The sequence below is a fragment of the Eurytemora carolleeae genome, unplaced genomic scaffold (genome assembly GCF_000591075.1).
Source record: "Eurytemora carolleeae unplaced genomic scaffold, Eaff_2.0 scaffold466, whole genome shotgun sequence".
Taxonomy (NCBI): Eukaryota; Metazoa; Arthropoda; class Copepoda; order Calanoida; family Temoridae; genus Eurytemora; species Eurytemora carolleeae.
Genome location: NW_019396388.1, coordinates 172,841 through 232,814, shown reverse-complemented (window position 1 = coordinate 232,814; position 59,974 = coordinate 172,841). Strand labels below are relative to the sequence as shown.

At 33.0% G+C, this 59,974-nt stretch overlaps 5 protein-coding genes across 7 annotated transcripts in view; 3 read left to right on the top strand and 2 right to left on the bottom strand.

Annotated features, from left to right (window-relative positions):
- LOC111702259 (uncharacterized) overlaps window positions 1-16,805 on the bottom strand; it is a gene marked incomplete at its 3' end in the record, with an annotated part of 24,782 nt that extends 7,977 nt beyond the window's left edge. The window contains exons 1-4 of the mRNA XM_023473891.1: window positions 16,523-16,805; window positions 4,485-4,638; window positions 2,430-2,551; window positions 1,707-1,809 (exon numbers count right to left, since the gene is read on the bottom strand). Of these exons, the coding sequence (XP_023329659.1) occupies window positions 1,707-1,809; window positions 2,430-2,551; window positions 4,485-4,638; window positions 16,523-16,709 (566 nt within the window). The remainder of the gene's footprint in view (window positions 1-1,706; window positions 1,810-2,429; window positions 2,552-4,484; window positions 4,639-16,522) is intronic.
- Window positions 16,806-21,129: 4,324 nt separating this feature from the next.
- On the top strand, window positions 21,130-45,139 carry LOC111702252 (multidrug resistance-associated protein 1). Its single transcript, XM_023473882.1, has 31 exons — window positions 21,130-21,350; window positions 21,859-21,995; window positions 22,464-22,520; window positions 23,349-23,419; window positions 24,074-24,157; window positions 24,655-24,730; window positions 25,292-25,405; window positions 25,627-25,702; window positions 25,975-26,057; window positions 27,570-27,629; window positions 28,165-28,228; window positions 28,670-28,742; window positions 29,554-29,626; window positions 29,932-30,013; window positions 31,188-31,278; window positions 32,377-32,477; window positions 32,698-33,053; window positions 33,465-34,479; window positions 35,732-35,836; window positions 36,559-36,625; window positions 37,278-38,110; window positions 38,293-38,368; window positions 39,216-39,288; window positions 39,928-40,018; window positions 40,840-40,949; window positions 41,380-41,476; window positions 41,783-41,879; window positions 42,703-42,760; window positions 43,150-43,218; window positions 44,108-44,241; window positions 44,846-45,139. The coding sequence occupies exons 1-30, from the start codon at window positions 21,270-21,272 to the stop codon at window positions 44,217-44,219; spliced, it is 4,482 nt and encodes a 1,493-aa protein (XP_023329650.1). The 5' UTR covers window positions 21,130-21,269; the 3' UTR covers window positions 44,220-44,241; window positions 44,846-45,139.
- Window positions 45,140-45,232: 93 nt separating this feature from the next.
- On the top strand, window positions 45,233-48,454 carry LOC111702258 (uncharacterized). Its single transcript, XM_023473890.1, has 3 exons — window positions 45,233-47,012; window positions 47,103-47,507; window positions 47,721-48,454. Exons 1-3 carry the CDS (start codon window positions 46,916-46,918, stop codon window positions 48,452-48,454), a joined length of 1,236 nt encoding a protein of 411 aa, XP_023329658.1. The 5' UTR covers window positions 45,233-46,915.
- Window positions 48,455-48,524: 70 nt separating this feature from the next.
- LOC111702257 (uncharacterized) lies at window positions 48,525-51,187 on the top strand. Its single transcript, XM_023473888.1, has 2 exons — window positions 48,525-48,769; window positions 49,197-51,187. Exons 1-2 carry the CDS (start codon window positions 48,525-48,527, stop codon window positions 50,587-50,589), a joined length of 1,638 nt encoding a protein of 545 aa, XP_023329656.1. The 3' UTR covers window positions 50,590-51,187.
- A 10-nt stretch (window positions 51,188-51,197) lies between these two features.
- On the bottom strand, window positions 51,198-58,740 carry LOC111702253 (protein C8orf37 homolog). Of its 3 annotated transcripts, none has more exons than XM_023473883.1 (8): window positions 58,654-58,740; window positions 57,899-58,020; window positions 57,148-57,197; window positions 55,884-56,025; window positions 53,971-54,042; window positions 53,781-53,894; window positions 52,431-52,472; window positions 51,198-52,149 (listed from the first exon to the last, which is right to left on the bottom strand). In XM_023473883.1, the coding sequence occupies exons 1-8, from the start codon at window positions 58,657-58,659 to the stop codon at window positions 52,059-52,061; spliced, it is 639 nt and encodes a 212-aa protein (XP_023329651.1). In that variant the 5' UTR covers window positions 58,660-58,740; the 3' UTR covers window positions 51,198-52,058. The 3 variants fall into 3 exon arrangements, with proteins under 3 accessions (XP_023329651.1, XP_023329653.1, XP_023329652.1); XM_023473885.1 differs by having other exon boundaries at window positions 58,668-58,729; XM_023473884.1 differs by lacking the exon at window positions 58,654-58,740 and adding an exon at window positions 58,487-58,507.
- Window positions 58,741-59,974: the final 1,234 nt, after the last annotated feature.

The following is a 59,974-nucleotide window of genomic DNA, read 5'->3' as shown; positions in this document are numbered from 1 at the left end:
CCCCCCCCAACCCACACCCAACCCTCTATCCTCCCTTTCATACCCCACACCCAACCCATTCTCTGCCTTTTATAGTGTAAATGCCTCATTATAAATAATTGGACTAAAGTATAAAGTCTATCTAAAGAAAGATATTTAGGCATTAACATCTATACTTTGACGTCATCAAGTTAGTTTATATAAGTAAAATGTAAATTGTTTGTGTTTTGTGAATATAGGTTTTCAAAAAGTATAAAAATATATCAAAATGTATGGCAAAAATCGAAAATGTTAAAATGAAACGTAAAAATGTGGACGACTTTTTAAGAATAATAATGATATGGTTGGATTTTTAAAGATCTTAAAATATATGTTAAAAAAATAAATAGTTATATTATTGGATACAATGTTTCCTACATTTGATATTGTCATGAAATAAAGTCATTTTAAACATTGATCTGTTTATTGCTTCCAAAATGCCTCATTAAAAAGAGGATAGGTGTGGAGGGCAAGGTGAGGGGGGGGGAGAATTCAAAAAAGCGTGCGCTTGAGTGGTTGCTAACAGGTGTAGAATAAAATTTTAGTTTTAATGTTAATGCATTTTATTGCAAAGTGATATTTAACCAACAAATGCAATGCTGCAAGAAAAAACGCAAAATTCTTATACGCTTTATACGCTTAAACTTGATGTGCCATTCAAAACACTGTAACTCCATCCAATGGCGTATTCAGGAATTTTTCCAAGACTTAAATTATTTTATTTTGGCTATAACCCCACTGGGTACCAAAGGTTTCCTTATGCTAGGGAGGGGGTGCGGACCCCCAATAGCCCCCTTGTATACGACTTTGACTCCATTCTATGAAAAGTATATTTTGCATTTTAGGCAACGTTTAAGTCTCCATAAGCTGGGTCCATATTTGGTTGGTTTAGAATTACTTCTTTTATTAAGAGAAACTGCAGTAAACTCTATTGAGCAGATTCATCATACAAACAACATACAAGGTTTAGAAACTTTATATATGTAAGCTTTTTTTTAAACTTTCTTTTTAACTCAATTTTTTAAGTTTTATCAAAACAAATGATTTACAAAACAACATTTTAAAATAAAATCTAATTTCTCCACTGTTAAAACAGAGAGTAAATAGACTTTGTTTCTGAACTAAACTACTTTAAGAAGAAAAGGCTTTAGGAAACCCCAAACCCCACATGAAAGAAGGCATCTCAGAGCTCAGAGAGTATGTTTCCCACTTGAAAAAATTACAAAAAGACATGATACAAAAAAAAATATTTTCCCGATGTAAAAAGTGAACTATTAAATTTTCGAATCTATATATTGAGAAGTTTGGGAGGTTCCATAGATAACGTAAAATATTTTGAAAAATTGAAAGTAAATTGGTGGCGCACCCCGCTCTAATACTAGGGGCGCGGTAAGGTTTGTTTGATCTGAAATATAGGGTCATTATATAGGCTACAGGGTGACTCAGTAACAAACTCATTTTTGGAGACTTAAAGATCGGTTTACAGCTGTGAAGTTTGAGCTACAGGGAAACAAAACTATTTTCTGATTCAGAATTGAATCAATTAGTTAATTATTGAGTTTCACTGTGTAACTTGTTGTATAAAAAGCTATTCCTTTGAACAAGGGGGGGGGGGCAAATCCGCTAACTATTTAAAAATGCTTATGCTATAGAGACACCTGGTGGACAAATTATCAACTAATAATTACCTAGAGGCTGGTTCTACGTAAAAAACTCCATCCCGAGTCTCAATATTCCCGTCGAAAATACCGTCGCTTTGAACAATACCATCCACTGTCGACACTCCATCATCTGAATATTACATAATTTAATCATTTGAACTAAAATTTCCCCAATGGAATATAAAAAATCCACTAAAAAATCATATTTTATTAATCCCCCCACCCTACTCCGCCTTAGAGTTATATTTGCAAGTTTGTCTGCCATCTTCTAGTCTAGTTTAATAAAATGATCAACACCTTTTTTTACAAGAATAAGCCTTTTCACTCGGATTTCAAGATTTCAAGGAATTTTCTTTTTCCCTTTTCAAGAATATGTTAATCTCCGGAATATTAGGTCTTCACATTCTAGTAATCCTATCTAAAGGGTTACCCACAAAGGATGAGACTTTAGTAACGACTGTACGGAATTAACACTGTCTCTTCCTCATATTTAAGATTCCCCACAAGTGTAAATTTGTTTCTTACTTTTCCCAATAATTTAAAATGCCATTTCCAGACTATATTTATAGTACTTAATTACTTAATTTAACTTGTAAACAGCAAATCTACAGAGCTTTTATAGGTCGTCTTTACAGTCTCATCCTTTGGATCTGTCTATCTATCTAACTATCTATCTATCTATCTATCTATCTATCTATCTATCTATCTATCTATCTATCTATCTATCTATCTATCTATCTATACTATTACCTTCTATATATCCATGTACTACTCTATGTACAGGAAACTGTACAGGCCCTCTGGTGCTGGTGAATTCAACGTCAGGGGAGAATATGGATTCAGCTGATCCGTCCAGGCGTAATCGGAACAATCTAAACATATTCAAATATACATTTGGTTTAATATATTTAATAGTATTTAATCCCTGAATTGAAGAAAATAAAGGATTTTTGAAAAAGTATAAAAATGATAAAAACAACTTTCCATTTGCCAGTTTATAATTTTCAACTTATATTTTTCGTAAATCATTTGGGTAAAATATATATATTTATATTTACTTTATAGAATCCTTAAATGTTTTGAGGACAAAACTTTTACTTAGAGCTTAGCTTCAGCGACTTAACTAGATATCCACAGTGTAAACTTTTAAATTGAAGGATTAAGAAATGGCTTAAAGAGATATCCATCTTCTAAGGTTTAACATTTAAATAAAAGATTTGCATCAGAATACATAAAGCAAAACTTTTAACAGTTCCCATGTTAAAGAAGTAAAAATTCAGAACAAGAAAATTTTCTTTAAATGTATTGTTTTTTTAAAGGGTATAAAAATATACACCTGCAAGATAAACATCAAATGCGAGTTAAAACACTTTGTGAGCCACTTTATTATACAACAAAGGAATTGAGTCTTTGCCACAATCCCTGATTTTCTAATCCCTATATCTTTGCAACCTAATGTCTTAAACCTTAGATATTTGAAACTATGAATTCTGTTAGATCAAATAATCTAAGTTTGAAATATCAAAGGTTTACACCATCAGGTGGCACATATATAAGGATTAGAATATTTGAGTCAGTGACAAAAACTCTATTCCTTGATATTGTTTTGTTCATTTCCAAACTCGCTGTAGAAAGGTTAAAAAGAGAAGCCATTAATTGTTTTTTTACATCTATGAAAAATGAATATAGCCTTGAACATATTGAAGAAAAATAAAGAAAGATTATTTCGGCAAATTTTGTATAAAAAGATGCATCTTGGTTGAACAAAGGACAAATCTTCTGAGAGTAATATATTAGAGAAGATTAGAAGAATCTAACTTTAGGGGGGAGGGAGGGGAGGCATTGGCAAGGGGGGAGGGGAATGGGGGGATTGCAGGAATTAGTTTTTAGAATGAAGATAAGAAAAACGTTTAAGAGGATTCCATATTAAGAAATGTATGGAACCCCTGAGAGTCTCCATAAATTCTATGCTGCCCGAAGCAAACTGCAGAAATCCGGGAACAGATTTTTAAAAAAATGCGGGTTATGGATAAAATACTCTAGTCGGCTTCATTCATTCATTCTTCTCATTTTTCAGAAAATAAAGTTTTGATGGCAAAAACGTTAACGGGACTGTAGACGTAATTTCATGTGACATGACCGATTTAGAACGGGTTTTCTTCTGCTTCATAAATATGCAAGTCACTTTTACAGAGAAACGCAATTGAAAATAACCAATTTTAAGATAGAAAAAGTGGGATAACCATAACATTAAACAAACGATTAAAGAATGCCGTTGTAAATATACTGGAGGGTCACTTGAAACTATATTTAAATAAATACAGGACCTTTAAGCGCATATATTCAAAAAAATATTTTTTTATGGTTTAACCAGGGACGTATGTTTAATGTTATTGTTCAGGGTTACCCACAAAAAGTTAGATTTCAGAGACGACATTTATTCAATCCTTTCGTACATTAATGGTTCCCTATATCTTTAAACCATATTATTTCTGATCCAAAAATACATTAATGGTTCCCTATATCTTTAAACCATATTATTTCTGATCCAAAAATTAGGTCAACCTTAAGAGCTTTTAATAATAATAATAGTTTAATAAATTTAAAATAAAAAATGCCACATAATTAAAATAGCAAAAAAATCCATATTTTTTCTCCGATGAAATTTTTCATTTTTCTGTTAATCTTATTCCAAACATTAATTTAGTGTTTTTCGCATGCTTCTCCCAAAACTTCAAACTTTGCACAAAAAACGTGAAAAATGTAATTTGTGTAGAATTAAGAAAGGCATGTCAAAATAATCACCTTTTGTGCGCCTGGAAATCGAAGGCAAAATGTGGATTGTGGTTGTTGTGGTGGATTGACCGGCGTGTTCTGTAGCTGGATAGCTGGCCGGCCAGTTCACTAGCGTTGTAGTAAACAGGTTCATAGTAGCTGATATACTGGTTTAAAGGAGATCCTGAAAAAAAATAAAACTAATGAATAAATAAAATTCAGTCATTCATTCATTCATTTATTCAGTAATAGATGAATAGTAGTAGAGTTGCAAGATATGGGTTTGTGTATATATTAATGGATATAAGACTACTTAAGTATCGTAGAAATGATTAATTGGTTATACATATACTAAACATAGCAGAGATAAGTAATGGATGCAGATAGATAGATAAATAGATAGATTGATAGTTGGATAGATAGATATGAAACGTTGTAATAATAGTTTAGATGATTAAAATTTAATTTTTTTAGTTTTCTTAATTCCTGGTTGAAAATCTCTTTTCTCTTAAAGACGTTTAAATTAAAGATTATATCTGTTTTAATTAAAGATTATGTCTGTTTTACTTAAAGATTATGTCTGTTTTAATTAAAGATTACATCTGTTTTAATTAAAGATTATTCTGTTTTAATTAAAGATTATTCTGTTTTAATTAAAGATTATGTCTGTTTTATGATTATAAACTATTTTATAAAACTTTAATTAAAGATAATGTCTGTTTTAATTAAAAATCATGTCTGTTTTAATTAAAGATTATGTCTGTTTTAATTAAAGATTATGTCTGTTTTACTTAAAGATTATGTCTGTTTTAATTAAAGATTACATCTGTTTTAATTAAAGATTATTCTGTTTTAATTAAAGATTATTCTGTTTTAATTAAAGATATATGATTAAAGATAATGTCTGTTTTAATTAAAGATTATGTCTGTTTTAATTAAAGACTATGTCTGATATGATTAAAGATAATGTCTGTTTTAATAAAAGATTATGTCTGTTTTATGATTATAAATTATGTTATAAAACTAAATTAACTAAAAAAGTTTTTACATGTCCTAATTTTACAATTTTACGCACAAGTAAAACTAAAAACAAGAAAATATTCCGATTCCACAACTTTGTGCAGAGGGAATTTTATGTTTTTTTTTAGTTTAAAATACCAAATTTATCATTTATTTATTAAAAATTTTAACAAGGCGGAAGTCAAATATAGAAAAATGGCCCTTCGAGAAAAAAGAAAAAAAATGGCGTCGATTCCGTCTTTGCCGCAATCCATCAATCATATCTGTAAATGTCATGTCAGTCCTAGATTGATAGAATATAATTCCTCGCATTTACACATTTTTTCAGATCTGAGTTGCCTAAAGGACCCAACTCGACTATTCAAGGTTAAATATGAAAACAAACACTTGAACTTTAAGACATTTACAGTCTCGAGTATTTAAAGGTGTCACGTTGACTTGTTGTGCGCACGACCCGCGTATCTAATTTAATCATCACTTGATCAAGTTTTTTAATGTAAGCAACTCGGGTGACGTCATAATTGTTAAAATATCAACGGATTGATTAATTGTGATTTTAAATGAACAACATTGCTAAAATATGGATGAAATTTAATCAAATTTATCAAAGGAGAATATTTTGGATAACATCGGATAATTGGAATGACCAAAGACACCCAATCTAAAAAAGCAGTATTTTTTAACTATAAATGTCAAATGTGAGCCAAATCGAAAAGGTCTTGACATCCTAAAATGCGTAAACTACGTGTGAACTTTTTCCCTATGGATATTTGATATCAAACCATATAATCCGGCGAGAGAGATAGATAGATAGATAGATAGATAATAATAGATAGATAGATAGAGTTTTAAAGTGTTTAAGTGAAAGTGCAAAGTAAAAGTACCACTAATTTACACACACAACACAGGATTTACATTTAGACGCAACTTATCTTACTCTAAACTAAACAGGGAATAAGAATAAAAGGAAGGTAAATGGCGCTGGTCTGGAATGAGAAAGCCAGTCGCACTGCTTCGCAGACAGTTCGTTATCACCCACGCACACTCTTTTGGTACAGACACACAACATGAGCAAAGTCAAGAAAATTTCAGAACAATGTCGTTAATTATAATTAAGCTTGACTAATGAGTAGTTTCTTGTAAACTTTAATCAAATTATATTCTTTGCATGAAAATTTGGCTTATAGTGTTGACTTAAATATATAGATAATATTATATTAAACTTATTTTTAAGTAAACAATTAGCAATACACAAATGTACTCTCCTAGACTGTACAAATACCGAGATTCTTATGTACTTTATATACCTTACAGTACACGCCTTCGGTTCAGTATTATGTACACACACTCTTTAGGGTACAGACACACACACATGACGTTTCCGCCCCCTCTGGAACTAAGGTTTTATGCTATCGTCCTTTGTTTTTATGTAAAAAGACAAAAACACACATTTTTTACTATTTGTATTTTAACATTTAAAGAAATATATTTGTGTGTGGTAGACTGCAATTCTCAAATATTCTTTTTTTTTCATTTCAAAGTTACGAAACTAGGGAAAAGGAAAAATCGTTTAGCGAAAATTTTTGCATTTTTTCGCATTTCGTTCGCTCAAGGAAAATGCAACATTTTTCGCTTTTTCGCGAAAAAATTCGGAATTAAAAAAATTCAAAAATTTGTGTAAAAACTTTGCTTCAAAATTTTCACAAAAATATATTTGCAAAATGCGAAATTATGCAAAACTTTCACGAACATTTTATTTCGCTTCTTTTCATAATTTTTGCATTTTTCTCGCGAAATGTTTCGTTCTCTGCAAACACTACTCGTAACTATTAAATTTATTGTTCTAATCCTAAGCGAAGGTCTCCAAAATATTTTTCAATGAATTTACAATACATGCATATTTATCAACACTTCTCCTTATAAAAATTTAATGAATATGCCTGCACGGTATACTTATAGACTTGAACTTTAGCAAAATATATTCATGTACAACAATAATAAACGTATAATTTTCTCTTCGAACAATATAAAAAGAATTTCTTAGGATTTATTAAAATTTTATGGTGGATTTTCAAAATATTTCTTTTTTTACACAAATTTTTATTATTGTACAGGTAGTTTTGAGATGGATGTTCGTGACTAGATGTAGGTCATTAATTACTAACAAATTAGGTTTGATAACATAAAAGGATTTACTTTTTATATAAAACTAAATAATTAAACAGAAAACGAAAGTTTTGTCATGTAATATATTTTTGCATGTAAGCATACACACTACACGGGTCATATTTCCGGCACTGAGTTTCTCCTTGTAGGAACATAGAAACAAAACAAAAATTAAAAATGGTAATTTTTGGCGCATTTTCCAAAAAAATTAATATTCATTGATTCCAAAAACATCTAGAAGTTAAAAGATACTTCTACATTTATGTCACGCCCTTGCATTAGACAAAAGGAGCCATGTAAGATCTTCGTACAACTAAAATGAAATTTTTAAGTGAAATATCTTTTTCAACGAGGTTATAGTGTATAGAGTGATGATGTACGCTAATCCTTTATTAATTGAATAGGCCATGAACTATACCGAGAGCGTACTGCATTCTTGGTTATTATAACGAGATTCTGGCCCAATTTTTATGTGTAGTGGATGACCCCAAGGAAGGTTTAAGGCATTCAAAAAATACTATTTCAATCGGATTGGAAAAAAACACAGAAAACCCGTGAAAAGCACTGATAATCTAATCACTATATCTTTGCAACTAATTCTATTTAACAGAAGTTACAGTTTGAAGTATTACAGACTGGTTTACACCATCAGGTTCCAAAAATGTCGGGATTCTAAATTGTGTTTTGTGGCGAGTATTTGCAGGTCCTTATTATTGTTATTTATTTTAACTTGTACGAAAGGCTCACAGAATATAGAAGTAGTGCAATATAAACTAAGATTATCGTTAGAAAGATGTATGGTACAAAGCGGCCTTTCTAAGCCTATAGTTATAATATATTTCTGAACCAACATATGTACAATGTACATCAAGGATAGACGCATCCCGACTCAGTCAAGTAAAAAGTTTTAAACATTTAAGTGGTTTAAAACATTTATCTAACTTTTAGCAAAGTTCATGCAAACATGAGTGGAAAACTTAAAAAGTATAATTCATGATTAATTAATAACCTACAATATAAAGTTATACAAGAAGTTTAAGTTAATGGGAAATTGAAAGTTAGAAATGGCATTACGTGGGAAAACAGCAGTTATAATTTAGAATTTAAATTTTGCATTATTTATCAAACATTAAAACATGATACTAATTATTTTACAATTGCTGAAACTTCTGCATTTTTTTACTTCATCAAATTTTACTTCATAGGTGTTAACAAATTTTACTCCATAGTTGTTAACAAATTTTGAAAATAATTTTTTTTTACATAAGGTATAGGGTAGAGGACGGTCAAACGGCTTGTTGGTGTTTAAAAAAATCAAAAATCAAAAATCAATAAATTCTTTAAATCATACAAAAAAGATTATGTAATTACTAATAGATAATCTTTGTGTAAAATATGCGTTTACTAAGAATATATCAACTTATAATACTTGCTCTGCATATACTATTTAGAAACAGCCAAAAAATGACATTTTCCTATAAAAATTATCTTTCAGAGAATGTTTGTAACCTTATTTTACTTTCCAATGTTTGTTTTACCAACTGTGCACGATACCGCACGTTGTTTATTAGTGAGTATTGTTTGTATCTTTTTTTATTGTTTTACTTTCAGACTATACAGGAAACTATAAAAGAGCAAAGAAACAGAATGATTTTCATTTTTACTTCTTCTATTCTTTACTATGATTACTTTTTTAAATCATTGTTTATAGCAAAAAATATTTGTTTAATTAATAAAAATTAATGTAGAATTATTTAAATATAAAATTAGCAGAATTTCAGCACGTAATTTGCGTAATTTTTCATATTTATTTGCGTAAAATACAGTTAAGATTATTATTTCTTGCTAGTTAGTAAAATTCTTAATTAAAATGGAATTGTTTATAATAAAAAAATGTCGTATCTTCATTCATAGAATTTTCAAATATAGTTCTAAACTTCAAAATTGCATTAAAAATTATTTGTTAAGTAATCATGCTCGCTGCCATGAATTTAATTCAAGGTAAATCCAGACAATGTTATTGTTTGCTCAAAACAGATGTTCATATAAACATAGAAATTTGACGAAACTAAATAAACCGGTTAGGGAGTGTTAAGTTACTATTCTTTACTATTAACTATTTCCTAAACCCTACATTTTTGCAACACAATTGTAACTTAGATTTTCTCCAATTATTATTGTATAATTTTTATTCTTATTTTAATAGATATAATTGATAATATTATCTGTAGGAATCCGTATAAAATCGCTAAGAATTTAACAAAATATTTCTTACATATTTTTATTTTGAATGATCTTTTTTGTTTAACTATTTTCTTATGACTTTTTACAAATATTTTTTTTCGATTTTGATGGTTATTATATCGTTAGAACTGACGAGGGTCAACCCAGACCGAAATATATTTTAAATAAATGTGGAACTAACATCTGCTTTTTTTACTCTACAGAGGTTTGGTCCATCACCAACACCGAATTTTAAAACTTCTTACTGAAAAGTTTTAAAAGGTAGAAATATAAAAACGTGAGTTAGAGGTAAACTTAAAGGCCAGGCGTTGCGACACTATACAATCGAACCAGTCTTATTTTTTTGCAACATTTTGTATGAGTGTGCATCTATGTGATGTATATATTCTATTCTGAAAATCAGTTAAATATGGGGGGGATATGGGAGGAAGGGGGAATGGTTTTAATGGTTTGGATAAAGTCGATGTAGAGAAGTAATTGAAGTAATATATTACCCTAGTGTATAACTATCTAGTAAATACATATAATATATTATACTTTATTCTTAACATTTATTTTTGATTCAATATTCAATATTATTTTAGGCCTTTTAAACATATATTTTAAACATATCTTATAAACATATATTTTAAACATATCTTTTAAACATATCTTTTAAACATATCTTTTAAACATATCTTTTAAACATATATTTTAAACATATATTTTAAACATATATTTTAAACATATATTTTAAACATATATTTTAAACATATATTTTAAACATATCTTTTAAACATTTAAACATATATTTAAACATATCTTTAACATATCTTTTAAACATATCTTTAACATATCTTTTAAACATATCTTTTAAACATATCTTTTAAACATATCTTTTAAACATATCTTATAAACATATCTTTTAAACATATCTTTTAAACATATCTTTTAAGCATATCTTTTAAACATATCTTTTATTTAAATATATCTTTTGGAAAGTGTTAAAGAAAAAGAAAAAATATGAAATAAAAATTTAAAAAGCACTTGCTACAGTTTAATTTTCTAATCATTATATCTTTGCAACCTAATGTTGTAGATCTTATATATTTCAAACCATGAAATATGTTAGAGTAAAAAGTAAAAGTTTGATATATCAAAGGTATTCACCATCAGCCTGTAAAGATTCTGTTGGAATATTTGAAAAGAAAAGCAAATGAAATATTAAATATGTAGAACCATTTTTTTCTTTTTCTTACAAACTAAACAAAAGAAATGTTTGACGTAAATTGTTTTTTTACGATACTCAAGATTTTTTTCGCATTATATTCGCTTAACTTACATGTGGCGTTTTAAGGTTTAAATTACGTGTAAAATGTTTTTTTTATCTTCAAATTCATAAAATTGGACTTTTTAATTATAAAATAATGAGAAGGATCTATTTTTACCGGCTTCCTAGTATAATAAGGAAGCTAGGTATATAGTGCACTGTGCAAGTCACTATTATACAGCTTTAGAACCTGATTAAGAGATTTGAATTTATTTAAATCATTATACAATCTTAAATATGTGCACAAACTTGAGTAATTATTCAATTAATTATTTGATTAATTAATTAATTGAATGAGTATGAAATTATTTTCCATGTACATAAAGTTGTAATCTCTGTTTGTGAATTCTGTTTGTTTGTTTGTCCGATCATAACTCAGGAACCCCTGGACCGATTTGTCCCCAAATTTTGATTGGGGAACTCCGGAGACCCACAGAAATGTTCTTAGCTTGATTAAGATTTTAAGTTGAGTGGGTCGACTTTTATCGGGAAAAATAGCTAAATTCGTAATTTACTACAAGGGGCGGGTAATCGGTGGGACCAAGAATTACATACATAGTTCCTTGGGTGGGACCAACACGTTCCTGGGCATTGCTGGGTTCCCAAGCTAGTATTTTAATATAATATTAATTAGAATAAAAGTTTGTGAAAATGGAGGAGGGTGGTTCAAATAAATTCCAAAACTGGATTTATCTTAATCTCTGTTTGTGTATGTCTGTTTGTCCGATCATAACTTAGCAACCCCTGGACCGATTTTAATCGAAATTTTAATTGGGGAGCTCCGGAGACGCACAGAAATGTTGATAAACCTTTCTAGAGGAATTTTTTCATGTATTTTTATCTCTTCGGAAGGACTAGACTATGAAAGTGACTAAATTCTAAAAAAATGTTTTCACATTTTATTTAAGATTTTTTCTGTCTCGTGTGCAATGAACAAAAGAAAATAAAAAATATTCATTAAAAGTCTTAATAAACATTTCCGTTGCTTGTTTACAGTACAAAGAAAATAATTGGTTCTCATTGTTTTATCAATATCATCATTATTGTCATTATTATTCGGTTTGTCCATATATTCTTCTTTAATCAATTGTCTTTGCCTTCTGTGTAATCAAACCACTTCAAACTAAAGTGAAAATTGCAGGTCAGATTGAAATCTTATGGTTTTGCAATCATAACTCCTATTATTAAAAAACTATCGAGAAGAATAAAAATGTTTAGAATTTCTAGTATTTTCTCATAATTGTGAATAAAATTAAAACTGTAGGACCTACGAGGTCACAAAGTCTCCTTCTGGTAGCTCCTGTAGAAGGGATAAATTTATCTAAACTTTAACAAATTGTTCAAAATGAGGGATAAAACTCTAACTTAGAACTTACTATTTGGTTATTCATATATCTTTACATCCTGGGAGTGTAAACCTTTGATATTCCTATATCTTTACATCCTGGGAGTGTAAACCTTTGATATTCCTATATCTTTACATCCTGGGAGTGAAAACCTTTGATATTCCTAAATCTTTACATCTTGGGGGTGTAAACCTTTGATATTCCTATATCTTTACGTCCTAGGAGTGTAAACCTTTGATATTCCTATATCTTTAAACAACTGGCAGTGTAAACCTTTGATATTCCTATATCTTTACATCCTGGGAGTGTAAACCTTTGATATTCCGAAATCTTTACATCTCGGGGGTGTAAACCTTTGATATTTCAAACTTAGGGTATTTGATCCAACATCATTAAAAAACTATCCAACTATCCAACTATCCAACTATTCAACCATCCAACCATCCAACTATCCAACTATCCAACTATAAAACTATCCAAGTATCTAACTATCCTACAATCTCACTATCCATCTCTCTATGGTATCTATCTATCCATCTCTCTATGGTATCTATCTGTGACAGTAAATTCTAAATGTAGAATTTAATTGAACAGAGTTAGACAATAAAGGATTTCAAGAGCGCCTTCAACTTAGATATTTATACTTTCATACAACTCCTTTCTTTTTAGCATCACTCTTCCTTTCTTTCCGTCCTTTCAACCCTTATCTTCCTCCCTTTCCATCCTTTTAACTCTTATCCTTTCTTTTTAGCATCACTCTACCTTTCTTTCCATCCTTTCAACCCTTATCTTCCTCCCTTTCCATCCTTTTATCTCTTATCCTTTCTTTTAAGCATCACTCTTCCTTTCTTTCCGTCCTTTCAACCCTTATCTTCCTCCCTTTCCATCCTTTTAACTCTTATCCTTTCTTTTTAGCATCACTCTTCCTTTCTTTCCATCCTTTTAACTCTTATCCTTTTGTTTTAGCATCACTCTTCCTTTCTTTCCATTCTTTCAACCCTTATCTTCCTTCCTTAATATCCTTTTAACCCTTATCCTTTCCTTCTATCCTTTCAACCCTCATTCTCCTTCCTTTCTATCCTTTTAACCCTTTTCTTCATTCCTTTCATCTTACAAGTGGAAAAATTCCTTCCCTTGATTCAGGAGTAAATTGGGAAAATTGTTAAAAAGCAGAATTTCAAGTGTGAGTAAACTGGTTTTAAAACCACGAGAAGTTTTTTGCAAACCGGTTATATTTGCACTTGTATTTATTGCGTTGCAAATTGTGCTGTTGCAAAGTTTATACCATAAATTGTAATGTACATACTGTGCAATTCCAAAAATAAGGCATATTCAAGCCTGAGAAAAAAAAAAAATTTTACCAAGGAAAACGATTTATCAAACAATGACCATGAAAGAACTTCAGACAGTTTTCATAAAAAAACATATTTATAGATTTTTTGTTTATTTTTTATACTTAGGGATGAATTTAGCTTTTCTGTCTGTATATTAATTTGTAACCAATAAAAGTCAAAACTGCCGAATGTTTGTTGTAACTAACGTAAACATTTTAGAGAATTCACTGTAAAAAATAAACATAAAAGTCCTCAACATTTTCATCATTTAGTTTTTTTGTGATTTTGCGCTTAGGGCGCTTCGCGCTCCTTTTCCTTTTAACGATTTTAGATTTAAATGTTACTTTTTTCATCTTTTATCAAGAAACTGAGAACTACGCTGTTCTGTTCATATTGCTGCATAATCATTCCCTGAGGTTAACAGAGTTCCCTCAAAAACTTTGGGTCCGATTGGTTCAGTTTTTAAATACAAACAAACAAACTAAAAACCAAGAACAAGACACTCCAACTGTATTTTTAGATTTAGAAGAACAAAATTAAGATTTATAAATAGTAAGGAGGGGGCGGAATGGCTCTCTAGGAATCTGACTCATATAGAAATTGAGTCAAAATAACAGGTTTTTTTTGTCGTTTAGAGAGATCAAATGTATATATACATATTCTTTGCTTGTCTGGGTTTCTGTTTGTTTTTATCCAATAAACGTCAAAACGGCTCGACCGAACATTCCAAAATTTTGTGTGGACTGTGGGACTTCGAATGACTGCAAAAAAAATAAATCTTCGTAAAATTTTTGAAAATCTACGAAAAAATCTGTGAAATTTTTTTTTATCAAAGAGGAAATGTTGATCGATTGAGCAACAATTAAAAGTTGAAATAAAAGATGAGCGTGAAGGGTCCTGGTAGCCTGGTCTTAACAATTTTTTAACTTCCCGACAAGTGTGACTAGGCAGTTAGCTCAGGTTGAATAACTGCCTGAATCCACGGAATCACTGCATGGAACGGTTTGGTTGTATTTTGCATAATTCCTACGAACATTAACCCCTGCCTGGTTCTATAGCTCTTGACTTTTCATTCTTTATCTTGGTTTTTGTATTATTAGTGCAGAGTGCAGAGAGATTGGGTGTGGTTTGAGTGACGGTTTAACCAAGGAGTAAGAATAGAAGGGAGATACAACTGACGCGGCCTACCCTACCATATGATTATACATGCTTTGCAGACGGTACTTCATTTGAATAAGAAATATTTGTCTGATGTACAATTACCGCGTATTCAATAACCTATTCTGAATATTTCTTATACAAATGGAGTACCCGTCTGCAAAGCATGTATTTTCATATGGTAGGGCGGCCCGCGTCAGATGTATCTTCCTTCTTTTTCATACTCCTTGGGTTTAACGGATATTTTTCTATTAATTTGCACCGCCGGCACTTGAAGCAAATCTTTTTAATGAGACAGGAGATATTTGTCCATAAATACTGCATTTGGTAATTGACACGGTATGATTTACAAACTGCACAGTTTTGAAAATCTATCACCAACTCTTGAGAATTCTACATACATGACCTTTTACGACACTGAATACATATTATGCTATAACCCTAGTCATGGAATATCATAACTTTTATTTTCGACCCAGATTGATTTATTTTATTATTTTTATCATTTATTTATTTTTGACATTCAAAATGCCTTTTTGTTAACTTTAAGAACTTTCAGAAATTTCAGAGTCTTCATTTTAAAAAGTTAGTTTTTATTTCAATACGATCAATTGACAATTTAGGAACACGGAATTAAATCATCTTGATCTTAAGTATTAGTAAGTTAGAAAAAAAATTTCATACATTTTGTTTCAACCAGCAAAAAAACACCTTTTTGACATTTGAATTTTTTGGAGGTTTGAACTTCTGAGATAAAGATTTTTAATTTAAAAAAAAAAAAAATTTCAAAATTGAAATGTACCTCGAATGTAGATTGAAAATATTGGGTTTAAAATAAGAAAACCAAAAAAATTATGACCAAATGCGTGATATATTCTAAAAAATTCGCTCAAAAAAGCGGTAATAAAAAAATGTTCTGCTCTTTGGATACGAAACTTTAATCAATACACATCAATCAATACATCTCTTTAGAAATACTCAATATGGGAAATTTTGAGCATAATATTATTAACACGTATTGAAGTATTAAAATCTTGCTAAATGCCGATAAAAAAACTTAAAATGAAGCAAAAAGGTATATTCTTAAAAATCAAGGTTTTATTATTTTTTAGATTATTCATAGTTAGTTTTAAAAACTAAAAATTTGCTTTCAAAAGGTACAAATCTTAATGCATCGTGATGATAATAAAACGCACTGCCCCCCCCCCACGTCACATTAAATTGCGCCTAGGCCTGATGATCTAAGCACTTCTATGCACTGAACCTAGCGAAAGTTCAATAAACCATACATCTCAACCAGTGAGGGGGTAGTAGAGGGAGATGGAGAGGGGGAAGAAGGGTGGTAGGGGGGGGATTCAAAAACCCATATTTAATTTTTAAAAATCTAACTTTAGTTTTCTAAAACAGATTTTTTATAAAAAAAAATACTAAAAAACATCTATTCCAACAAAAAATATGATTTTGATAATTTTTAAATTTGTTATTTCTCACCTTGTGAAGTTGGCGGAAGAAAAAGTAGAAGAACTCCAAGAATAAGATTTAACCCTCTGCAGCAGTTTATACTTCTAGAATCTAGCAGCTTAAACAAAGCTTTTCTTTTTCTCACATTATTGGGTGGTGCCCAATGTTCCCCCCCTGGAGGGGTTCCCTCCCCCCCTCCTCCCTTCCACCGCGGCATTTTCACGCACACTCATCACATAACTTTATCATTTTACACATGTTAATTATATAAATATATATGTTATGCCAGTAAATACAGCTGTAGACTGTACTAGAGATACTAGAGTACTGGCACTCTCAGCCACCCTCCACCAACCATTCAGGGTTTCATTTTAGAATAAATCCAGGGGGGGAAGGGGGGATATTACAGATCTAGAAATGGGGTTGGAATAATACCATTTATTTATGTTTCAATGACCCAAGCCTCCCCTTTTTGGTATAAACTATAAACCCTGTTGGTTTTGAAGTATATATATATATATGTTTATATCTATCTAAGTCTATGAAACCCAAATATCTCTCACCCAACCTCATCCTGCTCATACCACCCTTTCGTCTCCGTTATATGGACTTCCTGTTCTACACTCATCACCCTGTAGAATAGTTCGTACAGGGTGTCCCACTTAAAATTTGCACATTAAAAGATAACTTTAATCTATCGATCTTTTTATAATTTGTCAGAGTCACAAAACTTTTTTTTTGGCACACACTATTTCATTCGAGAGCGATCCAAGATCTTAGACATTCTTTATTTTCCTTTTTCATATTTTCATGATTAGTGGAACACCCAGTATGTACAATGTACATATCTATATAATAATGTATCAATACAGGGTGGCCCAAAAACAGGGATTCCAACAATAGAAAATTACTAAATTGGTAATTTTCCAATAGCCAAGCGCTCGAATATTTTCTTGAAGCATGAAATTTTTTTATTTATTTTTTATATTGAGTTGCCAAAGATAATATATGTATTATGTTTGTGAGTTCCTGAGGTCAGCAAAGAGATTTTCAAATATTCGACATAATTTTACGCCAAAAAGGGGAGCTTTAGAGTGTATTGTCAAAAATCGATTTAGCGGATTTTTCAAATTTTCGATAATGAGATGTGAAAATTCGAACATTTGAAAAATCCGGGAAGTTTATTTTCAACTTTTACACGCCAAGAAGTGGCTGTAACAAAAAAGTATGAGATCTAGAAGGAGAAATTTACAACATGAAATATAGAGCTTTAGAATGACGCCTTAATTGTAAAACTTAACGGAAATGATTCCCTCAGTACTCAATACTGCAAAGTTTTTTTTGGGAACACCCTGTAAAAAATTCTATAATGTGATATCTAAAGATGTGTCTTCGCCCTAGAATCTCCCCTCTACCTACATTTACAGCTAATAACTTTTTCTTATTGAATTAATCACAGCATTTTTATAAGCATATTAACAATTTTTAATTCTTAGTACTTTTTTATAATCCGATTGCATTGCATAATCATATGTATCATCAGATATTGATTTTCTCTACCTCGCCAGTATGTATCTTAAATATATAGTTTTCTATCTTTACGTTGGTTAAATAGCTTCAAGGCGACAAAGTTTAACTAATGTAACGCCATACCAACGTAGAACCTTCAATGTACTTCGTTAGTACAATCGTTGTACTCTCCATACAGTGTACATTGACTTTATATCAATGTTTCATGAAAACTGTAAAGTGTTTGCGCAAACTGATTTCTACACAAATTGCCCAAATTACATGAAAACAGTTCTTATATCAAAAATTTCTATTCAATCCGCATACCCTCTTATCGTCAATGACTTATTATATGCTTTTAATGTTCTACTACTTCACTGGTGTACTCTCTAATTTATATGTTTTGCAGGATCCAAGTATCCTTGATTGGAAATTTTTAATTTACGAAATGTATGTATTTAATCCTTATACAAATCTCTCAAAAATGTTAACGAATTTGTCGTTATTATTGAATACATGTAAACTATTTTGTATTTATTTCACAAATCTCTCAAAAAGAAAATGTGAACGAATTTGTCGTTAAGCTTTATTAATGAACACATGTAAACTATGTTGTACAATTTAAATAATAAGACAATAAATATTTAGATCTTAAAAAATATTTTCTCTTAACGTTATATTTGCAGTTTACTGCTTTTCTAAAATTGATGTAAAAGAGATGGAATTGTAAGAATCTATATTCAATATTTTTATACTTGGACAAAATTAACACAAAAGGGATGAGTATTTGTCACAATTCAATACTTGTTTGAAAGCAAAGGAATGAAATCTTTGCCACAAACTGAATTGTGCTAATTATTCCTATATCTTTATATATTTCATCAGTAACAGAATCCATAATTTTAAATATCTTAGGTCTAAGAAATTATGTTGCAAAGGTACAGAGATTAGAAAATCAGAATTCGCGTCAAAGACTCAATTACTATTTTCTATAGAATTATGAACAAAGATTCATTTAACTAAAGCACCTCAATACAGATTCAAGTGAGGGGTGTACAAGAGGGGGGGGCGCCCCCCCCCTACGCGTGCCCCATATAAAAAATACTTTAATATCTCACTTTTGTCCTTGACTAAAAAAGTATCATTAAAAAAGCTTTAATCAATTCTGCCTTCAGGGTAAATATATATTTGATATCATTATTTATAAATATACAATATGTATCGTTGCTATGAAAATATAGATATTTTTCACCCATTGAAGCTTACACCACAGTAATTAAGAGGAAGTGTCTGATGAGTCCACTTGAAAAAAATTACATAAATATTTTATTAACACTTGTAAGTGTGTATATGATCGAATAGTTTACATAGTTAAAAAGGTATCAATATTTTTCTTCAAAAAAAGGATTTTTAAGGGAGGGCACAGTGCTGCCAAGGGGGGCACACATACCGCGCTTAAAAAGTTCCCCTCCCTACACAAATGCTTTCAAGATGTTTCATAATTTAATTCTTCATGAAATTCTAAAAATGTCTTCAAGGCTGTCCTTTACTTCTCATGTAGCCTGCAAAAGTCCTTGTTCTATCCTAAGCAACTTCTTAGGTCCTCAGTTTGCTGTACCCTCAAATGTCAAGTTTTGTAATACCCTTAAAATATATATATAGTTTTTTTTGACAGAGGATAAATAAATTGTTTCTGACTTTCTTCAAATTGAAAAGGAGAAAACAGTAAGAATTTCTATTATAAATGATGCGCGAAGCGCCAAAGAAAAGTTTTTTTTCCATCTTAATATTGATATTCGCCATTCTTTTTTTCCATTCTTCAGGGGGGGACGCCGGCGCCACCCCTCCTTCTAAGTTGATAGGGGAGGGCGGCCCTAGCAACTTATTTCAGAAATTTAGAATTTTCATTTAAGGAACAAGGTTATCAAAAAAAGAACAATGAACATTATAGGTTTAATAACAGGATCAATACAATAACACAAATGTTGGATTAATAAGGAACAAAAAAGGAAGAACTAGATTAGGAACATCAAATGATACGAACAAGGAAAAATAAATGAAATACATAATCTAAGGAACTAAAATAAAGATTGTTAAGAAATTAGGAATACAAATTAATGGTTTAAGACAGGGATTTATGGTCTAGGGACACAGTGTTAGGAATAGGAACAAAAATATGAACATTAAGCAAGTTACAAGTTAAGAACAAAAATGAAAGAAATAGGAATTAGGAACAAAAATTAAAAGAACTAGGAATTAAGAACAAAAATGAAATAACTAGGAGTTAGTGAATTTTGATGGAGACAATTATTTGAAATTTTGATTTTTCATAAACCTTCCCTGGGGTCCCTAGATGTCACACACAAAAAATTTGGGCCCGATCGGTTCAGCCGTTTTGACGTTTATTGGATACAAACAAACAGACAGACAGACAAGCCAAATTTATATATAGAAGAAACAAAATATGCAAACATAAATATGCGCATTGTGCAAAAAACGTGGTTCATACTGTACATGGAACAATAGTCAATAATAGGAACATAAAGCAAGTTAAGAAAACAAAGCAATTACTAGGAAAGTTGTATGCATGTAAATTAGGAACAATATTGCAATTTTGATAAAGGAGTAATGGCTGGAACATTAGCATGAATATGCAAGTTAGATAGGAACATTTATAATAAAGGTCTTCCCCAGGCCCGTATCCAGGGAGGGGTGTAATGGGTAAGGTGCACCCCCTTTTAAAATGGAGGCGAAACTGCGAGTTTTCACCCCCCCCGGGCCCCCCTTTTAAATAAGTTAATCGGTATAATCTTTCCTTGAAAGGTGTTATCATTTTGTATAGTACGTATATAGGGTCCGAAACAATTGTTTAATAAAGCCGTTCCCTCAAACCATCCAAATAAAACCTTTTTTGTCTGTAATACTATGAAAATAATTTTGTACAATTTTAACCTAACCCTAAATAAATACTAATTTAATTGAAAATTATTGAAAAAGTGGTCATGTACAAGATTGATTGGAGGGGGGGGGGGGTCCAAAAGTCGTTCTCTAGGACAGACCCTTTTTTTCTTCAAGCTTTTTTTTATCAAGCAAGATATTAATATTAAGATTACCGGAATTTTAATAAATTTCATTATTGAAATGGAGATTCAAATAACCAAATGTTTTTTATGTATTGATAGAGGGGTAAAAAATTGGTGGGGCCGGGGGTATACATTTAATTTTTATTAAAGAAAAAATATTTTGTTTAAGCTGTATTAAGTGAAAGATGGAGGTTTGTCGAGACATACTCTGGGACCCAGCTGTCTCATGGAATACGACCAACCCAAATCTGTCGTCTTGCTTACAGGTATTTCTTCCCTTTTTCCCCTCTTTTTTCTTTTTTCTTTCTTTTTTTTCTGAAGGGGGGGGAGGAAAAAACAAAACAGCTGANCACAAGCTGTCGTCAGAGTTGGGTGGAAGATTGGGCCTTAAAGTCGGGATCAAGGAATTACGACTCGAGCAGAAGTTTTTAAATTGGGGGCTCTGAGAAATGGAGTTTCCACCTGTAACCTCATTGACTGCTTTGTTTTATCTGAACCAAGCCAAATCTTGAAGACTTGAATAATGTGCACTGTGTGTATGGTCATGATGGGGGATGTACAGAGTTTTTATTGATCCAAATCAAAGATTAAGAATCCTATCTTTTTTGTGCTAAATTTCAAATTTCAAGTTTTCAGTATTATATTAAAATAAAAAATAAAAAATTCGGGAAACTTTTTTAAAGAATGGAATCAAAATCCAGGTTTAGTATAGGATCAAGAATCGTGGTATTTGGTAATAAAATGATGAAATAATCATTACATTTGTTGTACTAGGATGTGCTGGTGTCAAGTGCAAGCTTTCTGTACATATTTCTCTCCCCAGCTTGGTTATGTACACTGTACAGCAGGCCTACAGGTCTACTCGCTGCCCCTAGAGGTGGACGCTTTGGAACCATCTTGGTTTCTTTGAGGTAATTATTTGGGAGATTTATAGGATCCTTAAAAATATTTTTGGAGTGAAATTTTAATGGGGGCTTAATAAAGATTTGTGGAGCCCGTTTTAAATCTTCTGCAGGGTTTTAGGTTTTGATTTGGGGGTTTTCTTTTTCTTTCTTGATCATAATATAGAAGCATACTTGGAAAATGTTTTGGGAGCCTCAGTGGCCGGTTTCTTCTTAATATTTTTGGCGATTTTTTGGGGGGTTTTATTAAAGGTTTTAATGATAATAATTTTTTTGTGCGGGGGGGGGGGTGTTCTTCTAGGTCTAGTATAGAATGATGGCTTTCGTTTTTTCTTCAGTTAAGTATCGTTGGGAGCTAGAACTAAAATGAATCTGGATTAGAAAACCTTTGTTATTAACGTTATTTTTTTCTCGGACATTTTTGGGGTATTAAGAGAAAATTTCTTATAGATTAGATTTTTTTCATGTTTTTTTCAGACTTCTCTGTTTCCTCATCTGCTTTATTGCATCCATCTGCATTCCAGTTCTACAGAGGTTCACTTAAATATTTTTATTAAAAAATTCTGGAATAAAACAACGACTTGACTAGTTCTTAAAATAGATCAATGAGCATGCAAAACTATTTGCTTAATAATAACATCAAAAACACTTAATTATTTAATTCAATTAAAAAGCTTAAATAAATTTAACTTTCAATACCATATTTTACTAGAATTAAGACTGTAACACCCCAGGGTTTATATTTTTCAGAATAACCTACCTTAGGCCCAGGGGGGGAAGGATTTTCGATGATTGGGGGGAAAAATGTAAAATTGGACATCAAAAACCATTCTTTTCATTCTTATTGATACAAAGCATTCTTTTCATTCTTATGGATACAAAGCATTCTTTTCATTTTTATTGATACAAAGCATTCTTTTCATTCTTGATACAAACCTGAAACATCAGACAGAAACATAGATTAGCAAAATTCTGAACCAATGAATAGAAAAGAAGAATGTACAGACTATTTCTAATACAAATTATTTTGAATATATCAAAAATAAATTTTGGGCTTCTGTTTCCTGCTTGGGGTTTTCAGGGTCTTGGGATCAAAATCCCCCCCCCCCACCCCTTGGGGGAGGGTCCCGGGCCTATAAGAATCACAAAGTGGGAAAAATTGGAGTTCTGTAATACTATGAAAATAATTTTGTACAATTTTATAATTATCTTTTTAAAATAAAAAAAATAAAAAAATTATTAAGTACGTTAGTGAATCGGATTGGATTAGATACTACTGGACATTTTTCAAACAAGGGTGGCATGAGAAGTGCATTCTTCATTTTGTCCAAATATTAGATAAACGTTTTTTATTGTTTCCAGTGGGTTGTGTATCATGGATCTTGTAAGTTCTTCTTCTTTAGCCGCTGCTGTCTTTATATCAGTAGTTGCAGGTAATAATAAAGACTACATTATTTTCAATATTTTGATTATTGTTGCTGCTACTCGAAAAGAAACCGTTCAGAGCCAGCGATTTAAAAAATTCGGGAAAATACGGCTCAGGTCTTAGCTGTCGTTGGACCTTATATATGACTTGAGCTTTCGCATGCAAGCTGCATCTTATTTTCTACAAAGTTGAGTTAAAAAACCGGTTTCATATTCTATTTGGCGGAATTTCATGCTAGGAACTGGCGCATTCCGGGTTTTATGAGCCTTATTCTCCACTAATACGAACTAAGGTCGGTTTTATTTTCATTTGGCCTAACTCCTAAAGTCGAGTCGAAGACCTTGCAACTAAAAATCACGTGACACAAGCTGTCGTCAGAGTTGGGTGGAAGATTGGGCCTTAAAGTCGGGATCAAGGAATTACGACTCGAGCAGAAGTTTTTAAATTGGGGGCTCTGAGAAATGGAGTTTCCATAAAGTAACAAAAGCTAACGTGCAGAGTAGGATGTCTAAATAAATATAGGAACTGAATTTCTTAACAAAGACGATCTCGAGGTTGTCACCCAATTCCCATGTTTATTGGGACACCCTGTAGGATGTCCAAGAATATTTCATATACTGCAGTGTACACTACAATGTACAGAACATGTTCATTGATTTAGAATGTTTAATGGTTCGACGGCTTCAGCACACCTCCGTTGTACAAACTTCATTCTGTGTTCTTCTAACTATTCTGCTATTGCCAGGAACACTTACTGTATATTCATCCTTCATCCATCCTTAATTCCTCCTTCATCCATCCTTAGTTCATTCTTTATTCATCCTTCATTCATATTTTATGAATCCTTGATTCATCCCTCATTATTTTTTCATCTATACTTCATTCATCCTTATTTCATCCTTCAAGGCCATCCTTCATCCATCCTTCATTCATCCATTTCATTTTCATTTTCATTTTTATTTTTCATTCATTCATCCTATCATTTATTCTTTCACTCAAAGTCTTTATCTAATTTAATTCTAACTATTGAAGATAAACTAGCAACGTCAATTTCGAACATTTTATTTTAATACTTATATATTCTTTAATCTTATTTTGCTTTTACTTCTATTATCAAATAGGATTTTAAAACATTATCCTGTCTTTTCTTAAAGTTGTTTTTTGTCTTTTTAGTATTACTTTTATTTTCAACTTAACTTTTTCATCCAAAATTTGTTATGAATACGTTTGTGTGGTATAAAGGATTAAAGCTAAGTATTGAGGATCTGCTGTGGAGCACAGACGACAATTTTTCTCTTCAACTCCTAAATATTGTCAGGAATGGTTCTTTTTTATCTTTTCAAACGATCCAATTATAAAAGCTTGAAACTCCAGCGTAGACGTTTTATTTCAAGTGGCTATCCATTTATAGAATGGCATAATCTGATCCACAATGGTAACCTAATTGCCTAGACGAGAATACATGAAGTATCAATCATTTTGTTTTGAAAATTTATTATTTTTAATTATGGTTTCTCTCTACATGCTTCAGAAACATGGGAGGAACTTGTTGGAATCACACGCTTTTTCAAGCAAGGAAAACGTCGATAACTTTAACATTTACTGATCAGATAAGGGTTTAAAACGAATGTTTGCTGAACAATTATCTTAAAATTCCGGGGCTTTTTCAAAGAAATTTAGCCGCTGTTTAGTTAAAAATGGTTTAGTAATAAGGAGAAAATTTTTAAAAGAATGTCTTATTCTTTTTTTTTGAAAGAAATGTTGCCGAAGATCTGATATAACTGATAAATGTCTGAACTTGTAAACAATAAACACGTAGAAATAACTGAAAAAATTGTATCCACTGAATTTGTATAACATGATAATTGTACCGTGATAGATGGGTATTTGTACTGGTTTGTACGGTACTGCAAGGATTTTCTAATACCTCTCTTCTACCGCTGGATACAACGCCAGAAGTTGCCGCATCTGCACTATCGTCGTTTTTCTTCAGGTTTGCCCTTTTTTTTGGGGGGGGGGGAGTAACTTCAAGTCATTGAAACATGCCATAAACCCCTAAAAAAGTAATCTAATCTTCTATAATCGATTTAAAACAACTTTATTATATTAGCGAACAAATTGTAATTATATTATCAAAAAAAATAACGGAAATTAAACATAATTGTCAAAATAAAGATAATAATAATAATAATATTGTTTTTGTTAAACTTAAAGTTGGTTTACTGGACTGATTTGGAAAGGATGGAAGAAGCCTCTGGTTCAAGACGACATTCCAGATCTCCATCCTACGGTAAATTCTCAATCATTCTTCCGTTCCCTTGTTCAAGACGAATGCCGTCTAAAACGACATTCCAGACTTCCATCCAACTGAATTTTCAATCATTCTTCTTTGCCATTGTTCAAGACGACATTTATGACCTCCATTTGATTTCTACGACCTTGATTTCTATGGAAGCGTACCTAAAATAACCCTAATTTCTTTTGATCTTACTAATTGCGAATTAATCTATTTGTTGTACATGATAGTCCATGTACATTAAGTACAGTAGTTTCTCTGAACAGGTTTGTGTACGTGAGAATGCTGAAAAACTACGACTAGTTCAGGAGAATTCTAGGAAACAAGGAACCAAGTTTAATCTAACCAGGTATTTTGATAATTCCGTCATCTCGTGATATATGGGACACTCTGTATATTTCATGCTAACATACAATAGTTTTAAAATCAGGTTATAAAGTGAAAAGGGTCGGTGCACTCTGCACAATTGCGTTGTTTCATGTTCAATGTTCATCGGGATATTTATAATCTTAACAAGAGTTTGACAGTCGTCTTTCTACTCCACAGTTTTGTGGGTCCAACGTAATTTTTTAAGTGTTTCCGTTGAACCCACCTAGAATGTTAGATGGTGTATTTTTCGACCTACGCAAATCCGCTATACTCTACTTCTGACCTACGCCGAATCCGCTATACTACACATCCGACCTATTAGCACTTTTACAGCTGCTACATGGACTTGTGGCCGCAGCGCCCGGCTCTCTAGCCAGTCCTAGCCGCAGCGCTCGGCCCAGAAATATTCTTTTTTTCAATAGAGATTTTTTTGTCCCCAGGACATGATCGGGTTGTTACGATCAAATCTCGGAATTTTTTCTATTGCGAAAGTTTGGTGTTTTCTGGGTTTTTATATTGATCTACCAGGGGTTGTAATCTGGCAGCACATTCATCCATCCACGCTTCATTCATTCTGAGAAGAGGGTTGACAAGATTCCAGCTGCCTAAGATTCTTCTTAGGCCTGAGAATATAGAGTGCAGGAATCCTTCTGATATACTGGAATGAGGCCCGGGTGCCGTACTGATAGGAAACATCACACTCATTGCTCCCTAACATCTGTAAGCCCGGATTGGATACCCCCAGGTACCTATAGCTGGCAACCATAGACTCTCCCTGCTTGTCCACCATTCCTCTCTTCATCGTCATTCACTTGGATCAATCCCGCTTGAAGCTTCTTTCTTGTTGAGCAGAAAGCACGCACCCTTTCGCTGCGAGAGTTGTTGACAGCCGCCCCTCTGTCCTCCTACATCCGTCAGGTGGTCATAACTGCTGAACCAGATGTCGGCTTCAGATGTTTTTGAAACCACAGGTTTGTGTGGAGTACGGGAATCGAACCCGTGAACACCAGCCTGGACACCAATCCAGTTACTGGCTGTGGACAAGTGTGCTTAACTTCAGTGATCTAACGAGGACTGGTGTCACACACTCTCCACCCCACCAGAAATATTCTTAATCTAACCTAACCCTCAAACAGTACAAAAATAAACAACTGGCGTAGGTCCGATATTGCAGTAGGTCGGAAAGTTAGGTCACAAGTTCAGTAGGGGGGATGTTGCGTATAGACAATGTAACATTATCGAATATTAGAATATAATTAAAATCTAAAAAAATGTCTGTTACATTGTACAATGCACACAACAGAAAGCTTTAGTTATTACCAAGATTTTTCTGTAAGAGGTGTCAAAAAAATATCACAACTGAAATGTTTCGTCATGCATAAATTAATAGTTTGTGCATAGTACACACTTTTTTCTTAAAATTTTTTTTCTTTGATCGACTGTGTAAACCGTTTTTCATTTTCATTTTGAAATACTAAATATTTTTTTTCAGAAACTTATTTTTCTGTTTCGCTGGACACTTCCTGATTGGTTTACTCTTGTTCTTCATCAGGGATATACAAAATTCAACATAAAACATACAGAATACAAAATATAAAATACAAAATACAGAAAATCCTCGAACTAACTTGGCAAAAAGCTTGCCTGGGGTAAACCTGTTGGGCAATTTTCTAAACTGACCAATTTTATATAATCTACGTTTCTTTTTTTATTTATAAAATTAAAGATTTTCCAGTCCTTAGGATCCTTAACATTTGACATTCCGGATCCGCAAAAAAATCTGATACGCGGATCCGAACCCAAGGGGTCAAATATCAACTAAATCTTACAAGTTCATCAATGAGAGATAATTAATTAAAACTTCCCAATGACGGACTGGTTTCAACATAAAAATAACTAAGATAAAAAAACACAAACTTGTATTTAAAATAAATGAAAAACAGGTTAAAATGTTATGCAATAGTTGTACAAAGGATTCAGCAATTTTACAGTTTACAAATATAATTATAAATTAACTGGTTTTGATAATATTAATACCAATCCCAATAATACTGAAGTTATCTTAAAGTATTGTATATCCTGTCTAGACTGATATTTGTGTTCAGTACTCCCATGATCCTCAAGCTGACCGTTCAGTTTATATCTGATCAGGTCAACCGCCATCTTATATTAATAAAGGGATTGTTCTTGACACTTAGTGTGAACTTCTTTTTGAAAAGAGACATCTCCGATTCACTTAGGTACCCTTGAAACTTTTATCTGATAATTAATTTTGAAGATAGCATCGTTTTTCTAACGAGAAAAGTGTTAATTCAAACAATTTTGAACTCGACCACAATTAAAAATGATAAATTTTTAAAGAGAAAATTATAGATATCTTTTGCATTCTCTATCAAACAAAACTTTTGAGGGTACTATTGTGAATCAGACATAGCCCTCATAATGGAATTGGGTGAGTCCCTTGAACTTTATTTTGAATAAGAAATTTTTTTTAAAGAAATGCATGGGTATAGTTAATATCAATATTAGAGACGGAAAAAAACCGAATTTTATAAAAGTAAAAACTTAATTTTATTTACTTTCTTTCTACAGGATGTTCCTCTCTGGAGAGGGTACTTTTATGCAATAGTAATGGCACTCTTCAATTTCGTTGCTGTAATGTTAGGTACAAATTAAGCAATAGCTCTCATAACCTTGCTCTTTTTAAATAGAAACCCAGGAATTAGGAATTTTTAACTATTAACTCCTTGAGAAAGGACTAAATCGTATCTTTGTAGTCCGAGAATTACGCTATTATTAAATTTTCGATTTATTAGAACAGTCAGGCAGTGCAGACTGTAGATCGCTATAATTAAAGTCCATTTGCTTATCATCAATTAAATTTAAATTAGAAAATATTAGTTGCAGTTGATATAGAGTTGGGTCTTTTACAGATACCGTTTTTAATTATATAATTTGAAATTTCGGCCTTAGGGGAAATGTTGATAAAAAAATTTGGGTAAAAATTAAATATCAGACTTAAGATGTCAGAACTTATGTTAAACAGGACAAAACAAAAACTGAGAACAACCTGGAACCCCCCACTTCTCCCAGGAAGTTGTTAAACATGGGGGATTCAAGGGATAAAACCTTTTTTCATTTTTAGTTTCATGAGGGGGAAAATTCTTGGGAGCCCCTTTATGATCCCCCCAGCTGGGGAAAGCTTGGCGGGATTAAAGGTCCGGCAGTGGAACAGGTTGGGACGGTGTTTCCCATATATGGCGGCTGTCTGGGAGGTCCACATTGGGGTCTCTTACAGATTCCATTTCCTTATGTTCTTTATGAGTCTAGGGTGGGGCTTTGTCTCTGCTCTTTACCTGTTTACGCCATTTAAAAACTCAACAATGATGTGTTTTTATTCAAAGAAAGTTTGTAGAGAATAATTAAATTTTTTAATTACAATTGTTCCAAAAACATAATTCCATTTAAATATTAAGATCACCAAGGACTAAGACTGGTCTGTATCTCAGCAAACCAGATGATGACAGCGGTTACAGCTGCTGTCTACAGGTACTTAAAGGGACTGTTCACATATTTCAAAAAGAGCTTGACGTCTAATTAAGTGCTAATACAATCCAAAACGGAAACCGATTAAACCTTAGAGCAAATTGAATGAAAATATTGAATTAATTTTTTTCAACTCGGGTTTCTCTTGAATACTTTTTCGGATGTAATATGCTAGGTACTTATTTAGATAGCTTCTCATTTATTCAGATTTGAATTCCTTTGATAAGTTAAATTCGCGGGTTTTATGTCGTGTACATTTTTTTCTTCAATTTCTGAATTTTATTGACTTTTCATTCTTTCAATTTTAGGAAATCACTGAGACTCAGTAACTTAGCACGGCAGAAGTTTACTACCGGTGAAATCACCAACTTCATGTCTGTCGATGCTAAGGTAAAATTTTCCTTTTAAGCAAAGTTCGTGAATGTCTTTTTTACAAATGCCTAGAAATCATTATGCCTACATTTCTGAATGGCTAGCGAACAATATGCCTAAATTTCTGAACGCCTAGATAATATAATGCCTAGATAACACAATGCCTAGATAACACAATGCCTAGATTTGTGAATGCTTAGATAATATAATGTCTAGATTCGGAATGCCTCGATAGCACAATGTCTAGATTTGTGAATGCCTCGATAACACAATGTCTAGATTTGTGAATGCCTCGATAGCACAATGTCTAGATTTGTGAATGCCTCAATAGCACAATGTCTAGATTTGTGAATGCCTCGATAGCACAATGTCTAGATTTGTGAATGCCTCGATAGCACAATGTCTAGATTTGTGAATGCCTCGATAGCACAATGTCTAGATTTGTTAATGCCTCGATAGCACAATGTCTAGATTTGTGAATGCCTAGATAACACAATGTCTAGATTTGTGAATGCCTAGATAACATAAGAGTGCATTGATTGCCTAGACAATATATTTCAACAAGATAGAAACATTCTAAAGAGAGAAATATAACATATAATTCTGGAACAATTTTACAAAAATAGACAAACAAGGACATACACCGCTGGAAGAAAACATAGGTGTCTTTGTGAGCAAGTAAAGTTTGAAGTTGATGTCTTTGACAGCATGCCTAGAGCTGATTATTTTTCAACTTTGGCTAATGATATATTTTACATTTCTTTTATCTTTCCCTTTGCTTCTCCTGACCTAACCTTCTCTTCCCCCTTCATCTCCTATCATTTCCCTTCCCGTCCCCCTTCCCTCTTTCCCTTCCCCTCTTCTTAGATCTTTGATTTATTCCTCTGTAAACTTTAGATCCTGCTGATCCTAAGAAATTCAGGGATCTAGCTCTGCCTTTGTAAAAGAAATATTCAAAACTAGCTGAAGAACCCGGCTTTGCCCGTAAAAATTAGTTTAAACTGAATTTTGAAGAAAAAAATTAAATTTTTTCAGTCTATGTTAACCCCGGGATATTCAACGGATTCTCTCAAAAAATGTTAGTCAATTCGGTCCAACTGTTGGCCAGCCATAGCTAATATATATATAATATTATATATTATTAATATTAATGTATGAGGGAAATGATTTATTTTATAGATAGATATTTTAGAGATTGATTGAAACAATTCCGTTTTCCTACTTCATCTTCATCTCTCCGTTCGAGATAGTGATCTGTCTGGTTCTTATCTACTACAATATAGGTCAGTACCGTACATATTTAACTTCGAGATAGTGTTCTGTCTGGTTCTTGTCTTCTACAATATAGGTCAGTACGGTACATATTTAATTTCTAGATAGTGTTCTGTCTGGTTCTTATCTACTACAATATAGGTCAGTACGGTACATATTTAATTTCTAGATAGTGTTCTGTCTGGTTCTTATCTACTACAATATAGGTCAGTACGGTACATATTTATTTTCCCAACCAATTTTTCATGCGTACGATTTATATAGCAAAGTTGCAACACATGCTAGGCCATTCTAGGTATTAATGTCAGAGTTAAAGTTGAAATTAAGATCAAAATATAAGATCCTGAAAACTAATGTTAAAATGTCAAATAAGAGAGTGAAATATTAAGTTATAAGCTGAAGTGATCTGTTCTGATATATTGGATGGGCCAATCTGCTGAACAATCCAAAGATTTATTTCAAGGATGCACGGATTATGGGGAAGGCATTGCCAAAAGATTTCAGAAGAAATTCTGCGTTGAAGCATTTTTTGAAACGTCTTCCTTATACAACAAAATATAGGATTTCTTAAATCATACCGCAACTAAAGTGCCTCAATAAGCGTGCACGAAGTCGAGAATTTACATCGTAAATAAATGGATTGACAAATGGAGATATTTGTTGTTCAATGCGTTGATTTTGCCATATAGTAAGACTATTAAGAAGTAGAAAGCGCTAAGTGTGCAAAACAGATAAAAGAATGTAAGAATACATTACATCTTTTCTTCGGTATCAAATTTGTCGAAATGCATCATCAAAACATTTTTAGCAATCAAATCTCATGCGTTGGCGGATTTTATTTCTCAATGTCCTGTGGGCCGTTTAATGCAATATTTTGTTATGGTGTCATGCCAAAAATTTTCATAATGCCATGCATTATGAAAAAATAGCTATGTACCATGCAGTGAACAGATTTTATATTAAATTACTCAACCCCCCCAAAAAATAAATGAAGTAAATTGATTTTTCTATGTTTACTAAATAAGTAACTAAATTAGTTTATGATACATTTTTTGATCTGTAGCATGACAGAAAATTGTAAAACGGTTTACTAACTGATTTACTTGCAGGTGTGTCAATGTTTGCTGGGATTGGAGTTCTGGTAATTGTAATTCCCATTAACCTGATCACAAGTTCTAAAGCAGAAAAGGTTCTGGATGATCAGCTCACGGTATAAAGATTTTCATGATCAAAGATAATTTGGGATTTATTGAAATTTAATTTTTCTTTTTGTTAACTTTATTGAAGTAAAAAAATCTTTTTTTTAACTGTTTATGTACTTAAAATATATAGAAAAAACTGAAATAAAACTGAATGACTGGAAAAAAATACAAAATTGCAATGAAATTCAATCTTTGATCTAAAATGTTTAACTTATTTTTAATCTTTAGGCAAAGGATAAAAGAATTAAACTTATGAGTGAAATCCTGTCTGGGATGAAAGTTTTAAAACTCTATGCCTGGGAGAAACCTTTCATGGAGTCTATTAACAAGATAAGAAACTCGGAGGTTGATATCATCAAGTGTATCGCCAAGCTTTGGGCCCTGGTTAATTTTACCTTCGGAAGTGTACCCTTCTTAATGACCCTGGCCACCTTCTTCACCTTCACCTTCTCCAACTCTAAGAATGTCCTGACTGCTGATCTGATCTTTGTCTGCCTATCTCTCTTCAGTCTTATCCGTCTACCCCTTACACTTTTTCCCTTAGCTCTCATTGATGTCTTGAAGCTTGGAGTTTCACTCAAAAGGTAAAAATTTACATTACAATATTTTCATCTTGTTAGACAGATGTTTGTTTTTGTAAAGACGGTTGTTTTGTTCTTGTAAGGCGGTTGTTTTGTTTTTGTAAGGCGGTTGTTTTGTTTTTGTAAGGCGGTTGTTTTGTTTTTGTAAGGCTGTTTTTTTTGTAGGGCAGTTGCTTTGTTTTTGTAAGGGGATTGTTTACTTTTTGTAATGTGGTTGTTAGGTTTTTTGTAACTGTAAAAATGTAATGCAAGATTACAAGCTTGGTTTTGAGATTCTAAGTTGAGTGGGTTGACTTTAACAACAAAAATTCAGTTTTCCGGTAAAATTGTTTAAGTGCGGGTAAATGTCGGCAGAAACTTTTAGTAACCTGGGCAGCGCTGGGTTCCCAAGCTATTTTTGTTTTTATCTTTTAGGTTGGATGAGTTCCTAAATGCTGATGAGCTTGAGAATGCTGATGAAGTTGAATTTCCATCAAAGACTTCTAGCGCAATTGAGATATCATCAGGAACATTTACATGGGAGAACAAGGAAGAGCCCATTTTGTCCAGTATTGATGTTGAGATCAAGCATGGGGAGCTGGTGGCCGTTGTAGGATTAGTTGGTGCAGGAAAGTCATCTTTCCTTTCAGCTATTCTTGGTGAAATGATCAGGCTTCAAGGAGATGTGCGTAGGTCTGGACGTACAGCATATGTTGCACAGCAAGCCTGGATTCAAAATCTTACAGTGAAGGAAAACATACTCTTTGGACGAACTGTTGATGAGAGTCTGTACAACAAAGTGATTCAGAAATGTTGTCTTACCTCTGATATTCAACAGCTACCAGCTGGAGATTCTACTGAGATCGGAGAGAACGGCATAAATGTGTCTGGCGGCCAAAAACAGCGTATTGCCCTAGCTCGGGCTGTTTACCAGCAAGCAGATGTTTACCTCTTGGATGATCCGCTGGCAGCATTGGATGCTCATGTTGGCAAAGCAGTGTTTAATGATGTTCTCAGTAACACTGGTATACTTAAAAATGCTACACGGGTCTTGGTTACCCACAATCTGTCAGCACTGAAGCATGTTGACAGGATACTGGTTTTCAGGGAAGGAAAACTGGAAGAAAATGGTTCATTTGAAGAGCTTTTGCATAACAGAGGACCATTTTCAGAGTTTTTAAAAAATCATCTAACAAATCCAACAGAGGAGGATAAGGAGACTATCAAGGAAATATCTTCAGTTGTTGGGGAAGTTCATATTGCAAGCTCTGTTGAAAAAACACCTGAGGTTGGAAGTGTTCCTCATAGTTTCCGAAAAATGCTTTCAGATGGTTCTAATTCATCCCCTAGATTCAGAATACTTCAAGATACCACTAGCTTTGATGAGGAAAGGATTTATGGGTTACCTTGTACCCCTCTTCTTGCAGCAGCACCTTCTCAAACAGAGCATGTAAGTCATGACATTCTTGTTTTACCTAATCAAAGGCGGGGGTTGCCAAAATGATAGATTGCAAAAGAATGAGTAAGCTGTTTTACAGATTTTTCACTTCAGCATTTTAAGTGTATTCAAGGGAAGAAAGCTTCCAAGTGTGATTTGGCTTCAATCTAAAATTGTCGATTAGGTTAGGGAAGTTGAATTATGTTTCAACACCAATCTCATAAATTTAAATCTATGACTGTAACTAAAAGAAAAGTTGAAGTTACCAGGGGTGTATATAATTCCAATTTTTTATTCTTACCATCTCAATTTTTTTTTGATTCCCTTCCCCAAATTTGATAATTTAAAAGACACAATTTTTTAATATTTATATTGCAGTGCGTAATAATCCCTATTAGGATGCATTTTGAAAAGCATTAAATGGCGCAAAGGCAAAAAAGGTCGGGATTGATTTTTTGTCAGTCCAGGAGTATATTGTTTCTTGGAATTCTTTATCCATCATTTTTCTTGGGGCAAGAATTTATGAAATTTTTTAGACTGTTTGTCTATTAGGAAAAAGTAACAAGTATCATATCTGTTATGAAGTTGAGAAATTCTTTAACACTTTTTATGCTGTTTTATAACTATAGGGGAAAATTATTTATGAGAAACTCTCTGATTTTATAGTTATATGGATATGTCGAGGTAAAGAGCTTCAGCCCTCGCCCTCCCCTTCCCTATATTCCCCTTTCCTTCACTTCTTTATTTGCCAACCTTCCATCGATTCTCTACCTTCCCCTTTCCTTTGTTCTCCTTCCATAAGTACCCTACCTTCCTCTTACCTTCCCCTTCTACTTTCCTTCCTTAGTTCCCTATATTCCTCTTTCCCTCTCAACCTTTCTCCTTCCATCTCAACCTTCCCCTTTCCCCCCAACCTTTCCCTTCCCTACTTTTTATCTTCCTTACCTATCTCTTTCCCTACTTGTCTCCTGCCCTACCTATCCACTTTCCTCCCTTCTCCCTCCCTATCTTTCCCACTTCCCAATCCTTCCCTTTCTTCCGCTGTTACCATTTTCCTTTCATTTTCCCCCTCCCTTTTTTCTAATTTTATACACCCCTGAAGAAAACCTTGAGTTGTTTTAAAAATGTTGCAGGGTGTTACTGAAAGCTTTGTTACAAACCTGACACTCAGTGTCAAGTTTGGAACAAAAGTACGATTTGGGACTATCATCCCCTGCAATTTAAACGTGCACGTATTCAGTTTTAACATGATTCCAACCATCAGATAATGAAGAAGCAGGACTCATGTTCTGGTGATGGTAAGCTAACAGAAGATGAAGAGGCCCTCACTGGTAATGTTAAAATGGCAATCTACCTTAAATATATGAAGGTATGATCTCTTATAAATATTGTTAAATTTTAAGTGTCCCTCCATGTAAAGATTGCTATGCCCGATTCACTACAGTACCCTTAAAAACTTTGTACCACTTGAGAAATTCAAGTTGCTTTTAGCTTATATTAATATCAATGTTCCCAAATTCACCAGCCAACAGGGCAGAGACCTGTCTCCGACCAAAATAATTAACTCAATTAGGCCTGGGACTGAATCTGTGATTGGCGGTCTGGCAATAACATCAGATGTCGCTTGTAATTGTTAATTTTGCACGTTTTCGTTCTTTTATGACTCTGATAAAATAACTTCTTAGTGGATTTTCTTCAACAATCAAGTGAAAATAAACAAACAGTACAAATCGCAAGACCTCACTTCATTATTGATTTAGAATAGTCACTTCAATTTTAGTGTGTGGGTGTTGGACATCCCTAAAAGCCTGATTTGATTTGATGATCAAGTTTAAATTAGATATGCAAGTTTTTGTTAATTTAAACTGGTTATTTTCATAGGTAGTTTATCTGCAAAACTGATTTTAACATTTTTGATCAGATGAAGGTTTCAAGGTTTTTGATCAGATGAAGGTTTCAAGGTTTTTGATCAGATGAAGGTTTCAAGGGTATTGTTGTAAATCGGACATTGCTATCTTAGCAAGGAGTGTCACTAAAAATTAAGCTTAAAGTCTCTTAAAGTTGAAAAATGTTTAACTAGAAACATTATAGTCCCTGGGTGTTACCACATTTGTGTTTACTGTTCTGATGTACTTCTTCTGTGAATCCATTACAACAGGTAATCTATATATATAAAGTTGTAATCTCTGTTTGTCTGTCTGTTTGTTTGTTTAATCATAACTCAGGAACCCCGGGACCAATTTGCCTCAAATATTGAATGGGGAACTCGTGAGACCCGTGGGAATGTTCTTAGCTTGGTTTTTAGTTTCTATGTGGATTGGATCGACTTTAATAGTGAAAATTTAGTTTCCCGGAAAATTTTTTCAAGTGCAGGTAAACTGTGGGAGTAACTTTTAGTAACCTAGGCAGCGCTGGGTTCCGAAGCTAGTTACAAATAAAAGAATTAAAATAGAAACCCCAGATAGTATGATATGTTTTTAACTTTAATAATTTATTTTTGGATAAGGGTTGTGGGCACAAGCTCACGCATACAAATACAAATGAAATATCAATAAATATATTTCCAGTTTGTTATCAAAGTCTTTCTATTATTTTGTTATGCTCAAGATCAGTTAAAAGTCATTCATCCCAACGTTTTGTGTTGCACAATTGTCTTAAAAACTTGACCATGGGTAACCCTATAAACCATAGTGAACACTTATTTTACGCGGGCTGATCTTGCTTCCTATTTTTTCTTAGGCTTAACTATTTGGTTTGGTTAATGATATGATTTTTGTTCTAGTATGATATGTAACATTCTAATGTTTCAGGGTCTTCACTGATGTTAGCGCTCTGGGCTGATGATCCCAACAAAAACGAACCAAAGACAAGAAACACTTACATGATAGTATACGGAGCTCTAGGGATATCTCAGACTGCTTTCTTCCTCTTCAAGGAGCTTGTCTTATTCTTGGCTTGTGCCAAGGCCTCCAGATCTATTCACAATGTTTTGTTGGCCAGGATTATGCACAGTCCTATGTCCTTTTTCGACACTAACCCCATTGGTCGAATACTTAATAGATTCTCATCAGATATTGACTCAGTGGATCAGACCATTCCCTTTCTTATTGATGACTTCATGAACTGTTTTGTTGAAGTTGTCGGTATTATTGTGGTTATCTCCTACTCCACTCCATGGTTCCTTCTTCTACTTCTTCCCATTGCTGCAGTATATCTAACCCTACAGAAGTTCTACATATCCTCTGCTCGACAGTTCAGACGTCTAGAAATGATTTCAAAATCTCCAATTTTCTCTCATTTCACAGAAACGGTTACTGGAGCTGCGTCCATTCGGGCCTTCCGGGCGGAATCAAGATTCATTGGAGAATCTGAGGATCTTGTGAGCAGGAACAATCAGTGCCAATGGAGTTCCCTCAACTCAAACCGGTGGCTGGGAACTAGATGCGAGAACCTTGGTAATGTGATCATTCTTGTGTCTGCAGTTCTTGTTGTTTATGGGCGGGGAGTAGTAACTCCGGGACTGGCCGGGTTATCTATCAGCTACTCCCTGCTGGCTACTGGTTCTATGAACTGGATGATCAGGATGATGTGCTCTCTGGAGACCAACTCCATCTGTCTGGAGAGGATCTTTGAGTACACTGAGGTATTATTTTTGAATGTAACAAAATTCATGTTTCAGGCAACGCAGGCCCAATTTATATCTACTAAATTTATTTTAAGCTAACTAAATCTTTGTTCAAAATTATCTTTATGAAGTTTGTATCTGCACTCTAAATTGTATCGATTTTGCTACCTTTATGATTGATCGAAAGTTATTTTTGACAGAAACCCCAAGAGGATGCTTGGGATACACCTGACGATACGAGTATAGATCCAGAGTGGCCTCAGCAGGGGAAAATAGGTTACATCTTGATTCCAGATTATTCAATTAGATTTTAGAAAATATGAGAGCCATACATTGACCTTATTAAAGGAGCCGTTGCATCTATGACATTTTTTAATATTTCAATAAATAATAATGTTAGCTGGTTCTACTTTTGCATGTATACTCGTCTGATGCCTTAGGAACAGGATATATCTCTGTTCGGAGACCAAAGATATAGGATAAGGTAACTCCGTCGGCTCCGATTTTTGTCTCCGGCCCCTATGAATTAACAGCCCAAACTCAAAACACTTACACTATAGAACCTATTTAATTTAATGAAAAAATAAATTTTTTTTTTCGATTCTGTCATGCGAAGACAGGGTGTCTAAAAATTTGGGCTCTGTAAGTCCATTGGGACCGGAGTTGACATATCGGAGCCATCGGAGTTACATTATTGCCTTGATGATTTAATTCGATCAATTAATTAAAGGGAATGTAAACATTAATTCAAGTGACCCTTCATGCGGAGATGGCAATGCCTGATTTACAACTGCGGCCTACAAACCTTAAAATGATCAAAATTATGGAAGATATGATCGGTTCTCTAAAATCTAAGACACTTCATTTCTTACAAGGAATGCGCTAGTCTTCCAGATCTTTCAAAACATAGCTCTGAATGAGATTTTTCTTACGATAAAAATTGACATCCATGCTTTTTTCACTGTGCATCTTTTGGCCTAGGTTTTCATTTTTGTTGAAATATGGAATGGATAGTAAAATGTAAAACATTTATCTATTTCCAAATGTTGATTGGAGAAAACTCTTTTATNGTAAAATGTAAACTCTTCAAACAGACATCAGTAGCAAATATATTTATTTTTAGAATTTTGTGACGTATCTGTGCAGTACAGGGAGGGTCTGCCTTCCGTCATAAAAAATCTGTCTCTTACCATCAGGTATTTTTTAAGGAGACTGTTCACGGATTTTCTATAATCACATCACTATTATTTTCAATATTTCAAGTGATTCCGTACTAATGAAGAGCATGTCCGATTCAAAATAGTACTTTGAAATCTGTATCTGAGTAAGGAATATATCTTCTTGAAATCTGTATCTGAGTAAGGAATATATCTTCTTGAAATCTGTATCTGAGTAAGGAATATATCTTCTTAACATGTGTTTAATATTGAAAATGACTACATTTGTTACTTTAGTAAAACTACGCAAGTCCCTGAAAAGAAAAACCAAAGTTGAAATTAATCAATTTTTTGACAGAAAAAGAGTCAAATCTGATTCTTTGTTGATCAGACAAAGGTTAAAAGGATTCTGATGTATGTCGGACATGCCACTTAAAATTACATCTGCATTCCATTTTTAGTTCCTCCATTTTTGTTAATAAAGACTGGGGCATTTTTGTTAGTTTAGGGTCTTATGCTTTATTTATGAAGGGGAGGGGGGATCAAGCTACGCCCGGTGGTGTAGTCAGGAATTTGACCATGGATGGGGGGGGGGGTGCACAGCAATCGATGGGGCTTAAAAACCCCCTGAAATCCTTGGTTTCACTGGCTACGCCCATTAACTATTTAAATTATGAGGGGTGGAGAACGTATAGGAGTGTGTGGTAGAACTGGGGCTGGGAAATCTACCCTCTCTCTTCTCCTGTTTAGAATGATGGAGCATACTCAGGAAACAATTTCTTCTTAAACTGTTCTAACCAGGGAGTAAGGAATAGAAGGGAGATATAACTGACGCGGTTCGCCCTACCATATGATTACATGCTTTGCAGAAGGGTACTCCTTTTGTATATGAAATATTCAGAATAGGTTATTGTATACGCAATAAATGTACATCAGACAAATATTTCTTATTCAAATGGAGTACCCGTCTGCAAAGCATGTATAATCATATGGTAGGGCGAACCTAATCAGTTGTAGCTCCCTTCTATTCGGTTCTAACCTGTACGGAATCTGTTAGTTAACTTGTGTTTATTTCATGCAGTTATTAAGCAACTAGTTCTTCCAGTATCTTCAATATCAATTTAGTAAATGAAATTCTCTGTTTTTAATGTTGATTTGAATATTAAAATCACATCAGAGACGACTGAACAGAATTTTTATTGTCTGTTTCTATAAATTTAGAATTCCTTGCTATTTTAGACTGAATTCTTTCTGTGCGAAATCATAAAAAATGCAATACAAAGACTCCCTTCACGCAAAAGACTTAATTTAACCTTAAAATCGTCTTCTTTTTCCGGTCTCATCCTTTGTGAGTAAAAATTATTTTCGTTCCTTTTGAAAATTGAAAATCTTATTTTCATACTTTTATATTTATTATTTTTGTTGTTTTCCTTTTGAGCAGAGTGTGAAGAATTATTTTCATATGCCATCTTTTCTTCAAGTGTTATTTTCAAGTAATCAATTTTACTCCATTCCTATGGTTCAAAGACCTTAAAATCCTGTTATAAATTCGAATATTTATTTTCACATTTTGAGAAGGCCTTGGCGTAGGGTAAAATACTGATAGACGGCGTTGATATTTCTAAACTGGGTCTACAGAACCTCAGATCTAAGTTGACAATTATCCCTCAGGATCCTGTGCTCTTCTCCAGTACTCTAAGGTGAATACTAAACAACAACAATAACGCCCCCCACCCCCCTCCCTAACAGCGCAAAAAGTCAAACGGTGCAAACAAAATCATGCAACTTTGCCATCAAAATACATGTTTATTAAAAGTAAATAATGTTTATGTTTTATTTGGTCAGTTTTGAACTAATCTCCCTGGATTCCACATCTGTTCAGAACAAATTAATAGTTTTGAACTAATATCCCCTGAAATCCTCATCGTTTCAGAACAAATTAATAGCTTTGAACTTACTCCCCCTGGATCTCTTTTCAGGACAAATTGATAGTTTTGAACTTACTCCTCCTGAAATCCTCATCTTTTCAGAACAAATAAATAGTTTTGAACTTATTCCCCTGAAATCCTCATGGTTTCAGAACAAATTAATAGTTATGAACTTATTCCCCTGGAATCCTTATCTTTTCAGGTTTAACTTGGACCCTGTCGGTCAACATTCAGATACAGAACTAATTAGAGTTCTCAACCTTGCTGGACTTCAAGAGTTCTCCAGTCAGCTAGATCAGGTCATTCATTTTTAAAATGCATTTAATTATCCAGTCATTCATTCATCCTATTCATTTAAATATTTATTCATTCATATATTCATTCATTCATTTATTCATCCATCCTAATCATTTATTTTTTCATTCATTCATTTATCTAATTAAGATTTTCATTTATATTTTCATCGTTTGTTCAATGAGTAATTTACATACAATTACTTCGTTGTTTATTAGTTCAGTTTTCAATCTTTTGCCTTTTCTTTCAGATTTTCGAATAGGATCAGAATTAAAGAGAAAAAAGCTCGATATTGATTGATTATTCTCCAGGAGGTGCAGGAGAAGGGAGAAAACTACAGTGTAGGACAACGTCAGCTTCTTTGTCTTGCCAGAGCACTTCTTAGAAACTCCAAACTTCTTCTGCTAGGTAATAAATCAATTTTTTCGAGTAAATCTCGGACTGGTACTGAAAGATTTTAATTGTTCAAGATTGTAAAAAACTGTTTTTTTTGGTATGCAACAATATTTTCTTTGAATCTCGCTTATTTCAAACCTATTCATGCAGGTCTTGTTAAAACCAGCTTTTAACAAAGGAATGTAATGTACTTTCGTAAAAATTACAAACAATGGAAATTTAAACCTCCCTCGGGATTCAATGTTAAACCTATAATAGTCCTCTGGTTTATAAGCAAATTTTTCAGAGGGTTCAAGTTCCATTTTTTTATTTTTCTGAGATTGAATTATATATGGTACAATATGCAATGTACACTGTACAGTGTACACATACTTACAATTATGTGCTAACTAGTTTTGTCGGCATTTGTTTGTTTATTTGCATCTAGCTGAAGTGCAGCCCGGCGTTGCCCGTGGAATTTTAGAAGCAAAAAAATTTAAATTTTAGAGAAAAAATCGAATTTTGAAGAAAAAATATTACCAATGGGTTTAATAAAAACAATTCAGCCGTTAGGCCAGCTAAAGAAAAAATATATATAAATATATATATAATAAATATAAATGATAGAAAAGCTTTGTTATATTTAAGATAGTTTAGCAGCTTGACAAGAATAATCTAGATTTTGAAGTAATTTTGAAGTCTGATTTTCTGTTTAATAATGTAACAAGACTGAGAGAAACTTAACTAAAAGAATACCAGAAAGAAGGGTTTCTAAGCTTTAACAGTATTTCCTTTAAAGGAGCAATTTTTCTCTCTTTTGAAAATCCGTGTGTATGTTTATTTTTTAATATGACAGATGAAGCTACTGCAGCTGTTGATGTTCAAACAGATGACATTGTTCAACAGACAATTAGGTTAGTCACAAACAAACAATATTGTCACAAGTCTGCAAACAATATTGTCACAAGTCTGCAAACAATATTGTCCCAAGTCTGCAAACAATATTATCCCAAGTCTGCAAACAATATTGTCACAAGTCTGCAAGCAATATTATCACAAGTCTGCAAACAATATTGTCACAAGTCTGCAAACAATATTGTCACAAGTCTGCAAGCAATATTATCACAAGTCTGCAAACAATATTGTCACAAGTCTGCAAACAATATTGTCACAAGTCTGCAAACAATATTGTCCCAAGTCTGCAAACAATATTGTCACAAGTCTGCAAGAAAAATTTAATTTTTCTTATTTTTGAGGTAAAAAAAATCTTTCGTAAATGTTAAAATTTTTCTAAATTTTTCAGGAAACAATTCCAGGGTTGTACTGTGCTCACAATAGCTCACCGTCTCAACACAATAATGGATAGTGACAGGTTTATTTTTATATGATTCTACCGCATTTATTAAGAAAACAGTGCTTAGGATTCTCAAAATATTGGCTTCCTGGATCCGGATCCGGATCCTGTCGGCACCTTCATAACAATGATAAAATAAGTGGGATACTTAATAGACATCAATACGGATTACCTCAAAATGTACCCTATTGTTATGAAGCTGACAGCTACGCCTCCAGAATAACTGCCATTTTCTGGCCCCTATCCAGGAACTTAGGTTTTGCCCCCCTCCCCCCCCAGGATTGGCATTTAGGATCTCACAATTAGACCGTATAACATTAGTCTAGCCTTCGAATTGTATCTCGAAATCTTGAGCTTTAGCCTGTGCATCCGTACCGCTGGACGTGCTAGAAACAGCTTAACTCTGACACCCATGTCCGTACAAAGAGGACACCATACGTGTCTCCCCCAATCTATTTTTGTAGCAATTCCCTAACTGAGCATTACCACCCCGCACAAGGCTTAGGGTCTTGCTGGCAGTACTGTCAGTTTAGTGGGGCTGGAGCTTGAACCAATTCCAGGGCATGAGAAAACGGAATAAAGTAAGAAATATAATTCGAAAATTCTTCTTCTGCTTAAAAAACAGTAAATCTTTAATCATTGTTCATGACCTTCGGATCCAGGATCTGCTTACGGATCCGCATCAAAATCAAATGGATCCTAAGCACTGTAATAGAAATCAAAAAAGAACTGGTCCCCTAAACTATTAATTTTTTATATATTGGTGTTAATCATATATTATAATTCATAGTCTGAAATATTTAAAGTATAAGACGTCTGGCTTCAAAAATATAAGGATTAGAAGTTTTTGAGTAGGAGTAAAGTTATCATATCAAGCTTAAAATATGACTTGCTTGCTGTTCGTCAGGGTGATGGTTCTGGACAAAGGAGAGCTTATGGAGTTGGATTCTCCAGGGAAGCTTTTAGATCAATCCTCCTCTATGTTCTTCTCCTTGGCCAAACAGTCGGGGATAGTCTGATGTCAGGCCAGGCCAATATCAGGAGTGTATAGTGTTCCTTCAAAAATGTTTTTTTTTTCAGCCGAATGATGATATATTTAACTTTTTAAAATTATTTCTTTGATTCAGAGCTGGAAACTCTTGTATTGTGGATATCAAGATCAATGCTAGATCTTCACTTTTTGTAAATATGCAGATGAATAAAATCTTTATTTGATTACCAGGATAGTGTCTTAGAATTCAACTAATCAGAGTGTCGTTCATAGAAACCGAACAGCCAATCAAATGACAGTACATTTAGCAAACAATCAATTAGAGAAATCTCATTGGTCGGAACCCAGCAAGGATATCGTAGAGAGGATTAAGCAGAAAATAAAGTTTCTCCATCAAGATTAATCAAATGGGATTAAGGGTATCCAAAACAAAAGTTTTCAGCTTTGATCCCACAGTTGTTTTAATTCTCTTGTTTTATATATTCAGGGTGTAAGGTTTTGGTGAAAAATAATCAAATTGTTGCAAATGATCGAGCTTAATATGAACAGATAAAATCAACTTAGCAAATTCAGAAGGTTCTGAATAATACATTCTTTCAGATAAATACTAAATGAATATTAAAAGTAAGAAATTGAACATTACATATTATTCAGGAACCAATGTATAAGAAAAAGTATTTATGAATCTATCCATCCATCCAAACGTAAATTCGCGATCTCTACAGAGCTCTTATTTGTACAGTGTACATACTTTATCACAGGTTTTGCACAGTGCACATTGTACACTGTACAAAATGAACGTGTACCTTCAATAGAATATATATTATATATTATGTTAGCATATGTATACCATTCTTGTTAGATTTACAATTTATTTTCTTAATTCAGTTAGCCTGCTTAGCCAGTTTGTTAAAAGAAACAAATTAAAATAAATGTTAGTTTTTATTACTTAATTTTAAGAATATTTTCGGGCTGTGAACTTTTGAATGAAAAGAATGAGTTAAACTCGAAAATAATGAGTTAAACTCCGTTTGTTTATTTAAAATTTCCAGTTGTACGCGTCAATTCATTTAAAAGGTTATCAGGTACCGCCATTTGTTTCCATTAGATGTCAGCCTCATTCTGTAAGGTTAATTCAAAAGTTTTTACAGGGTAAATGCATTCAATTTATTTAAAACTTGTCACCCTTTTGAGTTGTGACTCTGTGAGTAGGGATATACCTTCAGTTGATTCGTTTTTAGATCTTTTTGCTTACAATTTCTTACAGGGGTTAAAATTTATAATTTTTATTGCTTATCCTTTACTTTTTTTTACACTGTTTCAAGTTTTTAAACTGACGGTAGATTATGCAAAGAAAAGTGACGCTAAAATGATGCAAAAAAAGTGTGTTGGATCGTTTTTACATTTTTTGGCAAAAGATTTTGCAACGTTTAATAAAAGCAAATGTAATATAATACAGTTTTTAAATATTAAAATATTCTTTTAAAAAATTAAAACAATCCATAAGTCATAACGATTAACAATTGACAATGAAAATGAAGTGAATAAAATGTTTCATCTCTGAACAATTAATGAATCTTAAAAACACTCGTTAAGATCTATATAAATCAATGGGCGATGTTCAAAAATTTATTTATTTTTATTTTCCCAATCTATTAAACAATGTTTTGCCGCAATACTGCTTTGCGAAAAGTTCAAGGACTTGGTGAAAAGTTCAAGAATGTCGCAGTTTAAATTTGGCCTAGAACAACAGGGATGCCGCGGTCAATGTTTAGTGCAGTTCCACGAGGATGCTGCGGTTTATGTTCAGCGCAGTTCCACGAGGATGCTGCGGATTATGTTCAGCGCAGTTCCACGAGGATGCTGCGGATTATGTTCAGCGCAGTTCCACGAGAATGCTGTGGTCAGTGTTTAGCGTATATCCACAAGGATGTCGAAGTAAACGTTAAGCGCATATCCACAAGGATGCTGAAGTTAATGTTTAGCCATATCCACAAGGTTGCCGAAGTTAATGTTTAGTGCATATCCACAAGGATGCTGAAGTTAATGTTTAGTGGGTATCCAATCATTATTTTATAGCATACCTACCAGCCACAAACACAATGAGAGATCCCTCTCACAACCCTCAAACTGTATCTTATACTTTCCAAAAAATAAACGAATATATATAACCCTGTACTGCCGGATATGACGTATGTACCACTATCACCCAACCTCTCCCATGTACCACATGTACTCCCTGCATTTCTCTTTTTGACGTCCCCGCGATAGGACCTTTCTATAAGCAGGCGTCAATTCTCCACCCTCATTCTGTTATCTTCAGGTGATTAATTATTTTTTTTTTTTTTTTGCTTTCCTTTCAGTATTAGGAGCGAGATGCTAAATACTGTTTTTTCTTATATTTAACAGTAAAAAGAGCGAGATGCTAATTTACTGAGTTTTTATTTTATACTAATAGTACAAGATGCTATTACGTTATAATTGTTTCGGTAACAGGAGCGGGATGCTAGTTACTAAGATATTTGTCGACTATGTTTCTTAACAAGGGTCAACTAAGAATTAAGAGTATAACTTCAGTTACTCTGCCGGTTTTCTAGAGCGTGATGCTATGATTTTGTATAATTTATTATTGCCGGTCAAGAATTGATTCTTTGAGCTTAATGCTAGAGTCAAATTCTCCCTTATTAAAGTGTTCTATGCCTATAACTGAATTTCTTATTCAGCATGGCGCCAGAGCGTGGAGACAAGGGCTCTAAGATTACTCCGAAGCATACGGAGAAGTCTGACAAATCCATTCCTAGAACTGAGAAAGTTTCCCCAGGTTTGGTGTTTTTCTTTATAAACAAAATGAAATGTTTTTTAAAGAATGTTTCCAATGATATTTATAATTGATAATTAAATGTTTTTTCAGCAGAACCCATCCCGAGTGGTTCAGGTCTGGCTAAACCTCCTGAGCAGGGGCAGAACTTTTTTCTTCAGTTCTCTACCTTACTGCAGTCTAACTTGAAACCTTTAAGTGACAACTTACAAGGATTGACGCAGAAAGTTTCTGGTCTTGAAGCTGCTCAAAATGATTTGCAAGCTCAATTCCTAGCTCAGAGACAACAGACCTCTCCTGTTAAATCCTCTGATCCTACTCCTCTATCTTGTATATCTGTTTCTAATGAGGTTGGGTCTGATAATGACTCTGAATTTGTAGAACAAGATGACGAGGATGAGAAGATTGAGGATATCAATCCGTATCAAGATAATTCTCCCTTAGATCAGATCTTTGAGAGTAATTCTCGTCAATTTTGGGTTCCAGAGCAGAAGCATATACAGAGCGTCCCATATCATATTAGATTATCTTCAATCTTTAACGACAAAATAAATCTTTAATACTCGAAAAACTTATCATTTTCCGCAAGAAAATTCTTATATAAGCCTTATATTATTTTTCAAAATGATAAATTCTAATTAAATTTTCTGATTAGTCCCGAAAATCGTAATTTAGACCCGTTCTCGGTCTAATATGATGTGGGACACCCTGTAGATTTATGGAACTCTGCAAGGAACATGGATCCAACCAACAACCATAAAGAGGATTGGTCGAAACCTATAGCTGTCAAGGTTAGAAAGTTTTTAACTTCGCATCCTTCAGCTAAACCATTTCTGGGTCCATCCCCTGATGATGATGTTCCAGATCTTAGATACAACAATAAGAAGCTCCTGGAGAAGCAACTATCAACTCTCCACTCATCCATTGGAGCTGGAGCAGCTGCTCTGACAGATTTGCTGTCCTCTACTGAGCTAGTTATAGAAAATCTGCAGAAAACTGCTGCAGACTACAGTAATCCAGAGGTTCAGGTTGCAGATCCAAGGGAAGAAGCTGCGGAAATATTTTCCACTCTTGCTGCAGAGTTCAAAGATACATATGTTAAGAAAGCAATTAATGCTTTAAGATTGTTGGCTGATGGTCACAATAAGGTTACAAGTCTACGTAGATCTCAATATGTGGATAATGTGACCTCTGGTTCTGAAGCCCGGAACATGGTTCGACGGCTGCAACCATCCAAGCAATTCTTGTTTGGTGGGGATATTCAGAAGGTTTGTAAGTCTTTGAAAGACGGAAACCAGTTGTCCACTGTTCTTCAAAGGAAGCCTAGTTTTGGATTCAAGGGACCAAAGAAGGATTTTAAGGGAACCAAAGGAGGAAGAGTAGATAGATTCCGGAGCAAGAACCCAAACTCCAAGTTTCAAAGGAATTTTCTTTCAAAGAACTAGACCTTTGTTATTATTGAATGTATATATATATAAAACTTGTTCAATAAATGCGTTTTTCTTTTTTTTAGATATGCCTCCTTGTCTGAGTAGTTTTGCTGCTTCCTGGGAGCAGCTTAGAGCTAGTCCAGAGATAATTAAACTTGTTAAATACGGACATGAAATTAAGTTTGACATCAAACCTTGTTTAACTCGACCTAAGTTTGAATATGCTACAATATTGTCTCCTGACAAGATGGATGTAGTTCGCAATGAAATTTCTAGTCTTCTTTCTAAGAATGCAATCAAGATAGTCCCTGAGCATATTGCTAATAAGAAGTTAGGGGTTTATAGTAAACTTTTTTGTGTCCCTAAACCTGGAGTTAACAATTGGCGTCCAGTGATTAATTTGAAACCTTTGAACAAATTTATCAAGAAAGAGAACTTTAAGATGGAAACCCTGAAAGATGTTAGAGCCACTTTAAAACCCGGAGATTTTGGAGCCACTGTAGATTTGACAGACGCTTATTTTCATGTTAAAATTCACAAGAAAAGTCGAAAATATCTTCGATTTATTTTTGAGTAAGTTCTTAACAATTTGGATGATTATTTAAATTGATAAATTGCATAAGTTTAGATTGTTTTCTTTGTAGGGGAGTAATTTACAAGTTCATTGTTCTACCTTTTGGACTTACATGCTCGCCTCGTATCTTTACTCGCGTGACAAGATTTGTTGCAGCAGAATTTAGAAAGCTTGGAGCTTCAGACTGGAAACTCCACCCAGCCATAATCAGGAAAGTGTTCCAGCGTCTGGGTACTCCAGATATAGACCTATTTGCAACATGCAACTCAGCTCAAGTTCCAGCATACTACACCTGGAACCTAGGGGACCAGTATGCACGTGGAGTGGATGCCCTAGCTCCGGATTTAAACTGGAGTCAGTACAGCCTTCCATATGCGTTCCCTCCATTCAGTCTGATTTCTTTGGTTCTTCAGAAAGTAAGCGAACAGAAAGTTCCTCGGTTGATTCTGATATGTCCGTTTTGGCCATCAAAAACCTTTTTCACAACTTTGAACAATCTTGCTATAGTTATGTATCGTCTTCCCTTCCGGAATTCTTTGGTGACAGACCTACAAACGGGCCTACCTCCTCCAAACCTAAAGAAAATGAGACTAGTCGTGTCTCTCATTTCTGGAAGTCCTATGACAAGTCCGGGGGGGGGAGCTCTAACATCAACCCTGAAGCACGGGCTATTGTGGAGTCCTCCTGGAGGCCAGGAACGGAGAGAGAGTACGTCTATCAGTGGAGGAAATGGCACAGCTACTGTAGAAATCACGCCATACGACCTCTTACCCCTGCTATAGAAGATGTGGTTAATTTTTTAACATTTCTTTTTAAACAAGGTTTACAATATAGTACTATTAATACTGCAAGATCCGCTTTATCTAGTACCTTGCCTCCTGTTGGCGGTTTACCGGTTGGACAACATTATTTAGTTTGTAGACTTATGAGGGGGATTTTTGTTAAAAAACCTAAGATTGTGGCCCTGTTCCCTGATTGGTCAATTGGTATAGTATTGGAAACCATCAAGTCCTGGGGTCCTAACCATTCGCTAGACCTGAAACTTTTGTCATACAAGACTGTATTTCTACTGGCTTTATGCTGCGCGAAGCGTCCTAGTTCGATCTCTCTATTCTCTGTTGATCCTGCCGCATTTCAATGCAATGATGATTTCTTAAGATTAGTCCCAGTGGGCTTGGAAAAACATACAAGACCTGGTTATTCACAGAAACCTGTCATTATTCATTCTTTTACAGAGAACTTGCTCCTTGATCCAGTTAAAACTATACAGAGTTATGTTCGCCGTACTCAGTCTATCAGACAATCCAACTCTCTATTTGTCAAACTCACCTCTCCTCATGACAAAGTAGCTACAGTTACTATATCTAGATGGATAAGCTCAGTTATCAGGCTGAGTGGTCAGGCTGGTTCTGGTGGTTCGACTAGATCTACCTCATCTTCAGCCGCCTTCTTGAAAGGAATGTCTTTAGATGCTGTATTGGAAGCTGGTAATTGGTCCAGAGCTTCTACGTTTCAGAGATTTTATTTTAAACCATGTAATGAGTCTACTCTCTCTGATATTGTTCTAAACTCCTAATATACAAATATATATATGAATGAATTTTTATGTTATTTAATAAACGTTTGTTTGAGACCATAATTAGTATTTTAACCATTTGGTCGCTCTACAGTCTCATTGTGTTTGTGGCTGGTAGGTATGCTATAAAATTGATATTTTGATTCGTGAAAATATAATTTTATTAATACCTACCAGCCACAAACTTTTATTTCCCACCTTTCCTCCCCTATCTCCTCCATAGCGACCAGCATGGTTCGCAGGGACATCAATACACGGTGCAAGGAGTACATGTGGTACATGGGAGAGGTTGGGTGATAGTGGTACAAACGTCATATCTGGCAGTACAGGGTTATATATATTCGTTTATTTTTTGGAAAGTATAAGATACAGTTTGAGGGTTGTGAGAGGGATCTCTCATTGTGTTTGTGGCTGGTAGGTATTAATAAAATTATATTTTCACGAATCAAAATATCAATTTTTCTGAACCAGGGGAGCTCGTGTGAAAACAGCATGAGCTATCTTGTAGCTCCCCGGCGACAAAATATATATATGTAATTGTATAGTCATTTTTATTAATATGAATATTGTTAACTTGTGGCCTAATAAATGATTTGATTTGATTTGAAAAGGATGTCAAAGTTAATGTTTAGTGCATATCCACAAGGATGCTGAAGTTAATGTTTAATGCATATCCACAAGGTTGCCGAAGTTAATGTTTAGTGCATATCCACAAGGATGCTGTGGTCAATGTTTAGTGCATATCCACAAGGATGCTGTGGTCAATGTTTAGTGCATATCCACAAGGATGCTGTGGTCAATGTTTAGTGGCAGTGCATAACCACAAGGTTGCCAAAGTTAATTTTCAACACATATTCTCAAGGATGCTGAAGTAAATTTTTAGCGCATATCCACTAAGATGCCGAAGTTAATGTTTAGTGGATATCCACAAGGATGCTGAAGTTAATGTTAAGCCCATATCCACAAGGATGCTGAAGTTAATTTAAAGCCCATATCCACAAGGTTGCCGAAGTTAATGTTTAGTGGATATCCACATTCCACAAAGATGCTGTTAATTTTTAGCGCATATCCACAAAGATGCCGAAGTTAATTTTTAGCGCATATCCACAAAGATGCCGAAGTTAATTTTTAGCGCATAAACACAAAGATGCCGAAGTTAATGTTTAGCGCATATCCACTAAGATGCCGAAGTTAATGTTTAGTGGATATCCACAAGGATGCTGAAGTTAATGTTAAGCCCATATCCACAAGGATGCTGAAGTTAATTTAAAGCCCATATCCACAAGGTTGCCGAAGTTAATGTTTAGTGGATATCCACAAGGATGCCGAAGTTAATGTTTAGTGGATATCCACTAGGATGCTGAAGTTAATGTTTAGTGGATATCCACAAGGATGTCAAAGCTAATGTTCAGCGCATATCCACAAAGATGCGGAAATAAATGTTTAGCAAAAATCCACAAGGATGTTGGTTAATGTTTAGCACAGATCCACGAAGATGCTGCTGTTTCAACTGGACTGTAACTCTGAATTGTAACAGCACTGCACTGGCAACAATAGGCTCTACTCGAAGTTTTAAATAAATTCCATTTTTCAGATCTCAAGATTTAATTTGTGTAATAAAATAAAATAAATCAACATTTATTGCTTTCATTTATCCACTAATCTTATGAAATAAAAATTAAATTAAATAAATAAGACTCATAAGTTCTTACAAAAAAATTAATTATATTATTGCAATCATTAGCTTGTAAAAGTTCCAAATCGAATTGCCCAAAACCAAAAATTCGTCTAATTGTAAGAAAAAATTTACAAATAAATATTTGGAATTTTCTTCAACTTTCCTTGGTCCAGGGTCATGCTGCAACTCTACAGAAAGCTTTCTCCTGTAAACATTTTTTTAGTTGATTTTTTAAGCTAGACGGGAAGCGCAATATTTAGTGACACATATATAGAAATTATTAGAATGAAACATTTTTAAGCTTAGGAAAACTAAAATATCTTTCACATTATTGATCAATTAGGGCTTGCCCTTTTTTCAAAGAGGGTCACTGAAAATCCCGCGTACAGTCTCTTTAATAAAATAAGCCTTAGTTTACATAATTTATCATATTTTATGTCAACAACTATTTAAAATTATTATAAGCAAAAAAAAAATTAAAAGCATTAAAGGGAGTGACCGGCTATGTAAGATAATTAAACTGAGTATGCAGTGTTGTGGAAAACTTCTTTCGGATTAATTTGAGACATATTAAACTTTTTAAAGCTCTATAAATCCTCAGTTTGAGCGCTTATTCGACGTTCAAAACTCCTACTTTGGGGGTGGATACGTTTTCAGAATTAGTTTTTTTTAGATTACTAGGCTTTTAGGGTGCTTCGCGCCCATCTTCTATTTAAATTGTGAACATGTTCTTTTTGTTTACATTTTAAAACAAAGAAGAAAAAAAATTTGCTGATTTTAAAAAAAAAATTCGCGGATTTTCAAGAATTTTAATTTTTCTACAAAATTAATAACCTTTCAAACACATTTTTTAAAATTTTTTTATCATTCATAAACCTTCCCTGTGGTCACGTGATGTCCCACACAAAATCTGGGCCCGATCGGTTCAGCCGTTTTGACGTTACAAACAAACAAACAGACAGACAGACAAGCCAAATTTATATATAGATTAAATAACGACAACGAAAAATAAAGTAAAAATTATACTGTAATCTAATTGGATGGTTAGGAACATATTTCTCTAAAGAAATTTGTAAATAAATCAATGCTAAAATCGATTATTTCGTTTTAATTATTATATTGAATTTCTAATTTTCTCTGAATTTATTCGCAGATTTCTTCAAATGTCGTCTTTTCAATAATAATTCTAGAAAATCTGCAAAAATCTTTGTGAATAATGAGAAACCAAAATAATGAGATAATAGAAACTAATAATTGAACAAGATTACTTATTTTCGATGATAAGATTAATTTTTATTTTCTCAACATAATTTAAAAAAAAAACTAATCCAAAGTAGGAGTTTTGAACATCGAATTTGCGCTCAAACTCAGGATTTACAGATCTTTTAAAAGGTTAATATATCTCAAATGAATTCAAAAGAAGCTTTCCACAACACTGCATACTCAGTTCAACTACCTTACATAGCCGGTTACTCCCTTTAAAAAGATTTTTAAAAAGTCGTTCTTATCAGACCTGTCAGGGTAGTTAGTTCTCAGAAAGAGATATTGGGCACAATCAGTCCAAGACATGTTATCGAAATAGATGACTTTTAGATCACACTTAACACACAGCAGATTACTGCATGCCCTGCACAAACAATTTCATCAAAAATAAATTGTTAAATTTCTGTAAATAATAATATATAATATATAATAAATATCACCTTTTGGCTATTTGAGTTGAATGCCCTGTCCCCGAGATGGCTCCAGCTAAGTAAACAGGGGAACACTTCTTTCTACAATTTTTTTAAAATATTAAATTAATTCGTTTTTTCATGCAATAGATAGATCACTACAATTTTCAAATGTTTTTAAAAACTTATAACTTTAGTTTCTAACGTGGTATTGAGAACTTTTAAGAATGCTTGTAAAGTAAATAAAAATTGGTTTAATCAGATATCTAGAAATCCAGAAAATATTTATATAGGTGTAAAGTAAATAAAAATGCTTTAATCAGATATCCAGAAATCCAGAAAATATTTGTATAGGTGTAAAGTAAATAAAAATTGGAATAATCAGATATCCAGAAAATATTTGTATAGGTGTAAAGTAAACAAAAATTGGTATAATCAGATATTCAGAAAATATTTGTATAGGTGTAAAGTAAATAAAAATTGGTATAATCAGATATCCAGAAAATATTTGTATAGGTGTAAAGTAAATAAAAATTGGGTTTATCAGATATCCAGAAAATATTTGTTTAGGTGTAAAGTAAATAAAAATTGGAATAATCAGATATCCAGAAAATATTTGTATAGGTGTAAAGTAAATAAAAATTGGAATAATCAGATATCCAGAAAATATTTGTATAGGTGTAAAGTAAACAAAAATTGGTATAATCAGATGTCCAGAAATCCAGAAAATATTTGTATAGGTGTAAAGTAAACAAAAATTGGTATAATCAGATGTCCAGAAAATATTTGTATAGGTGTAAAGTAAATAAAAATTGGTTTAATCAGATATCCAGAAATCCAGAAAATAGTTGTTTAGGTGTAAAGTAAATAAAAATTGATATAATCAGATATCCAGAAATCCAGAAAATATTTGTTTAGGTGTAAAGTAAATAAAAGTTGGTATAATCAGATATCCAGAAAATATTTGTATAGGTGTAAAGTAAATAAAAATTGGTTTAATCAGATGTCCAGAAATCCAGAAAATAGTTGTTTAGGTGTAAAGTAAATAAAAATTGGAATAATCAGATATCCAGAAAATATTTGTATAGGTGTAAAGTAAATAAAAATTGGGTTAATCAGATATCCAGAAAATATTTGTTTAGGTGTAAAGTAAATAAAAATTGGTATAATAAAATATCTAATAAATAAAAACTTTAGAATGGTGGATATCAGGATTAATGCTTAATCCACTCTTTTTCTTAATCTCCAGATTAAATATTGCTTATAATCCTCATGAACTTAATCTCCAGATTAATTAACAGATCGGGATTAAGGATATCACATTCTAAAGTTTTCAGCTCAGATCACACCGGACTATAAACCAGAGTAAGCAGCATTCGGTTTCTTCTATTTGAAATCAAACGTGTTTTGGTCTTTAATTCAATAATCTAATAATCAATAATCTAATAATTTAAGAATTTGCTTATGTTATACATTTTTATTCAAAATGTATATGCCAATACAAAAGTATTTAATAGAAAAGGATAACAAATTATGTTTAATGGGTCAAATTGTGATCGAAAGTCACAGCTTTCTAGAATATTGACAGAACCGTTAAATCCACGTGAGATATCCAGAAAATATTTGTATTTGTGTGAAGTAAATAAAAATTGGTATAATCAGATATCCAGAAAATATTTGTTGATGTGTGAAGTAAATAAAAATAATTGGTATAATCAGATATCCAGATATTCAGGTATAGGTGTAAAGGTAAACGTTCTGCTTCAACTTTAGAGGAGCCATTGACAGTTTATTTTTCTAAGGGGGGGGGGAATTCATTTGTTAACACTTAATACATATTCTAAGCTCTAGAGACAGAAAATTTATATATAAAGTGTCAAAGGGGGGGGGGACTTTGCCGCCCCCCCCCCCTACACCCTGCCTGGTTTGGCCGTTGAACTTACCTCTTTTGATTGTTATTACAAGGAGAAACCGTCTTTTTATCGTGTGTGGGTGTTTCAGTAACTGAAGCCCAAGCTGTTCCAGGGGGAAGTACAAAGGTAGTATTCAAACTACTGCTAGTGCTACTTCGTGATCCTCGTCTAACTAAACATTGGATTTAATAAAAGATTAACAAAAAATAAAGACAGCAAGAGAAGATAGAATGCAGCAGCAATAGGCACAGAGACAGTTTGACAGGGCTTGGAGATAATTCTGCGTAACAGGAGGCTCTGGAGGTCATTTTCTTTTTAAAGAAACTGTTGTTTTCAAGTGACTGGTTTTACAGAGTGGCACGGTACCTTAGAAACCTTACTATAATCAATTTAGTGGAAGATGTGGTTTTTCAATTTTTTTATCTCCAAATTTTTTTTATTTTTGATAATTCCTTCATCGTTTCCTACAGCAAAATGTTAAATTCCCTGTTGTAACGAAACCAATATTGAAAATCAGTTTGTAATATAATAAACATATGGCTGTGGTGGAAGACGATCCCGTTTGTATTATTGAGCGTAGCCAAATGGCCATCTATTTCATACTTGGTCAGACATTGTGCACAGATTTTCTCTGGAAAAAGGAACTTATCCTTTCGAACCAATAACTCTGAGGCCGAATTTAAAGAATTTGAGCTGCGGCTTAAATTTAAACCGCGGCTCAAATATGATGGTTCCATCTAAAAATGTATCAAATTTTTCAAGATTTAAGCCGGCTCTCAATTGAAACCGGTTGTTGACAGATTAAAGCCGTGGCTCAAATTCATTAAATTCGGACACTGGATGATTCGTCAAAATCGTTTTAATTTTTTGTTTTGTCTTTTATAGATTAAAAGTTTTCCACAATTTTGTAACATAGTCCCAGACAAAAAGTACAAAAGTATCTGAAGAGTAAAAAAACAAAACAAACAGAGACAATGTTTAATCTATGGAAGGGAAAAAGAGGCTTTGGAGTTAAATCGGAGAGTTGAGTTTTTAATAAAAAATATTATCAAAACAAATCAACTGTTAAAACCGTGGATAGATAATTTTGAGGGATTTAGGAATACAGTTCATAAATTGTATTATTTTCATTTCATGGCATTGTCTTTTCTTTCGCTAGCGCTGGAATTTAAACTGATGTCAACTGTGCAATATTTTGCCTTTACATTCATTGCATTATTTGAAATAAAAATTTATTTTAACAGTCATCTTCCTATTCTACATTTTTATGGGTCTGACTGTATTATTTTGTTACCTGGTTCAATGGGTTCATCTAGGACAGAATCAATTTCTTCAATCATTTGACTTTAATATACATTGAATCAATTTTAAATTCATAATTTAACGACATTTAAGGGGCTTTCAAACCAGACTAACAGACCCGATTTACGCATGTTATTGGTACCCAAATTGATCGGCTTATTATTGAGGAAGATGTAATCGTTATTGTATCTTTAAAATATATAAATTCTATCAATTTCTTTCACCTTTTTTTCTTCATAAATTTTCAGAAAAAAAACTGATAAATTCATCACTTTTGCATAGACAAAGGTGTACACGGTGTACCATGCTGGGATCAAACAAATGATCGCGAAGAACTTTTAAGAACAAAATTTGTCAAAAAATAAATTTGTCCTTAAATTATATGTTTATGGAAAAGATTGTGTTCCCTCAATTAATAAGTCTGAAAGTAAGAAAAATATTTTTCTTTAAATAATAATCATATTTTTCTTTGACTAATAATCTTATTTTTCTTTGAATAATAATCATATTTTTCTTTGAATAATAATCATACTTTTCTTTGAATAATAATCTTATTTTTCTTTGAATAATAATCATATATTTCTTTGAATAATAATCATATTTTTCTTTGTATAATAATTTTATTTTTCTTTGAATAATAATCACATTTTTTCTTAAAATATGATTTATATGCAATTTGCATTTTGCATGGGAAAAGTTCAGAAGAACCAACAAATTTAAAAAGTTGTTTCAATTATATGTTCCTGACATTATCTTGAGAATTTTCTATGGAAACTTCAGCGGCATTCATTTCAAGATGGCGGCACTTGGCAGAATTTTTTCCGTTTGCCACGAGCTCTGCTTCATCAAGTAGCAAATCTAGATCCTGAGAGAGAACAACATGTTTTTTGTTATCATTATATTAATTACTAGCTTGAGAATGAGAACCCATCGTTGCCCAGGGCACTCATAGTAAGTTCCCCGCCGTTTTCCCACGGTTGGTCATATATTACGATTTTAAAAGTAGACCCACTCAATTTAGATTCTCAAAACCATGGTTCTCCCAAGTTCCCCAATCAAAATTTGAGGCAAATCAGTCATCAAGTGGTTCCTGAGTTATGATCGGGCGTACATTCAAACAAACAAACAGAGAGGAACCCAGCTTTGCCTGGAAACGACTTTTTTTACAGAAGTCGATTTACTCAACTTTAAACTTTAAAACCAATGTAAGAACATTCCCGTGGTTCTACAGAGTTCCCAATCAAAATTTGAGGCAAATCGGTCAAAGAGTTATGATCAGACATGCAAACAAACAAACAGAGATAGATTACACGATTGTGGGAATTATAAACCTCCATTTGTCAACCTGAATTATATACCTCCATTTGTCAACCTGAATTATATACCTCCATTTGTCAACCTGAATTATATACCTCCATTTGTCATGTCAACCTGAATTATATACCTCCATTTGTCAACCTGAATTATATACCTCCATTTGTCAACCTGAATTATATACCTCCATTTGTCAACCTGAATTGTTAAGGAACTCTATTATCACATTCATACATAATCATTCTATTCTAACCTTATCTAAACAAATGGGGCAATGGTTAGTGAATATACCACAAAGGTAAAATAAAAAAAATAATAAAGTGAAAAACAAACTTTTGCTTAAAGAAAAACAATCTTTGTATAAAAGATTACAGTGTTAATAAATATTTCTGATATTTATCACTTAATTTGATTGAAAAATTGGAAACAAGGATTTTCTTATTTGTATTAAAATATCATATTCTAATTGTAATAATAATATATGTATTTCTTGCATATTGTTACAATAAACACCTTAATTTATATCATAATCATTTTATAAATATACTTTTGCATAAAAAACAAGTCTCTGTGTAAAATTTTAACAAAAAATGATTTGATGTATTTTTTCTATATAATATTCTAATTGAACTTATAAACATAAAATCATATACAGTGATAACCAGATAACTCTGGAATAGCAAGTCTCGACTTTTAAACTCAAGTTATGACTTTTAATAGCGCATTGAACATGAGACATTTCATCAATTCTTTTGATTGCTCCGAAGTTTTGGTTCAAACAGTAACTTTTAATATTGCATACAATAAATTAGATTTCAATGACTATAATATACCTCTTAGTTTAAGTATTTCCAGGAATTGTAGCTGGAATCATTCCAGCCACAATATGTATTCATTCGTATTTTTTTTATCAAATAATATCATTAATTTAAAGACGGCCCTGTAGGACAATATAACTAATAATCTATTGTTCAACTAAATAGTTAAACACAGGTAGTTATAATACGAAGCTCTCTGTATTGTTATACCATGTATCAATGTATATCAGAGAAAGGAATGGGAAAGTCCCCCCCCCCCGGCACCAGCAGGGAATATGGTTATAGTATGTTAATCATTTACCTGAGTTATAATAAGTGTGTAAACGTTGCATTTATTTTAACCATTGCCATAGATACATGACTTGGTGACGTATATATTTATATTTATATAAAACGACATTTAATAAATCGTTATTTTTAGTTAAACAAATCTTTATTTCATTATCTTTTACTTTGAAAGCAATTTTAATATAGCATGACTCCCATATAATATTTTTATTGATCTTTGGTATCAAACAACTTAACAAATTATCCCCCCCTCCTATCAATTTTGTACATGACCCCTTTAGTATTTATTTAGGGTCAGGTTAGGTTAAGACACTTTCTGGGCCGAGCGCTGCGGCCACGGGTTAGGTTAAGTTAAGACACTTTCAGTAAGATCCATGTACAAATAATATAGGAGGGGGG

What these genes read in the sequence shown, in the direction of transcription:
- LOC111702258 (XM_023473890.1), top strand. Translation starts at nt 46,916, where the DNA reads ATGGCGCCAGAGCGTGGAGACAAGGGCTCTAAGATTACTCCGAAGCAT. An exon ending in AACTGAGAAAGTTTCCCCAG is followed by an intron (nt 47,013 to 47,102) that starts GTTTGGTGTTTT and finishes ATGTTTTTTCAG; the next exon opens with CAGAACCCATCCCGAGTGGT. An exon ending in GGTTCCAGAGCAGAAGCATA is followed by an intron (nt 47,508 to 47,720) that starts TACAGAGCGTCC and finishes TGGGACACCCTG; the next exon opens with TAGATTTATGGAACTCTGCA.
- LOC111702253 (XM_023473883.1), bottom strand. An exon ending in AATTCTCAAGATAATGTCAG is followed by an intron (nt 57,198 to 57,898) that starts GAACATATAATT and finishes TGTATATTAAAG; the next exon opens with TCAAATGATTGAAGAAATTG. An exon ending in TCAACTCAAATAGCCAAAAG is followed by an intron (nt 53,895 to 53,970) that starts GTGATATTTATT and finishes TTGTTTGTGCAG; the next exon opens with GGCATGCAGTAATCTGCTGT.
- LOC111702252 (XM_023473882.1), top strand. Translation starts at nt 21,270, where the DNA reads ATGGAGGTTTGTCGAGACATACTCTGGGACCCAGCTGTCTCATGGAAT. An exon ending in CTGTGAATCCATTACAACAG is followed by an intron (nt 36,626 to 37,277) that starts GTAATCTATATA and finishes CTAATGTTTCAG; the next exon opens with GGTCTTCACTGATGTTAGCG. An exon ending in GGATCTTTGAGTACACTGAG is followed by an intron (nt 38,111 to 38,292) that starts GTATTATTTTTG and finishes TATTTTTGACAG; the next exon opens with AAACCCCAAGAGGATGCTTG.
- LOC111702257 (XM_023473888.1), top strand. Translation starts at nt 48,525, where the DNA reads ATGCCTCCTTGTCTGAGTAGTTTTGCTGCTTCCTGGGAGCAGCTTAGA. An exon ending in GAGCATATTGCTAATAAGAA is followed by an intron (nt 48,770 to 49,196) that starts GTTAGGGGTTTA and finishes TTGGAGCTTCAG; the next exon opens with ACTGGAAACTCCACCCAGCC.